Source organism: Quercus robur, chromosome 1, assembly GCF_932294415.1.
Source record: "Quercus robur chromosome 1, dhQueRobu3.1, whole genome shotgun sequence".
NCBI classification, from domain to species: Eukaryota; Viridiplantae; Streptophyta; class Magnoliopsida; order Fagales; family Fagaceae; genus Quercus; species Quercus robur.
The window spans coordinates 43454403-43525883 of NC_065534.1; the positions used below are offsets into that span (position 1 = coordinate 43454403).

Consider the following 71481-nt stretch of genomic DNA (forward strand, 5'->3'; position numbering starts at 1 on the left):
CTCCTTTATTATCTCCCTTTCTTATTCAGGACCCAAACATCATAATGGGTCTCCATCGTACCCTTTCTTAAAAAGGATTCCCTCATGCAAAAAGTAGCGCACTGCCAACCTTTTAAGTTTATATTTTTCACCATGCTTCTGTGGCAGGATGCCTTCTGTTAGGTATTGCACAAATGGACTTCTCCAGTTTTCATTGGTGAAAACATCATTACTCTCATCCTTGTCTGCAACCAAATTACAGGCCTCGCACTGGATTTGGACCAGGTCTGCATCCTTACCCATGCATGGCCAATAAAAACCCGCTCTTTGAAGCCTGCGGTAAAGGCTGATCTCACTGCAAAACCCGCAGGTCTTACCATGCGCTTCCTTAAATTTTCTTTGGGCCTCTTCTCGCCCCACACATCTTGACAAAATTCCTCCTGGCATTTTGCGGTATAATTCCCCTTTCATCAAGGTGTAATCCTTCAATGCTTTAAATTTGCCATATCTCCTTCCTTCATCAAGGACTCCTTTATGGAGATTCTCTAATCCTCCTTACACCCTTGTTCTTCTTGGAACCTTTCCTACAGTAATTCAACAATAGATTCCCTTCGCTTGCTGACCTCAACTCTAGTGCTACTTCCTTTAAAGGCTATTTGTGATCCCAACGCAGCCAGCGTGTCTGCGTATCGATTCTTGCTCCTCTGAGCGTGCTCTATCTCAAATGTTGAAAATCTTTCTTCCATTTTCTAGGCCAACGTCCTATACGGAGCCAAACTTGGTTCCTTTAAAGAATAGCTTCCTTTGGCCTGGTAAACCACCAGATTGGAGTCACTTATTACCTTCAAATGCTTGATCCTCATTTCAAGGGCTGTGGCCAACCCAATGAGATAGGCCTCGTACTCTACAGTATTGTTTGAGTAAGGAAACTCTAATTTGAACGAAAGCGTTACGGCCTCTTCCCCTTCAAGATAGAGGACTATTCCTGCGCCTCTTGAGTAGGCCGTGGAAGAACCGTCGAACTTTATCACCCACTGCTCTTCGATTACTTTTGCTACGGCCACTTCCCTTGAAACTTAGTCATTTAGTGGGAATTCCTCTTCTCCTGGGAATTATGCTAGCAAATCTGTTATAGCCTGACTTTTTACTGCCTTAGGTGTTCCCACCTTCAAATCATACTGTGACAACTATAACAACCATTGGGATATTCTCCCAGAGAGGATTAGCTGTCGAAGAAGGGCCTTGATTGCATGGGACTTCATCATCAAACATATCTCATAGGCTAGGAAATAATGGCGTAACCTTTGTGATCCGTATACTATTGTCAGGCATGCTCTTTCGGCTCTGGGGTAGCGGGTCGTCGCATTCTTTAAAGCGCGACTCATGTAATAGACTGGTTGCTCGACACCGCCTCCATCTTCTTAGGCGATCAAAGCATCCATGACATATAGGTTGGAGGCCAGGTAGAGCAACAGTGGCCTTTTGTGGATTGGGGCTTGCACTGTTGGGAGGTTTGTCATAATCTGTTGTAGCCTTCCAAAGGCTGTATGCTGTGCCTCTCCCCACTGGAAGTTTTGCCCCTTCTTAAGCAATTTGGAAAATTCTGAAGTGATCGATGCCAAGCCTGGGATGAACTTCCAGATGTAAGAGACTTTCCCCAGAAAACTCTTCAATTCCTTTACTGTGGCAAGCGGCTTTATGGTTGCTACAGCTGTGGGTTTGGTTGAGTCCACGTCTATTCCTCTGCTGTGAACCAAGAATCCCAAGAATTTCCCAAAAGACACTCCGAAGGCACACTTGAGGGGATTCATTCTCAGCTTGAAAACTTTGCATCTTTCAAACAAGTTTCTTAATACTTTGACATGGTCTTCCCGTCTTCTCGACTTTACAACTATGTCATCCATATAGTCTTCCAACTCGTGATGCATCATGTTATGGAATATGGTGGTCATTGTGCGTTAGTAAGTTACGCCTGCATTTTTTAACCCGAAGGGCATCACAGTGTAGTAGAAATTGCCTATGGGTGTTCTGAAAGCAGTTTTCTCCACATTTCTTTGCGCCATTCGAATCTGGTTATATCCGCTGAACCTATCCATAAAAAAGAACATGGCGTTTCCTGCTGCAGAGTCTATCAGTTGGTCCATGTTTGGCAATAGGAATTCATCCTTCGGGCAGACTCAGTTGAGATTTCTGAAATCTACACAGCACCTTATCTGCCCATTTTTCTTCTTCACTGGCACAATATTAGACAATCGTGCGGGTGTTGGATGGGATTAATGAAACCAATGGCTAATAGCTTTTGCATCTTTTACTATCTGTTCTTCTCTTTCGACATGAAACACTGTGGCAAGTTGAGCCACCAACTTAGCCTCGGGATCTATATTGAGCGTGTGCACTACCAATCTTGGGTCTAGCCCGAGCATCTTACTGTAATCTCGTGCGAAGACATCCCTGAATTTTTTCAACAACAGTATCAGTTTTGACTTTTCTTCCTCTGATAGTTTCGAACTTATTGAAATGGGTCTTGGCTTTTGTGGGTCGGTGCCCAAATCGACTTCTTCTAATTTCTCTTCAGTTGCTACCTGTGTATCCTTTTTTGCTATAATTCCCTCCTCTTTTTCTCTATTGCTTTCTTCTTCCGAACTTTCCTAGGTTACACAGGACACCAAATTTTTATGTTGTGGTCCTTGCTTAGGACTCCCTTGCACATCACAAGTAGGCCCCATGCACCTTCATAACTTGTAGACTATTCTACAGTCAGGGGTTCGAACCCTAACACATCATGGTGCATCGCTTGACTCCAAAGCGGATGCTTCTTTCCTCTTCTTCCTTTGCATTAGCAATCCCCTCAAATCAGGCTCCGGATCATCTTGAATATCCCCCCATCTGGGGAGGAAGGTGCCTTGCAATTTAGACACTGAGCTTTCACTAGACGGCGTCCATTCATCGTAAAACATGGTTTCTACTAAATGAGCCTCTGCTTGCTCGAAGGGTGACGGGTTTGCCGCTATCCGTATCATTCTATCGTTTAGCCTTCCTTTCATGCATTGATGGTAGGTAGATGGGAACAACCAATGTTTATGCAACTATGGCCTTCCCAACAATATGTGGTATGAGACTTCCGTATTCACTAAATGGAAGCGGGCTACAAAGGCTATTGGTCCCACTTTCAACCATAACTGGATGTGGCCTTTGGTATATTCACTTCTTCCCCCAAATCCTGTCACCTCCATTGGGCACCCCTGTATTTTCCTTTCTAAAATTCCTGCCGCTTGCAATGTGCCCAACGGAATGAGGTTTATGGAAATGCTCATATCGACCAAGGCCCTTTTAATGGGGATTTGGTTTATGAAGGCCGCCAGTTAAAGGAGTCTCCTATGATTTGAATACCCCACTTCCATGTCTTCATCCCTAAAAGTGATCTTGTTTGTGTCCTATAAGAAAGCTTTGTCAGTTTTGGCTTCCGTCGACAAGCATTCTACTCCTGCCCCTAAGGCAATGCTTACTAGAGTCTCTAAGAGTTCCTTTTTTGATTCTTCGATGTACCAATCTGTGGAGCGCCCAGCATTCTGCGGTAGGGTGTTGCACATAATTATACAAATGGCAAAAACGCGGGTCTCTCTGCTCCTGTTCGGTAGGTTCCCTAGAAACTTGGTTGGGCTTGAAGACCTCATCTGCAATCCATTTGTTTAGGAGCACATCTAGTTCCTTTAGTGTACATGGCAATGGTGGAGCAGTCTCGTACTCCCTTCCATCTGATTTCCTTTTCCTTTCACTAGTGGATACTGCCATGGCTTGTAGAGTGGTCTTCCGTTCTTTGGGTCTGTCAGAGCTTGGCCTTACCGATTGAGCGATCTTCCTGGCTTTCTGCAACAATAGTGCGAACTGGGAGATTTCTAAGTTCTCCAAAATAGCTTTGTATTCCATAATCATGTTACCCATACACATCTCCACTAATGTCTTTTCCTTGCAATGATCATAGCAATCAAGAGCTATGTCTCTGAATCTCTTGATGTATTCCATCAAATCTTCGCTGCTTTTTGGTTGCTTGCAAATTTGCAAGCATTACTGTCTCCTCTCCATGAAAGTATTCGGTGCAAAACATGTCTACCATGTCATCCCATGTTGGGATTGACCCTGGTTTCAGACCGGTGTACCAAGTGTACGTGTGGTCACATAAGGATTTGAAAAATTTCTGAAGACACAAGTCCTCATCTACTGCATAGGGACCGAGGGTGTCTATGAACTTGCTCACAAGTTTGATAGCACTTCCTCTTCTGCCATCGTATTGTGCGAAAGTTCGTGGTTCATACCTCTCAAGATATGGCTTGTTGAGTATTATTAGTGGATAAGGAGGCTTTTGTGCATAAAATCTTTCCTTAAGTGCTTTGGCCCTTTCTTATTCTAGAAACGCTGCAACTTTGGCCATGGTAAAGAAAGCTGCAACTTCGACCATGGTAAAGAAACGCTGCTCTGCATTTTGCAGACCACCTCCCACAGGGGTTTCTTCCTTGTCGTCGCATGGTCTGGGTCATGCTAGCTTCCTTTTTCTTTTGTCTTGTCTACCTTCTTTTGGCGAATTTCTTCCATTATCTACTGCTGGGAATGCTGCATAGACTGCAGCACCTCGATAAAAAAGTTGGCATTATCAGTGGGAACTCTTTATAGTTGCTGAGGTCTAGCCGCCGCTCCGTTGACACCTTCCACCTGATTGGGCTGGTGCTGGTGGGGCGTTGCTGGTCTTGACTCTGCCTACAAAGGCACGACACTCACGTTCCACGTCATCTTTGATCTTTGGGGCATAGCTTGCGAAGGCTTTATCTACCTTCCCTGTCTTTTTCCCAACTCCTCAATGGAGTTGCCAATTTAAATGTGGTGGGCCTTTTTGTATTCTGGACTAGGCTGTTTCCTGCCGTACTATGGCCCAATAGTTCTAGGGTAGGAGAGTCGGGACTGGCTCAATTGAAACTCACCTCAAGCCAACTTGTGCACAAGCTAGGACCCCTTTGCAGAGATCTTGGTTAAGTGCCCATGGCAGGGGATGTTGTCACAAAATTTTTATAGCAAGAGACACATAATAGAACAGGATAATAAGAAAGGTATTTTAACTAAAGTGCTTACTGCCAACCAAAGATAATATTAAAACATTTTTCGCAATAAGAAAACGCAATGGTATGAGTATGGTAGATATAAGTTAACAACAACGAAAAGAATAATGTTAATGCTTGATTGGCTATAATAAAAGAGGGAAAAATGGGTTAGTTTGCTAGACTTGACTCCTTAGCAGATTCAAGACCAAGAAGGGAACCGCTCTCTAATGTGGGTAATCTCACAGGGAAATCTTACCATAGAAATTACCCACTTTGAAAGAACGGACCTAAGTGGCTTATTCTCAAATCTCTTGACTGGCTAGAGAGTAGGCTGTTAAAAGGGAGAGAAGGGAGAAGCCTATTGGTGCATGCCTTATCACACTTTTGTTTTCTCACTTCACTTCCCAGTCTTTTGTTTTTCTTTCTTACCTTGCTTATCCTCTCTGTTTTTCTTTATGCTTTCTATTTCTAGAGAAGGGAGAAGCCTATTGGTGCATGCCTTATCACACTTTTGTTTTCTCACTTCACTTCCCAGTCTTTTGTTTTTCTTTCTTACCTTGCTTATCCTCTCTGTTTTTCTTTATGCTTTCTATTTCTTTCTATGTTTTCGTTCTTCCCTCTTGTTTTTCCTCCCCTTTTGTTCCTTGTTTACTATGCATAGCTAAGGCCTTTTTATATTGCCTATCGTGATTAGGTTTACCATTTTACCCCTCAACTACCTTTGGCCTGATATGGGTGTCCTTCCCGGGCCATCCACTAGTCTGCTGGCTGCTTAGCCACCACCACTACTCTATGCTGGCTGTGCCACGTTCCATTCCCAAACAAAAGGAGTTTTGTTTTATTTCATTTCTCTCTGTGACATTCCCATCCGGATAAGGGTTGGATATTCTCTCTTACTAACTCCTATGGCATGCACCTAGTAATTTCAGCTCATCTTTCCATCTTTTAGGTGGTATGTCATTTCCAACAAGACATTTCCCCCAAAAGAGCTTGAGCGGGAGTCCTAGAATAGACTTCCCCTTTCTTGCTACCGCCAGATCATACCTTCTCTTACCTCTGACCCATGGTCCACCGCGCCTGTATTGACTGAGTACAAGTGGGTGGTGCCTGAGCATTGTGTGTGCTCCACTCCCATGTGAGTCCATGACTTGTTTGTTGTTCATGCCTTTGTCGTTGCCTGTGGGTTTGTCTGGTCTTGTTACGCATTTTTGCTGCTTATTTTTAACCCTTTATGGCATGGAGGAGTCTGGGTCTTCATTCTTTGCATCTGGTTTCTTCTCTGGGCTGGATCTTGCTTGGGCATATGCCCTTTCTTCTTCAATTCGGCCCCTGTTTCCTTTTACTACTGGTTTGTGGGTCGACTAATATTTCTATCGCACCACTGTATTGTTTCTACCATGCATCGCTTAGCTATGCTCGCTATGCCTCCTTCGAGCCTGCCATGTATATATTTTTCCCTTACTTAGTTCATGTTGCCCAGTACTTTTGCTGGGTTAGTTTTCGTATCATCTTGGGCTTCCTTGGCCCATTTTATTTCTCTGGGCATCCTTGGCACACTTCATTCCTTTGGACATCCTTGGCCCATTCCATTTTTACATTCCCATGGGCTTTTTGCTAAATCTTTCGGGCTTCCTCGGCCAATTACCGTATCTTTACTCTTGGGGTTTGTTGGTCTTTGCACCAACCCCCTTTACTAATTCCTTTCTTTGGACTCCTCCGGCCCATCTTTGCTTGCTTTCTAGTTCTTACGATTCTGATGGGCTTACTACTTCTTTCTTTGAGGCTCCCTTGGGCCCATTTGCTTTCTTTGGGGCCCTTTTACTATTTTGTGGGCTTGTGTACCATTGTTCCTGCCATTCGGGCCTAATGGTTTTTCTTACTTTGCTAATTCTTCTTTCTTCACCCTTTGTTATATTGTTGGTTTCTTCTTACCATTGTCCCTTTTCTTTTCTTTTTTTGCCAAAATGGGCCTCTAACACACCAAAACAAACATAGTGTTAATCTTTAAATCAATTTTCAATATGATTATTTAAAAAAAAAAAAATCAAATTTCAATTGGAATACTGGTAGACAACAAACTCAATCCTATCTTTGCTCTTGTACGTATTTCTATAGATGAGTATTTGTTGAAGGATTAATATATATATATATATATATATGAACAAATCTGATTTGTTTCTTTGTTAAAATTTTATTGAAAAGAAAAAAAAAAAAAGCTCTTGGAGATAAATTATGGACATAATGATATGAGAATGTTAACAAATTAGCGACTTTTGACTTTGTTTAATTTTGGGAGGGAGGGAGTAATATGTCCTGGGATATAAAAGTTTCTTAAATTATAGAATAACACGAGAGTGACTAGGGGTGTCCACGAGAACCCGGGAACCGACCCACCCACCCAAACTGCCTGGGCCGACTTGAAAATCGGTCGATCCGATGCCGATGACAGTCGGAGACGGGTCTCTGCCACCAAAAACCGACTTAGGCGAGTCGGATGGTGGGTTTCTTCATCAAAACCCGATATACCTGATCCGACCGACGAAACCCATGAGAGTTCCTAGATCCGTTCAAATTCATCAGTATTCCGGTGAAGGTTTGGTAGTTTTTGGTTAGATCCGGTGAAGATCTAGGTTTTCTTGCTAAGATCCGGCAGTGAAATGAAGATTTTGCTCGGATTTGCGCGTGCTTTTGCTTCAATTTTTCTTAGATCCGACGATGAGAAGAAATTTTCGTTCAAATCTAAACTTGATGTGGGGGTTTTTGCTTCGACTTTTTGTTTAGATCTGGCTATTTTCGCTCAAATCTGAGCTTGATGTTGTGGTTTTTCTTTGATTTTTGATTAGATCTGGTGAAGATTCGGTGATTCAAACTCAGACCGAAGCCGACCGACCCGACCGTTGTCCACCAGAGACCGATCCGACTCGACCCGAGGTCGTCGACGGTCGGCGGCGGGTTGTTAAGCCGTTCACCCGATTTCGACAGGTCGGTTCCGGGTTGGGCACAAACCCGACCCAGACCGACCCGTGGACAGCCCTAAGAGTGACTAATCATAAGAGATGATACAATATAGTGGACCTAGTGGCAGCCATAAGCATTAAAATCGATGCACTTTTGTAAACATTTATAGTCATAGAGAGTAGAGGTAGAAGCAAAAGCAATGGAAGTCGAGTCGCAACAGTTTTCAAAGGAGAGGTTGGTTGGTTGGACTTGGACAACTAGAACTAGGAGATGTGATTTTTGAGTCTATTCTAGGTTTTTCGTTGCAAGGAAAGGCTATTGTACCAAAAACAATAACAGTTGAGAATATCAGAGATTTCATAGGTTAGAAAGGGAAGGAAACAAAGTTTTGGAGGATGGAAAAGTGGGAGGATAGAAATAGAGAAAGAATAGAAAAGTAGGAGGATAAAAAAAATTTTAGTTTCCCTCATTTGTGTTTGGTTGGAAGGGTGAAAAAGTAGAGAGATAAAAACTTTTTTGTTTGGTTGAAAATAAAGTTTGTATAAATTTACTATCATATCCCTATTAAATAAAATAAAAAGTAACACATTATACTTTTAAAAAAAATGCGAAAAACACATTTTAGTCCCTACATTTTCAGGCGATTCCCATTTTAGTCCCTACATTTTATTTTTACCGCTTTCAGTCCCTATCCTGACGCTTTTCGTTTTGGTCCCTGCCGTTACATCAGAAACGGAGAAAGCTGACGTGGCAAACGGCAGGAATAAATAATATTAAATTAATGTACACGTGGCTTAAATTAATAATAAAAAATGTTTTTTGGCATTAAAAAATGCCACGTCAGCATCTAAATTAAAAAAAAAATTAATTTATTAATTTTAACTAAATAAAAAATAAATAAAAACTGAATTAAAAACTGAAAATCATATGGATTGAGATCAAAGTGTGTCTTGAACAAGAACAACAAGAACACAAACCCAAATCCAAGAATACAAACCCAAAAATTAAAAAAAAAAAAAAACAACAACAACAGTAAATCTTTGTCACTGATCAAACAGTCTTAACAACAACAATGGCGTCTGAGATCGATAATTCCAGATTCGGATCTACAACCAACAGCGAATCTCCTCCATGCGTGCCACACAAAGTCGCACTGATCACCGGAATCACCGGCTAAGACGGTTCCTACCTGACTGAGTTTTTACTCGACAAAGGCTACGGAGTACACGGCTTGATCCGATGGTCCTCCAACTTCAACACTCAACGAATCAACCACATCTACATCGACCCCCACAACGCTCACAAGGCTCGAATGAAGCTTCACTACGCTAACCTCACCGATGCCTCCTCTCTTCGTCGTTGGCTCGACATAATTCTCCCAGACGAGGTTTACAACCTCGCTGCCCAATCCCATGTGGTTGTCTCATTCGAGATCCCAAATTACACCGCCAATGTTCAATCCTAGATTCCAATACATATATATATATATATATATATATATTTTTTTTTTTTTAATTTCTGGGTTTGTGTTCTTCATTGGGTTTGTGTTCTTGTTCAAGAGACACTTAGATCTCAATTCATATGATTTTTATTTTTTAATTCTGTTTTTATTTTTTTTATTTAGTTAAAATTAATAAATTAATTTTTTTAAATTTAGATGCTGACGTGGCATTTTTTAATGCCAAAAAACATTTTTTATTATTAATTTAAGCCATGTGTACATTAATTTAATATTATTTATTCTTGCTGTTTGCCACGTTAGCTTTCTCCGTTTTTGATGTAACGGCAGGGACCAAAATGAAAAGCGTTTTTCAGGATAGGGACTAAAAGCGGTAAAAATAAAATGTAGGGACTAAAATGGAAATCGCCCGAAAATTTAGAGAGTAAAATGTGTTTTTCGCCTAAAAAAAATTGTGTATAAATAGACACTTCAGTAAAAAAAACAGCATAAGAAATTAACCCAAAATTTTTTTCTTAAAAAAAAGAACAAAAACAAAAACCAAACAAAATTAATGAGAAAATAAACATATGAGCACAAAAAAAAAAAAAAAAGAAGTAGAAGAAGAAGAAGAAGAAGAAGAAAAAAGCTTCAGAAAAAAGAAAAAAAAGAAATGAAGCCAACATGTCCAACAAAAGTAAAGCAAAAATAAAAAGAAAAAAAAGCCAACACGTTAGTACCAGAGAAAGAAAAAAATAAAAAAGAAAGAAAGAACGAAGCCAACTCATGCTAGTAACAGAAAGAAAAAGTCAAAGGGATAAATAAATAAATAAATAAAAGAAGAAGAAGTCAACACGTGGGAGATTTAGATGTAAATTTTAATAATATTTTTGAAAGATCCTTTTATGAGTTTTTCTTTCCCAACTTTCTTTATTTTAGGGAGGAGACTTTTTAGTAAGCTAGAAAGAAACATCTGAATTTTATTATTATTTTTTTTTTTTCATCCAACTAAACTTAATCTAAAAAAGTTTTTTTTTTTAATAAAATCTAAAAAAGTTTCCATTGCTATTGAAGAATATTTTGATTGATGAGTTCTGTGACTGTCAACTCAGCTGCATATATAGAGGAAACCCAACTGTTTGTTGTTATAGCTGATGAGACAGGGAATATGGTGTAAAATGTTGCTTTCATTTCTAAAATATAATAAGTGATTTTACGAAAATGACAATGACTGATAATCATGTTGTTCGGATTAGATACTCTTTATATTCCTGATCCTTTGTTGCCACTTGCCACTAATTATCTAATTAAAAATAAACAATTTTTTGTTGTTGAGGTAAGATGAATAATATTAATGCTAATACCGCCTTTGGCGTCCACGTTAGATCCCAAATTCCCAATCACATTGAACAGTACCTCTACACGAATCACGATTCACGGAGCCCCTTTCTTTCCTTCATTGTGAAACTCACGCGCCAAACCTCCGATCTGGCTTATTTGTTAGTTAAACTTAGTTTATATATGCTAGTAAGCAAGGCATGTGCGCTCGTTGAATGAGAAAACTTAAGAAAGATTTTTGTTTTTTTTTTTGTTTTGAAGTAGTATCAAACAATGTATTTAAATTAGAATAGTTATTTAATATATGGCTATCTATTTGCTTTCAATATATATATATATATATGGCTATCTATTTAGTATGATAATTTCTTAGGAGAAGGTATTTGGTATCAAATGATACTATATCAATGGTATCAAAATCTAATAAGTATGAGACATGTCAGTACAAAATAACTAACCTACTAACAATTGTAAGACATGTATTAGTGAATAGTTATTTTTGCACATATGTCTCTCGTTTATTGAATTTTAATACAGATGACGTGATATCATTTGATATAAAATACTTTTTTATTTCATAGAACCTATTTACTAAAGATAATATATATCTTCTCTTAAAAAAAAAAAAAAAAAAAGACAGTGTATATCTACTCACAAAATAATCTATTAAAAATGATAACAAATGTTGTCATCTTCCAACAATAAATCACTATGGTTTGATAAAACATTGTCACAATATTAAAATTTTCGCAATAAATGTTAACATATGCTACAATTGAAACTCTTCATCAAATTAAGGGTCATTCTACTGTATCCCTTCTTTCTTTTGGAGGGTACGGTACCTACTTAGATCTAGACCATAGAATTTACACATTTTAATCCTGACCGTCCATGTATTTTTAATGGAAAACCAGTAACTGGTTAGGCAGGTAATGTATAAAAGCAAGAAACACACAAACAAACAAACAAGAGTCTTTTGATTTTTTTTTTCTCGCGTTCTTATCTATCAAATTGAAAACCCAGCGGGTGTTCTTCTTCTTCTTTTACTTCAAAACACTAAAATATGCATCTCTGCAATGCTTGGCCTCTACCACCGATGGCCGTAGAGAGAAAACCGCAAGAATCGCTACCAATACAGGTATTTTTTAAACAACAAAAAATGTGTTAAATATTATTTAGGTTTTTTGTTATTTTGGGTTAATTGTTTTACATTTAGCTATTTGGGTTATTGGTTTTAAATCCAAGATAATTGAAAGGGTTTTTTAGGATTGGTTTGATGGCTTTCTTATTAATCAATAGTTTAGGATAAGATAGTGCTAGATTTATCTGCTCATAAGATAATTGCAATTTAACCAATCCATGTCGTTGAGTAATGATAGTTCGTGAAACAATGTTTTCTTTTTGATTCAATGACTTGATGGTTATGCTAGTACCTATGTAGTACTATCTGAAGGCAGCTTTTGGTTTTAACAAAAATGAGTTCTCAGAAATTCTGATGCTTGTGGGATTCGGTTCAATTATTTCACAAGTGAAGTGTATTATAGAGCAAAAGTTCCCTTTTATTTACTTAATAGATTGATATACCCTTATATTGAAGATGTGAATTATTCTTTAGCCATTAGTCAAGGTAGCATATCTACTAGTATGTTATTTTGTTATCTACTTGGCATATGCCATAGTTTTTCTCTAAATCCTTTGCTTGGTTGCTTTGAAGTTATCAAAATAAGAATTCTTCTGGTTTGTGTTGTAATGGTTGTTGTGGGGGATTTTTTCCCACGCACACTTAGCTCATTATCCGCTTTGGGGAGCCAAGCCTGCACGGATTTGTCCTCGTCCCCGAGTGTGGGAAGACTTTGAGTGCAGTCCCACATCGGTTAGAGAAGCGCCCCACGCATGCCTCATAAGCCCTTGGAGCAAAGCATGGTGTACCACTCGGATAACCAAAGATGAGGTTTGAATAGGTGGTCTGCCATCCAGGGGGATGTTCTAGGAAGTTCTGCTGGCACGGATAAGCATTGCAAAAACAAAGTACAAAGGGGAGTCCTAAAATATCTAAGGAAAAAACTGCTACCACTGCATTAATTGCTCTGCAGCTAACTCTCTGACCACATTAATGTGGAGGTGATACCTGAACAGTGGCTTTCAGCCTTATAGCTACTACCTAAAGATTTCAGGAAAATGCTGATGGGACAAGAATCAAGACTAACCATCGAGCCTGCACATGGAAGGTGGAGATGCAAAGGGAAAAGAGTATAAAAGAAGAAGGAAGCAATGAGAGAGGGAGATCGGAAAAATCAAGAGAGAAACACTGTAGTAATTAAGAACCAAACCTGTAATCAAACTTGTGTGAAATATATAAGAACTGATTTTCTCGGATTATACCGAGAACGATTTTCTCTAGAAAAGCCAATCTATCTTCCTGTTCTTGTTATTTTATTTTACTGTCTAACTCATTTTAGCCCAGTTTTCCAACCCACTCTTTACAAATTCATTATTTTGGGGTTTTTGGGCCTAAGTCCATCAACCTTTGGGCTAGGAATTCAAATTTAGTCCTTGCAGTTATAAAATTATGAGGAGAATCTGATCTTAGACAACTCTATTGAAAGAGTAATGCTATAATTGTAACAACATATTTCATGACAATTGATAAATTTTTATTGATTCTCATATAAATTTCCATTGACATCATTTTATTATTTATAATCATTAAAGACTTGTCACAACGATTATTGTGAAACATTTCGTGAATATTTGTGTGGCTTTAAAGTTATCACCATTGGAAAACATATAAAGATAGTATTAATTGGAGGGGTAAAGCTTGTGTTTAGTGCTTGGAAATGATACGGTTCAAACATGTTTTCACATCTTAGCATGTCTAGTATAAAAAAGCACTAGACACAAGTCGTATCCTAATTGGAGTTATAGACTCTTGTCTTGAACAAACAAGAGGCCTTAAAAGAAGTTAAAATGCAAACTACACTCCTAAAATTTAAGATTTTTGGATTTGACATTCTGAAATTTTAGAATTTAGATTTTACCCCCTGAATTTATATTTTGTTTGCATCAGCAATCTTTCCCTCCATAATTTATGTTATATTAAGTGTCACATAAGCTTATCAGGTATATCTAATTCATCCAATAAAATAATATAAAAAATGATGCCATTTTAATGTGACATCATTTTATTGGATGAACTAGATACATGTGACAAGTTTATGTAGTATTTAACAGGAAATATGAATAGATGGATTGCTGATGTTAACAAAATATAATTTTGAAATGTAAAATTTAAATGATAAAATTTCAGGGTGTAAAATTTAAAGACTGTCAAATTTTAAGGGTGTAATTTACAATTCAGCTTACAAAACAAACAAACGAATAAGAGGATGATTTAATATTCAAAAAAAAAAAAAAAAAAAAGAAGAAAAAAAGATAAGGATGATTGATTTGTTAAAAATAAAATAGTAAGTTGGTTAATTTATTAATTGTATTTTGGTAACTACTACAGTAGTTATTATTTGGGTAAAGACGTAAAGTGAGTATAAAAATGCAACAGAGGCCAAACGCACAAGTCACGGAACACAAAAGTCAAACACACGCACACATCCTCTCCTCTATATTAGTATATCATTTAGCTGATTTAGAAATTTCAACTACTCTCGGCTTACCGTTCATACAGCAGAGGCTCTTCTAAATACAGAACTAGAGAGAGCGCAGAGAGAGAGAGAGAGAGATAGAGATCCAACGCCTTTCTTTCACACTCTCATCTCTCCCAGAAACCTCCCCTAGGGTTTCTCATTCTCTGCTCTCTGCTCTCTGCTCTCTCTGTATCAGAGCAAAGATGAGCTCAGTCGTGCAGGTTCATTCGCTCATTACTCATATATCGATCTATAAGCTATGCAAAAAATGTTCCTCTATTTTTTATTTTTTGACAATTCGTTTTTGTTGTTCTTTCGATTGGTTATTCAGGGTTTCACCAAGTCGCTAGCCATGACTGTGCTCTCTGAGATCGGCGACAAGACCTTTTTCGCCGCCGCGGTTAGTAATATACGCTATTACGATTTATTTTATTTATTTGGATTGATTCTGTAGCCTTCTGCTTATTGCTTTGGGGAATCTGACTCTTCTTTTCTCGGAAAGCTTTGGGTATTATTATATTTATTTATATGATTAATTAATTGATTTTCACTATTTTAGCATTTTGAAAGTGATTCTAATTAGATTACAGTTTTTACAATATGTATATATTCGTTCAAAGGAGTTTAAAAAATTATTTGTTCTTATCAAATTGAATTCTTTTTAATAAAGCTTAGCATCTTTTTTTAATTTTTAAATAAGAATTATGGAGAATTATTCTATGTAGCTAAGCACAGCACTGATAATTGGCTGGCTGGGCTCAATTGGGCTGTGAAAATTAATCCCACATTATTGACCGAAATTTACACAGTAATTACCTACTTTAGCATCTTCGTTTTTGAATGATTAATTTTTATTCTATGGTTAATAATTTAATCTAGAACCCAGGCGGTTTTTATTCTAATGAGACGCGTTGCTGTTCTGCAACCCATTTCTCTTGACCCTTTACCCTATTGTTTTAAACTTGCCTACCCTGGTGGCTTTTTGCAGTTCTATCCCAATAAGATCTGTTGTAATTCTGCAGCCCATTTTTTTCCTCTATTGGTTAACACTTAACCCAGCTGCCTTCCCTAGTGGTTTTATTATGATGAGATGTGTTGTGATTCTGCAACTCATTTCTCTTCCACCTCTGCTCTAATGGGTAACACTTTTTTTTGATAAGTAATAAGCTTCATTGATAGAAAAAACAAGTAAAAAAAAAAAAAAAAAAAAAATCAAAGCACACAGAATGTGTAATAAGGAAAGCAGGATACAAACAAATCGGGCAAAGAATTAAAAGAGAGAACAACTGACGCATTTATCCACCCAAACAAAGTCTGGAAGAAAGAAGTCTTCAAGTCTTGAATTGAACTTTCGGTTCCTTAAAAAATCTGAGCATTCCTCTCACTCCAAATACCCCACATCAAACAGTGAGGGACCATGTTCCAGATCACCCCATTTCTATGTTTACTAAACTTGCCTGCTTTCGGTTCTATTGGTTAACACTTTACTTAAAAAACTGTTTCCCGAGTGGTTTTTTTTTAACTTGCTATATAGAAGTCTACACTGATGAGATGTGTTGTGATTCAGAAACCCATTTTTTTAGCCTTTATGCTCTATTGCTCAGCAGCACTTAACCCAAAAGCTTCCTTTCCTGGTTTATTGCTGTAGATAAGTTCTCTTCTGCTGAGATATTTGTGATTCTGTAACTCATTTCTCTTAGCCATCTGTTTATCAGTTGACACTTCACTTGGAAATTGCTTACAGTTTTTTTTCCTTTTTCTTTTGTTTTTTCATAGAGAAGTTCTGTACGGATGAGATGTGTTTTGATTCTGCATTTATCAGTTAACACTTTACTTGGAAATTGCTGAGGTTTTTTTTTTTTTTCTTTTTCATAGAGAAGTTCTATACTGATGAGATGTGTTTTGATTCTGCAACCCATTTCTCGTCCCTATGCTCTATGGCTTTGAAATTAACCCCAAAATGGCTGTTCCTCGTGGTTTTTTTTCTGTAAAAAATTCTCTTCTAATAAGATATTTGTGATTTTGCAACTCATTTCTCTTGTCTTGTTAATCTATTGTTTAACACTTAACCTAACCTGAAAAATGCTCACCCTAGTGTTTTTGCTGTAAAGATGTCCTATTCTAATGAGACATCATGTGATTCTGCAACTCATTTCTGTTACTCCTTGGCTCTATCTAGTGGTTTTATTGTTGCAGCCTCTTCTGATGAGATATTTGTGATTCTGCAATGTATTTCTGCTGAACCTTTACTCTATTGGTTAATACTTCACTCGGAAATTGCCTACCTAGGTATTCTTTTGGCCATAGTGAAGTTTTATACTAATGAGATGGGTTCTGATTGTGCAACCCAACTCTTGCCCCTATGCTCTATTGCTTAGCACTTGACCTGAAAGCTGCCTTTCCTTGTGGTTTCATTGCTGTAAATAAGTTTTCTTCTGATGAGATATTTGTGATTTTGCAACCCATTTCTCTTTTCTCGTTGCTCTATTGTTTAACACTTAACCTGAAAATCAAGTGCCCACTTGTTTTGATAATTTTTTCTGGTTTCTTTTTTTGCCATAGAGAAGTTATATACTGATGAGATGTGTTGTGATTCTGCAACCCATTTCTCTTGCCCTTATGCTCTATTGCTTAGTACTTGACCTGAAAACTGCCTTTCATGATGGTTTTATTGCATAGAGAAGTTCTCTTCCTATGAGATATTTATGATTCTGCAACACATTTTTCTTGTTCTGTTGCACATTGTTTAGCATGCTATATTGCTATAGAGAAGTTCTCTTCTGATGAGATATTTGTGATTCTGCAGCCTATTTTTCTTGTCCTGTTGCTCCATTGTTAAATAGTCAACCCGGAAACTTCCCACCCTAGTGCTTTTTTGCTGTGGAGAATTTCTATTGTGAGGAGTTGTGCTGTGATTTTGCAACCCATTTCTCTTGTCCCTATGCTCAATTGGTAAAACACTTCGGTCAAAATTGCCTACTTAGGTGTTTTTTTTTTTGGCTGTAGAGAAGTTCTATGTCAATGAGAGGTGTTGTGATTTTGTGATCCATTTCTCTTGCCGAATGCTCTATTGCTTAGCAGTTAGCACTTAACCTGGAAACTGCCTTTCTTGGTGGTTGTTTTTCTGTAGAGAAGTTTTCTTCCAACAACATATTTTGTTGTTCTATTGATTTATACTTAACTACCAAGAGCCTTGTAGCTCAACCGGTACCTTCTAATGTTTCCAATTGAGATGTCTAGGGTTCAGATCCTCCCTCATTGTAATTATTATGACCTTGAACAAGATCTGTTCTATAGGCTTGTACCTCTGTATCCTTGTCCACTAAGGAGACAGGATGTGTGATCAGAGCATGATTAACGGTCTTGATGCCTTTGTATGGGACCCCAAATTGTAGAGGATTGTTCTCAGCTTGGTCTCAGTCAGTTGGGATGGTCATATGGCTGTCTGACAGGTTCTAGTACTTTTTTTCTCAATTAAAACATTAGAGGCTAAAAGCGCTCAACCTATAAATTTTACTTGGAATAGTAATGGTTCAGTGGTTGGGTGTAAGCTAAATAGCAGAACAAGGGTTCGAGTCTCTATACTTGCCAATTTTATTTTTTGCCAAGAGTGTTGTAAGTCAACTGGTTGGCATCTTCTGGTGTTTCCAGTGGAGACATCTAGGGTTCAAATCCCCTCTCCTCCATTGTAACAATCAAAAAAACTATCAAATTGTCCTCCCCCCCCCCCCCCCCCCCCCCCCAAAAAAAAAAAAAAACACTTAATCCAGCAACTGACGACCCTAGCCTTCCCTGGTGGTTTTGTTGCTGTAGAGAAGTTCTATTCTTAGAGACATGTTCTGATTCTGTAACCCATTTCTCTTGCACTTTATTGCAGCTAGGTTGTGCTAATTTTGATGCTTTTTGCTGGTAGAGCTGAGTGTTTTTCCCAAATTTTTTTGATGATTCAAAGTATATATTAAAAAAAAAAAAAGCTCTGTTCTCAAGGGTATGTGATGATAAAGTGCATATTTCTCTGAGTAAAGGACTATTTTACTTGAATAATTGTTTAATATTTGGGCTAAGCATCATGTTGTTATATAGAATTTTTATTGAATTTCCTCTTGTAAGTTACTTTGAGTGAAAATCAGAACCCTGATTTCATGCTTCTTTTGACATAAATGCTGTTTCCACTTGCTTCATTTTTTCTAACATTGTGATCGTTGTTTTTTAAGATTCTTGCTATGCGTCACCCTAGGAGACTTGTCTTGTCTGGTTGCCTCTCAGCTTTGATTGTAAGTTTGTTTCTTGCATCTATTACCCTTCTTTATTTTTTAATTGGTTTTATTTCTGATCTTTATCAAATTTAAGGCCTCACAGTGTTGGAAACATTTGTTGATTCTTAGGTGATGACTATTCTTTCTGCTCTTGTTGGCTGGGCTGCTCCAAACCTGGTTAGGATTCTATTTCTGTTTCATTTCTTAAAATTACTTGTCCTTGAGGATTAACCTTTATCTTGTCCTAAAATTACTTGTCCTAATTATGGTGATTAAGTTTCATGTCTTATGTAGAATACTAGTCAATATTAGAGTCAATAATTTTTTCTTGAAATTTGCATATTTAAAAAAAGGATGCAAGAATGGCAGATATATGTTACTGGTGTAAATCTAAAAAATTTTATTTTTTCAGTTTCTTTGGTGTTAGAATAATGGCAAAGTGATTAAATTCATCATGCGATCCTGATTTTGAGTCTTGTCTCCTTTCTACCGAGGTGGTATATAGTGGCTCTCTGCATGCAGTGGGAAAACTATACTACTTTTTCCATTCTACCTTGTATTTAGAAGGTTAGAAATTCAAATTGTTGGGCCGTACTTATTGAGGGGGAGCATGGGCCAATACATGGGGTGATTAAATTTATCCTTTCCTATCAGCTTAAGCGTTTGAAACTAGTGGTAATTTATCAGTTTGTGCATTTAATAAATTAGGCTATTCAACTAAATGAAAGTGAACTTGATTTTTCTTCTGTTAAGCTTTTTTTTTTTTTTTTTTTTTTTTTTTTTTTTTTTAAAAATAATAAAAAAAGTAATTGCAATTTATTAAAACTGAAATGCATATACAGGAAGTATACAAGGCTAAAATGAAAACAGCAAAGTGAAAATTAAGAAAAAGAGAATGAACAATATCCAAGCCGTGGCATTAATGGAAAAGACTCAAAGAATCTAGGAACTCCATCAATGAATACATTGCAATAGTAAATGACTTTGATGCCCGTTCAAAAATTGTCTTTAGAAAGAGAAACTCGAGATTTGGCAAAGTTAACTCCTCTCAAACATCCGTTAATTTCTTTCTTTTCAAATGCACCACAAAATACATGCTGGGGCTGCCCCACAAGCTGTCACACATCTACGTGTTCCCATTACTCCACTACAAGACTTGAACATAGAGTTGACAGAATTTGCATAACCCAAGCAAGCCCAATTTGGCAAAAGAAAAAAGCCCACAGATTAGAACCAATAGGACAATGCAGCAGAAGATGACTTTCTGTGTCACCATCTGATTTACACATACGGCACTAATCTGCTATAACAATATCCCTTTTACAGAGATTACTTGTCGTCGGAAATTTTTCCTAGGGCCACCTCCCAAACAAAAAAAGAAACTCTAGGCGGGGAGAGAGTTTTCCAAATTTGCTTGGTATTGGACTTATATTTTATATTTTTATTCATGATTAACAATGGTCAACATAACAGTTCTCCATTGCTCATCTGGATTTGGATTTCAAGAACTAGATTTATGTCTCTAAAATTAGTTGTACAAAAGGAAAAGAAGAAGGTTCATAAAATTTGCTTAAATCTTGTTGAGCATCATCACGCTAAAGGTGCTGTTCATCGATTTCATCAGATTGGTTGTTGTGAGATACTACTAGCATAATCAACATCTAAGCTGGCTAATATGTCACTGATAAACAGTCCAAAGTTCCAGCAGTTGTTTCTGAAAACACAAGGCGGCATCAGGTTTTGTTTCTTGGCACAATGTTCTGATGTACATGAACTGCAACACTTGATGCTAGATGTTGCAGCCTAAGATCTTTAGTACAAATATTGGTGTCGCTATATGCTATTAACAATACTGCTGAAGTTTTTGAGTCTTATTTTTGTTGTAGAATGTAGATCCAAGCTCAGTTGTCATGGGTGATAGGTTTAATAACATACTTTACAACATATGGTCAAGTGCATGTATCTTTTGAAGTTGTGTGAAATAGGTCCTCACTCCTTTGTTACTTTTGTGTTTTAATATGTACATGAATGCTTTGTGATGTAAATTATGCAGATCTCTCGTAAATGGACTCATCACGTAACAACATTTTTGTTCTTTGGGTTTGGGCTATGGTCTTTATGGGATGGATTTAAGGATGAAGGGTAATGGTTTATTTCTTTCATTAAATCACTTGTTTTAATGCTTTTTGCATGAACACGAGTTTGTATCTAAAAGATTTGTACTGGAATCTAATCTTGGTTCAACCTATAGGGAGGCTGAAGAGTTGGCTGAAGTTGAAGCAAAATTGGTAGGTTTTCTGACTGCTGATTCACACCTAATATATTTTTCAAGGCCCTTTTTGACATACCTTTATGATTTGATTAGAATGCTGATTGGAAGACTAACACAGGAACCACCAAAAAGAATAGTAAGGTACAGCATATTACGTTCTTATGCATTTTAATGGCCTAAAATGATTTCCTCTCTGTTGCTCTCTTCCTGTGTCTTCTTTTCGGTGACTGTTGCCATGTATCTCATTTTGCTAAACAGCGGTGATACTCTGTTGGAATTCAGAAGATTCTGTACTCTTTACATGTTTGTTAAGTCTTGAGTCATCTTTAATTTTGTAATTATGGTGATTGAGTGGTGCATTATGCAATTAGGTTCCTTTTTAACTTATCAGCGACGCCGTGCTTGTCTGGACAATTTATAGCAAATCTGATTTTCATTTCAGGATGTTGATGATATTAAAAAGCAGAAACGGCCATTTCTCTCACAATTCTTTTCGCCAATCCTTTTGAAGGTTGTATTTCTATGGATTACTAAATGTAAAATTCAGCAAGGCTAACTTGCACCTAATCACTTCCATCACTTTCATACTGCAGGCGTTTTCTATTACTTTTTTTGGTGAATGGGGTGACAAGAGCCAGGTAAATACCCAAGGAATGCATTGTTTGTCTGTGTGTCATTATTACATGGTCAACCATATGTTACTGAGCCTAATTTTCTTTTCAGCTAGCTACCATTGGTTTGGCTGCAGATGAGAACCCATTTGGTGTTGTTCTTGGTGGAATTCTGTAAGTAATGCCTATTTATCTATTCTGTCTATAGGAGTCTTGCTGATGTGAACCCCTTCCAGTTATTATACTTGTCATTAGCATTTTGTGTGCGTGTATGTGCATATAAAAGATGTGGACATGTGATATGGAGTATCTTCATTATGCAATGCTCCATCTATGGTCTGTTTTCTAGTGTCAGATGCTTTGAATTTCTTAAGAGGTGGAGGGTTTTCCAATAATGTTTTAGAGAAGAAAAAAAAAATCGGATATTTAATCCTATTAAGCACATCGAGGGTCTTAATAGTAGTATATGGTGTATACATCTTATAGACACTCAAAATATGAAGTGTTTGTGTTCAACACATCACAACATGATCATAGGTGTGCCATATTTGTCCAACACAACATGATGATGGATGCGTGATATATCTTTTCATGCCTCTTGTCTAGTATTTGCAATACAGGTTCCTCCAACAAAGTAAAACAGGAACATCTTCCTAAATTTCTGTGTTTACAATGTGCTGTTGATTTTATTATACATGTAAGTACACGTAGCCATGTCAAGCATGTTATGTTACACATACACCTTATTTTACCTTGGGTATACAAAGAAGAAAACCAATTTTCTAGTGCATTGAGGTATGGGGTTTAATTTAATAATTCCTACAATCATTTGTGAACCACCCTTGACAGTCGTACCCTTTTCTGTCTACATGGTCCCATACATTTATCTGTTTTATCTACTTTTTTGTGTTTCTGTGCATGTTTGCCAGTGTTCAGACATCAAGGCGTGCACGTAGGCATGTTGACCAACATGTCAGACAGGAAGGCCTTAAATTTCTTTAAATCTGTATATTTATCTCTGGTAAATCTAAGTATGATTGTTTCATTCTTTCAGAGGACAAACATTGTGTACTATTGCAGCTGTGCTTGGTGGCAAGAGCTTGGCAGCTCAAATATCTGAGAAAATAGTAAGTCGGGAACTTGAATCTATGGATCTTTTCATCTTAGTCACGGTTGTGTCAAGCAATTTGTGACATCCCTTTTCTTTTCCTTTTTGCAGGTTGCACTCTCGGGTGGAGTTCTTTTTATTGTTTTTGGGATTCAATCCTTCCTTTCAACGGTTGATTCATGATGCCTATAATCTTGGTAATGGTTAGTAATATATTGGCATTTATGTTACATGTTTTATGAAATATGCTAATTAGAGTGGTATGGTGGGAGAAAAGTTGGTGTACCTATCTTAGCCACATTGGAAGGATTATGTATCACTGGTTAGAACACATTTTTGCTGGTCCCAAGTGATCATTCCAAATTGATTTCTGTGGCGAAATTTTGTACTGATGTGGGCAATGATTTCAAAAATTGTTTTCCATTCAAAGTGCGACTCTCTCTCACACGCACAGGGTGCGCGCGCACACAGAATTGCAGGATTCTAACAAACCACATCACAATTGCCTCTTGAGACAATGCTAAAATTGGTTTAGCAAGGAATGATATGATCCTTTTTAGTTAGGGTGTCCTGTTAGTTGTGCTTTGGGGAACCCTACTAATTAATTATTGTATTTATGCGTGCCCCACCGCGTGCGCACTGAACACACACACACACACACACTCATAGATGCATGCATTGCAACTCTATTGATGACTTTCTCTTGTGACAACTGCTTGCATTCAGGGGTTGAAAGATGGATTCTTGAACTAAAGAAATTATACTCTTGACAGTGGGAGAGTTAGTCATGTGACAAATCCGATGAATTATCACTATTTACAAGAACAATGACTTAAACCACGAAAGAACTGTTTCAGATAGCTATAGTATGTTATACAAGATCAAGGCTAAAATGTCTTGTTGGCATCTATGGCATCACTATATTGCATTTTCTTCTTTACTCTGCTATGATGTATGCCACTATTCAGATATATTTAATCAGAGTAGGCATTTTGTTCTTTTTGCCAACTTCACTACTACAAGATGCAAGGCTAAAAATCTAAAAACTACTGTTTTGGCAAGGTTTTGTTTGAAGTTTGAACTAGTTGTAGCACATTAGAGCATTTGTTGGGAACGCACATGACAGGTCCCTGTATGTTGCCCAGTGATATAGACATGGGGCTATATCTCAGTATATCCATATTTTGGAAGATCTGGCTTTTTCCCGTATTATATTATAATTATACTTGGTATTAAAAATTAAAAATTGTCTAGGATTATTGATTTGAGAATGTGTTAATCAAAGATGGTTTGATGCATCCTTAAGTAGTCCTCAACTAATCTTTGCTACTTGTCTAATAATCGTTGAAAGTTTCAAATGCCACTGCTTATCCAAGTTTGACTTGATTAACAAGCGACAGTGAAATGAATAGATTTCATTGCTTCTAATCTCCGAGTTGTCAAAATGTTCTCTTATTAGTGCCACTCGTCTATTTGCTTAGCTAACATATTTTAAGCCTTGCTGATTTTATTTGCTTGACATGGTGCTGAAGGTATCCATTTCAATTGAAAGGGAGATATGAATAGGAACGAGCGTAACATGCCTGATGGGGGCAATAAAATAGGTTGAATGTTGGGCAATAAACTATTTGAGATGGTCTTATGATGTTGCATGAATTACCTTATGGTTGGGTTTAATCATGATTTACCTTGCATGAATTACTTTTTTCACTTTTTACTGGCAAAAATAAATATAAAAATACTAGTACTTTCTAGCAAAAAGGACCGAGCAAATGTTGAAATAGTTTCCAAATTTCCTGTTCTTGCCTAAGAAAGGGTGACGCAACCAAATAACCTTTCGTCTCACATAAATAATAACTGCCCAGCAGTGCAGTGTCTCCACCATAACCTGTCGAATCTCTCACTCACACTCAGAGCCTGCCTGACTGCCATGATGAACTCAAAACACCGTCGCACATCTGGAAAATACGTGCAACGTGGGTGGGTGTGTCGCTTTTGCTTTTGAGTTTGCATTGAAAGGGGAACTTTACGTTGAGGCCAAATTTATTTTGGGGGAGGGAGGGAGGGAGGGAGGAGGAGGTTGCATTTGGGGAATGTGAAGGGACATCTGAGGGAGGTTTTTCTGACTTTTCATCGGCTACAAATGTGGCGATGATTTATATTATGTAAATTACTTATAAACAATGATTCTTTTTTTTTTTTTTTTTAAATATATGAAAATGACAAAAGATTAAAGAAGGGTAGAATTGAAAATCTATGTCGAAATAAAAATTTTACAATAACAATACTGTCCTAAATTAATGGAAATCTTCCGAACCATGTAAAAAGAAGAAAAAAAAAAAAAAAGGTATGTGTTGAAGATAGAGAAAAGAACAACAGTACTCACTCACTCCCATGCACGTGTAATCCTAGGAGTCTCGTCAGGAAATCCTCGTATCCTAAAAGCATCTCTTTCTGTCTTTGTTTTTATTTATTTTATTTTTAACTATATTCTAGGATATGATAATTAGGCGCCAAACCGACATTAATAAAATTAAAATTCTCTCTCTTCCATTATTTTATTTCTCCTTAATCCGAGTTAGTAAACTATGCACGACAGAGAATAAGTGATACCCCTCTAAGTTGTAAGTGTCTTAAGACTCTCTCTAAGCACTACCCAACAACCAAAAATCAGAAAGAAGCGACTTTTAGACTCTTCTGATCTCAGGTTTTCTCTGTGATAGAAGAAAGCAAACATGAGCTCTCTTGTACAGGTTCATCATTTATTTACTAATTAATCATGCTAAAACTATTCAACTTTTTCATCTATATTGGATTTATATTTGTTAGCTCACAAATACATACGATTATATATGTATTTTTTCTATTAAAAAAAAAAAATTCGGTTCATTAGGGTCTCATCAAGTCGCTTGCCATGACTGTGCTCTCTGAGGTCGGCGACAACACATTTTTCGCCACAGCGGTTAGTTACCTATGCCTTTGGTTACTTTTGTAGTTAAGAATCACTGTATCAGTATCAGACATAATCTTGCATAGCACAAATTTCTCTCTCTCTCATTTCTAAAAAATTTTCTACCTGTGAAGCTAATAACTTCTAATTGGCTTTCTTACATAGAAGTTATCGTTCCTTTTAGCTTTTGTTTTTATATCTTTTAAGCTAAATTCATAATATGTACTTAATAAATTTTTTTTATATTAATTAATAAAAATTATCCATAGCACATCATATCCTAAAATTTCAAGAATTAATGTATTATTGTGCACATAATGTATTGTCTATGCATCGTGTATTTGTATGAGTGTTTCCTACTTTGGCTAATGTAGCAGTTTGAAAGTGATTTTAATGAGTTTTTCAAGATTACACTATATTTGTTCAAAGGAGTCAGGAAAAAAAATTAAATTGATCTTATGAAAAAAATTTAAATTTATAATAAACTTGCAGAGACATTGTTTCAGTAGTTCATGAACATAAAGCTAGACCTTTTTATTTTTGGGGGGTGGGTGGGTTGTGTCAATAATAATTGTGGAGAATTACTTTTTGAAGTAAGTTACTCCCGAATCCTGATTGGTTGGCTGGACTTGATAGTGCACACGGATGTGCGGACTAATCTTCACATTATTGGCTGATATTCATACTGGTTCAGTGTCAATTTCTCTGTAAGGAATGGACTTCGTTACAATGGTTTCTCTTTGTTTTAGTACTTGTATGTATGGTTGTTTAATTTTTGGGCTGAGCATGATGTTGTTGTTATGTAGAGTTTTTCCTTAAATTTTGCTTTAATAAGGTACTTTGAGTGAAATCAGAACCCTGATTTCACGTTTCTTTGACATAAATGTCCACTGGCTTCACTTTTTCTAACATTATGATGATTGTTTTAAGATCCTGGCTATGCGTCACCCTAGGAGACCTGTCTTGCTCGGTTGCCTCGCATCTTTGTCTGTAAGTGTCTTTTTAGCATCTATTTTACTTATGTTTTTATTTCATTTCAATTCCAATCTTTGATGAATTTTAAAGGCATCACAGTGATTGAAACATTTGTTAATTCCTAGGTGATGACTGTTCTCTCTGCTCTCGTTGGCTGGGCTACTCCTAATCTGGTTAGGATTCTGTTTTCTTTCAAAAATTTACTTGTCCTTGTGCATTAGTTTTTTTGATGCTTGTGGAAAAGTTGATCATGACAGAATAATGGAATTGTTTCATGTCACTTACCAAAATGATTATTGTATAAAAAAAAAGGATATGTTTTATGTCTTATGTAGAATATCAGTCAACAATGGACATCTGGTTATTTTCGTATCCGTCATGTTTACTAGAAAATTTTTATATTTTAAGAAAGTACGCAAGAGCAGATCTATGGTACTGGTTTAAATCTGAAGTTTTATTTGCTTAGTTTCTTTTGTGATGTGCATTTAATATTTTTAGCCTGTTCAGCTAATTGCAATTGAGCTTGAATTTTCTTATGTTAAGCTAGTTTTCAAAAAAGTTGCTTGGTGTTGACATATCTTTCGTGATGAACAAGGATCACACCTAACAGTTCTCTGTTGCTCATATAGATTTGGATTTCAAGCATTAGATTTATGTTTCCAAGATTGGTTGAGAGTACAGAAAAGGAAAATAAGATTCACAAAATTGGCTTAAATCTTGGAGAGCATCATGAACACGTTGTCGTGCTTAATGTGCTGTTTAGTTATTCTATCAGTTTGAGGATTATGAGATAAAAGTAGCATAATAGTGGCATTATCAATATCTAAGTTGGCTGAGATGTTGTTACTGATAAACAGCCCAAAGGTTCTGCTGTTGTGCTGAAAACATAAGTTGGCATTAGGTTTGGGTTCTTTATGACTATAGGCTAATAATGTTCGGATGTACTGATGTACATGAATGCTTTGTGATCTTAAATCATGCAGATCTCTCATAAATGGGCACATCACATAACAACATTGTTGTTCTTTGTGTTCGGGCTATGGTCTTTATGGGATGGAATTAAAGATGATGGGTAATGTTTATTTCTTTCATTCATTCACTTCTTTTCTGCCTCTTGCACATGAGTTCTCATCTAAAAGATATGTCCTCTGAGTCTATTCCTGGTTCACCCTATAGAGATGATGATGAGTTCGCTGAAGTTGAAGCAAAACTGGTGGGTTTTCTGACTGTTAATTCATGCCCAATATTTAACTCAAGGCCTCTTCTGAATTTACCATTATGGTTTGATTAGGATGCTGAATTGAACTCTGACAAAGGAACTACCAAAAAGAAAAGTAAGGTACGTCATAGCACAATCTTCTGCTTAATGCCTCAATGTCCTAAGTTGATCTCACCTCTTTCGGTCTCTCCCTAAGTTTTCTTTTTAGTTATTATTGTTATTTGTTTCATTAAGCTAAAAAATGATAATTATCTGTTGGAAATGTTCAAAAGTTCCTGTGATCTTTACGTGTTTTTTAAGTCCTAAACATCTTTTATTTTGTTATTATGGTGACTTAACTGGTGCATTATGTAACAGGTGCCTTCGTCACTTATAATTTACAAGATACATCATGCTTCATGTTTGAACAATTTATAGCATTTTTTTTTGTCTTTCCTTGCAGGATGATGATGAATTGAAAAGGCAAAAACAACCGTTTCTCTCACAATTCTTTTCACCAATCTTTTTGAAGGTCGTATAACTATGGATTATTAAATTTAAAACTCAACCATGGCTAACTTATGCCTTACCATTTTAATTATGCTCATACTGCAGGCATTTTCTGTTACTTTTTTCGGTGAATGGGGTGACAAGAGCCAGGTAAGCATCACCTAGGCAATGCATATTGTTTGTCTGTGAGTCTTGTTACTTTGTCAACTATATATCACTGAGCTTAACTGTCTTCTCAGCTGGCTACCATAGGTTTGGCTGCAGATGAGAACCCACTTGGTGTTGTTCTTGGTGGAATTATGTAAGTGATGCCATCCTATCTATCCATTTATCTATTGGAACTTCTCCGATATTTAAGGTTTACAACGTGCCTTGTTTGTTTTCTTAGACAATTCAGTACAGGTAGCCGTGTGGAGCATGCTATGTTACACATACAACTTATTTTGCCACAAGATATACAAGAAGAAAATTCAACTTTTGTATAACATAGTGGTTTTCTAGTCTTTTGCACTATGAAAATTTAATAAACGCCAACAACTGCACAGAACCACCTGTGACACTCATGCCCTTGTTTGTCTCTATGGTGCCATCTCTTTATATTTTTTTGTGCGTGTGTTTGTATTAGATTGCATTAAGAAATTAAGGAGTGATGTGTATGTGTCCTAGCAAGTCAGACATTAAGGTCTTATAATCTTTAAATCTTTATGTTCATCAGTTCTTTTGTAAATCTAATTGGTGTTTGTTTCCTTCTCTCAGAGGACAAGCACTGTGTACTGTTGCAGCTGTCCTTGGTGGGAAGAGCTTGGCATCTCGAATATCTGAGAAAATAGTAATTCGGGAACTAAAAATCTATTTATCTTTTCATATTATAGTGACAGTTGTGGTGAACAAGTTGAAACATCCAAATTTTATATATTTGCAGGTTGCGCTCTCAGGTGGAGTTCTTTTCATAGTTTTTGGGATTCAATCCTTTCTTTCAACGGTTGAGTCATGATGCATATGATCAAGGTATTGGTTAGTAATATCCTTAATGCATTTACTTCATACATTTTAGGAGATTGGTGCCCATTAGTGCGGTAAACATTTGATGAGAATCAACAAGTATTAAAGGATCCATTGCATGTTCCAGTTGGGCCTTGTTATGAGTAATAGGGGCAAAACAGTAATGTCATGTACTTTATATATAAATAATATTTTATGTGTTAGGGTTGATTGATCAAAACCCTAAAACACTTTCACAGTAAACAACATGGTATCAGAGCCACCATCCCGCTGCTACCGTTAACCCTCCGACCACCACCCATTGGCAACCATATCCTTACTCGCTAGCTCTGACGACCTTAATAGAGACTCCGACGATCTCGATTTAGTGGTTGAAGGAGTTGCCCAGTGCCGGTGACCCTCTCTCCTGTCTTGTGACACCAGATCGACGTTGCCTGATTGCGAGAGAGGCAGGGTTTTACTCGCCCTCCTTCAGCAACCATCCTAGCTTACTCACTGGTCCTCACACTGCCACTCCTGCACCCTAACGCCGCTGCCAGAGTTTTTCAACTGAGGGTTTCAACCATGGTTTGATTTTCTTCTCTTCTTCAATACGTTCTCTACTTATCTATTCAGGCAGCCTTAGGTTGATGTTTAGTGGTGGATTGGGCCTTTTTTTTTTTTTTTTGGTGTTGGTATGGATTTGTTGCTGCCTTGTTTTTGGAATAGTTTGGTGTTGATTCTTTGATAGATGAGTTACTGTGGGCGTGGCTAATTGGTTGAAGTACATTGGTTGTTGGTTGGAGTTTGTTTTAATTCAATCCAGCTTATTTCTTTAGTGTTAGTTTGTTCTTCAGATTTCTATTATGGAGTCCAAAGACAATGCTCAGCCCCCTAATTATATCTTATCCCCTGATATGTTATCAATTACCTCCATTCGTCTAAATGGTAGTAATTATGCTCAGTGGGCACAGGTAGTTGAAGTTTTTCTTCTTGGTAGAAAGAAGTTTGATTATGTTATTAAGGAACCTCCTGTACCTACAGACCCTAAATTTGCTGACTAGAGAGCTGAAGATGCACAAATTAGGAGTTGTTTATGGAATAGCGTGGAGTCTAAGATTAGTTGTAGTTTGGTTTTCTTACCAACTGCTAAACTTGTTTGGGAACAAGCCAAGGAACTTTACTCTGGTGTTAACAATTTGAAGCGAATTTATGATCTTCATCAAAATTATTTCTCCTTGAGTTTGAGTGATATGTCTTTAGAAGACTATTATAACAAATTTAAGGGTGTATGTGAAGAACTCAATATTTATCAACCTATCTCCTCTGATGTTAAAATTATGAAGAAACAATGAGATTCTATGCATGTTGCTCATTTCCTCTTTGGATTGCCTAAAAGTTTGAATCCAGTAAAATCACAAATTTTAGCTAGTCTAGACCTCCCTTCATTGAGTGAAGTTTTTGGTAGACTTGGACAAGCCATATTATCTAATTCGAGTACTGACCCTTTCTCTTCCTCCAATATTGATGCATTACCTTCTGGTGATAAATCTGCCTTTACCACTTATATTGGGAGTAATAGAGGTGGTCGTGGAGGTGGAGGTTGAGGTTGAGGTCGTGAGGGCCGAGGCCATGGAGGTCGTGACCAAGGGGGTCGTGGGAGTGAACAAGGGGGTTGTGGTAAAGGACGTGGTCTTCGTAAGTGCACTTATTGTCATGGTGAGAATCATATAGTAGACTTTTGTTGGGAGTTGTATGGTAAACCCTTGGCTTACTAAGCTAGTTTTCAAGTTCAAGAACCACCTTCACAGTCGCTTCCACCAACATCCAGAGTAGTCTCTATTCCTGAGGAAGAGTACAATCGCCTCTTGTCTTTGCATTCCAACTTTGTTGGGTCTGATTCTACTGCTACTTTGGCTTAACAAGGTACTTCCGCTACTTGTCTTGCCACTCAGGACCCTTGGGTCATTGACTCAGGTGCTACTGATCATATGACAGGTACCTCAGGGTTACTCTTTGACCTTGAGCAATCTAGTAGTTTGCCCAATGTTACATTGGCAGATGGCTCAGCCACTACAGTTTCTAGTTTGGGCACTGCCAATTTTAGTCCTAATCTTTCTCTCTCTTCTGTCTTATATATTCCTGATTTTCCTTTTAACCTTTTGTCAATTAGTAAGCTTACTAAAATTTTGAATTGTGCAGCCATTTTTTTATCCACTCATTGTATCTTTTAGGATCTCAAGACGGGGAAGATTATTGGTGGAAGGCATGAAGCCGATGGACTTTATTACTTGGATCGATGTGGTTCTTCCCATTTAGTGGCTTCTCATTTGTCTATCTTGCCTTTTCAGCACCATTGTCGCCTTGGTCATCCATCTCTCAAGAATTTGAAGTCATTAGTTCTGTCGTGTCGTCAAATTGAGTCTTTACAATGTGAATCATGTCAGTTGGGTAAACACCATAGGGTGCCTTTTGCCCCTAGGTGTGAGAGTTGTGTTCGTAGTCCTTTTCATTTAGTTCATTCTGATATTTGGGGTCCAATAAACACTCCCTCATTGTTGGGATTTAGATATTTTGTCATTTTTGTTGATGATTATTCTAGAGTCACCTATCTTTATCTTATGAAAGAACGGTCTAAATTGTAATCAATTTTCAAATCATTTTATATGGAAATAAAGACTTAGTTTAATGCTTCACTTCGTATTTTTCGGTTTGATAATGCTCGTGAATATTTTCATACACTTTTGTCTCAATTTTTTGATGATCATGGTATAACTCACCAATCTTCATGCTCTCATACTCCACAACAAAATGGTGTTGCTGAACACAAAATGTGTCATTTGTTAGAGGTCACTCGTGCCTTAAAGTTTCATATGCATGTTCCTAAATCATATTGGAGTGATGCTGTTCTCACTGCTTGTCACCTAATTAATCGTATGCCTTCCACTGTTCTAGGTGGTCAAATCCCTTATATTGTGCTCTCTCCTGAAGCACCTTTGTTTCATCTACCTCCTATGATCTTTGGTTGTGTGTGCTATGTTCATATCTTAGGTCCAGGGGGTGACAAACTTGATCCTAGATCCATTAAATGTGTTTTTCTTAGGTATTCTCGTACTTAGAAAGGATACTAATATTACTCACCTACTCTTTAGCGTCGTTTCATTAGTGCTGATGTCACATTTGATGAATCTCAATCCTATTGCTCTCCTTTGGTTGCTAGTGATAGTTCTCCTTCTTGTCTTCCTCTCCTACCACCTATGTCTCCTATTGAATCTCCTCATAAACCACTCTAGGTATATTATCGTCGACAGAAACCTTCAACCGAGACCTCTACCCCGCCTAGTGATCTAACTCCTGATCTTGCCTCTCTTCCAATTGCTTTGCGCAAAGGTAAGTGTTCTTGTACCTCTCACCCTATCTCTCAGTTTGTCTCTTATGGTCACTTGTCTTCATCTTTTCATGCCTTTACCACATCCTTGAATTCTACTGTTGTTCCTAAGTCTGTCCAGGAGGCTATTTCCATCTCTGGTTGGAAATCTGCTATGGAGGCAGAAATGTCTGCCCTGTCTGAAAATGCTACTTGGTCTTTAGTTACTCGTCCTCCAGGGAAAACTATTGTTGGTTGTCGTTGGGTGTATATTGTGAAGTATTTTCCTGATGGTTCTATTGAGCGTTTGAAGGCTTGCTTGGTTGCCAAAGGGTATACCTAGACATACGGTGTTGACTATGCCGAGATATTCTCACCTGTTGCTAAAATTTCTTCTGTCTGGATTTTGATCTCCTTGGCTGCTAATTTGGGTTGGCCATTATTTCTGTTAGATGTTAAAAATGCCTTCTTGAATGGCGATTTGAAGGAAGAGGTGTATATGGAGCAACCACCTGGGTTTGTTGCTCAGGGGGAGTCTAGAAAAGTGTGTAGGTTGCATAAGGCCATCTATGGTCTTAAATAATCTCCCAAACTTGATTTGCTAAATTCAGTGAAGTAGTGTTAAAGTTTGGATTGCGACATTGCCACTCTGATCACTCTGTGTTTTCTCATACCTCTGATAAAGGAAAGATTTTGTTGATAGTATATGTTGATGATATTATAATAACTGGAGATGACAAGCAGGGTATTGATGATTTGAAAAGATACCTTCAAAACTCCTTTCGAACTAAGGATCTGGGTAAACTTCGTTATTCCTTGGGTATTGAGGTAGCACAATCTAAAGAAGGCATCAGTTTATCACAGAGGAAGTATGTGTTGGATATTTTGGAAGAAATTGGCTTGTTAGGATGTAAACCAGTGGAGACTCCTATTGATCATAATGTCGAATTGTATGAAGATCAGGGGGAGCTGTTATATAATCCTGAGAGATATCGTCGTTTGGTTGGTAAACTAAATTATCTCATAATTGCTTGTTCAAATATATCATTTCCAGTTAGTGTTTTGAGCCAGTTTATGAAAGATCCCCGCCTTCCATATTGGGAGGCAGTTATTCGAATTGTGAAGTATCTTCAAGCACATCCAGGCTGTGGTCTTTTGTATAAAGCTAATGGTCACCTACAGGTAGAAGCCTACACTGATGCTGATTGGGCTAGATCACCGTCAAATAGAAAATCCACTACTGGGTATTGCACTTTTCTGGGAGGAAATCTAATTACTGGGAGAAGTAAGAAACAAATTGTTGTTGCCAGGTCTAGTGCAGAGGCTGAGTATAGAGCCATGGCATACACATCATGTGAGCTTATGTGGATTAAGCATTTACTTGAGGAATTAAGATTCGTTGTGAAGCTGCCTATGACTATGCATTATGATAATCAAGCAGCAATTTACATTGCCTCCAATCCTGTGTTCCATGAGCGAACCAAGCATATTGAAGTAGATTGTCATATTACTTGGGAGAAAGTAGAAGGTGGTGTAATTACTACTCCATATGTTTCTACAAGAGTCCAAATTGCTAATATGTTTACTAAAGTTTTATGTAAGACTCGTTTGGGTTTATTATGTAACAAGCTAGGATTGTATGATATATACTCTCCAGCTTGAGGGGGAGTGTTATGAGTAATAGGGGCAAAACAGTAATCTCATGTACTTTATATATAAATAATATTTTATGTGTTAGGGTTGATTGATCAAAACCCTAAAACACTTTCATAGTAAACAACAGACCTATTACTAGAGCAAGATCCAAGAAAATCAAAGAAGCATTTAATGGGTTGATTCTAACACAGGACATTTCAAGCTTGGCCCAAAGGAAGATGAAGACGTAATAAATTTAATCCAAGCTATTGAGGGTTGATCTGGCTTAATTGGACGTGATTTATGGAGTGGATTAATGGTTGATTGATTTTCCAGCTTCATACCAATTAATAGATATTTTTCCTATTTTGGAGCTGCTAATTTCAGGCCAAATCTATCTTAATTTTAGGTTTCTATTATTTAGAACGTTTTTTTTAGCTATTTTCCTATTTTGGAGCTGCTAATTTCAGACCAAATCAACTTTAATTTAGGCTTTTATTATTTAGTACGTTTTTTTTTAAATTTTTGTTTTTATTTTATTTTATATATTTTTCTATTTTCAATCATGTCTTATAAATAGCATGCACTCATTGTAATAGAGGATTTATTTGAATAAAAATAAGAAAAACGTGAGTTTTTGCTTCTTCTCTTGGTTCTTCAAGAACCGTTAACTTATCAGGGATTCTTTCTTGTGGCGTTCAAATTTTATACTTTTTGTTCGTGACTCAGTTATAATCATTGGGTCAGGGTTTGTTACTTATACCTTTGATTCACGTTTCATTTACAAACATTGGGTAATCTGAATTTTAGCTTTCTTGGGCAAGTATTCTAATATTATTTGTTGGGTCTCAAAGCGTGTCGATTGAGGTTCGCATCAACTTCCCAATCCTATTTTAGCCACATGTGAAGACTTATATTACTGTAGGTTTGAACAAATTTTAGCTAGTCTCAAATCATAATTCCAAACTAATTTCAGTGGTGATTTTTTATACTGTAGAGAATGATTTCAAATATTCTTTTCAATTCCAACAAGCTCTCTCTCTCACACACACACACACACACACACACACACACACACACACACACAGAATTGGAGGATGCCTGAGCACCACATCCAAAGTGCCTATGGAGAATCGAAATTGTTGGTTTAGCAAGGAATGAATGATATTGTCATTAAAATTAGGGGGTCTTATTATTGTGGTACCTGGGACTGCTATGAATACTGCCTCCAACATTTGCGCACTCACACACATGAACACCCAAGTTATTGGAGCTAGCTAGGCAATGCATGTCAACTCTACTGATGGTTGTATTGTTTATATTGCTTGCATTCAAGGGATGAAAATCCTCTATTGAATAAAATAAATTATAATTTGATATTGTGAGAGTTACGCTCACTTGATAAATCCGATGAAATATTATTACTTACAAGAGCAATGCTTTAATCACAAACTGACAAAAGAACATTTAGATATTAAGTATGTAGACTTGATGTTGCATACAAGCTGGTGTTGTTGAAGTTTTCTTTCTTTGTCTATAAATTCTGGTTCATTGAGAACCAATTTGTGTTCACACACACACACACACACACACATATATATATATATATATATATATATATATATAGAGAGAGAGAGAGAGAGAGAGAGAGAGAGAGAGAGAGAGAGAGAGAGAGAGAGAGAGAGAGAGAGAGAGAGGGTGGCATATGTGTGCATTTCTAAGAAAAAAAATGCTGAAATTCAAGGTCTATGTTGGGTTTAAGTGGAGGCAATAAAACCTAAACTAGTGATATGCTTGAAGATTTAATTCCATTGAACTCTCTTGTTTGTTGAGTTGAAGATTGCTCCCAAGATGTGCAAACTTTTTCAATAGTTATAGTGGGAGAAAGGGGATTTGAATTCTAGATGTCTCCATTAAAAACACCAAGATGTGCACATTTGATGCAAGGAAGATGCAATATATGTCTTAGTAACTTATTTGGTTGTGTTTATATATATAATTGATGATGCCGTAAAAATCACCAGTGAGCTACACGATCCTCGCACGCTTGAAATAGCGACCTGCAAGAAGAAATAAGTGACCTAACAGAGAGCACCGGTGTGGTGCCGGCCAAATACCTTCCGAAGGTCAAGTTAGAACTATTCTCAACTCTAGAGTGCTAGAGAGGGATTTATTATGCGTACCTTGATTTGTAAGGGCATTGGGGCTTTTATAGTAGTAGAAGGCTGACACCTCTTCCTTGGTGTAGAAGTCTTTTCCTTATAGGACTCTACTTGAATAGTTTCAAACGTGATGAACAAGACCTTTCCTTGTAGAGAAGATCTTCATTTGTGCACGTATCTTCTAGAATTCCTTTTATGCTAGGATTCCTATTTTCTTTGGGATTCTATGATGATTCAGGCGTGTGTAGCAAGTATTTTCCATCTAGGGTTTTTACTATATCTACCTATGATGGGCCTTTGCACAAGTTGGGCTTGCTCTCTATTGGCCCATGGACCTGGATCCGTCAGACCCATTTAAAAAGGCCCGTCAGGCTATATTTTTATCCCCTTCAATTGCCCCCTTCACCCCACGGGTCCGTCATACTCGAGAGGAAGGACCCATGGGGTGACGATCCAAAACTCAGGGGATGACGGTTCAAAGATAATAGGATGACGGTTCAAAGCTAATAGGATGAAGGTTCATAGTAAACGAGATGATGAACGCCGTGAACTGCGCCAACACCTGTCAGGCTGTCTGGAAGTCATAATGATGCATGACACGTGTCGCTCTTTGATTGGATTTTATCTCGAATCGAAGCGTCGCTTCGTCTTCCGTGCACCTATCCTATAAATACTAGAGTCTTCCTTCCTCATTTCTTCATTTTCAGCTAAAACATACTTGTCAGAGCACAACCGTCACACCTGTTAGAGACCACTCCGTCTGGTTGCTACGTCCGTCATCGCACTTCCTCCGTTCATTCACAAAATTGGTAAGTGCTCTCTTTTCCCAAGTCCTGCAGATATACTTTATCCCCCTTTTATTTAAATTTATTTCCCTAGACTCTATACACCCATCATAATTTCTAGATTCGTCAGAGTCTTAGGTTCTGTCGTCATGTGTAGGCAATGTCTAGTGCGTCAAGTAATTAGTCAGTTATTCGTGACGGGGCGGATTACGAGGAAGTATACTCGTCCGGTCATAAAGACCAAGAGAGTTTAGGCGAAGAGAGGAGTCCGTCTGCCTCTTCCTTGTCCTCAACAAATGAGGATATGGAGATGGCTGATCTAGAAGATGTTTCTGATGACGACGAGGAACAGCTAATAAGATCCGTCGTTGGTGCTGATGGACTTAGGGAGTTCATCATGCTACTAGAGTGGACGGTGCATAACTTCACATCCACCATCAAGGAGAAACACTTCAACACTTTTAGGGCTAATTTTCAAATTCCAGATAATTTTTCAATCCGTCTACCCTATGTATCAGAGAAATGTTATTACAATGGGGTAGAGGGTGTCGGAGTGTATGAACAGATGCTGAAGGTGGGACTTCGGTTTCCACTAAGTACCCTTCATCAAGAGCTTCTCAAGTATCTGGGTCTGTCCGTCACCCAAATATCTCCGAACACCTGGAGGGTCTTCATAGCAATGGAGATTCTGTATGGCGCTATGACAGACAGTGCTAGGAGACTGACGGTGTGGGAATTCCTCCACTGCTATCGTCCAGATGAGATAGACAGATCAAGGGGGATGTACAGTTTTGCTAGTAGGAATCCGTTGTTGAAGGTTATATTTAGACCCCCGACTTAAATAGAGACTGGAAGAGTTGTTATATCTTCCTAGAGGGTGACGAGTGGATGGGTCGTTTAGGGGAGATGGAGCACATGCCCGTATGCCCTTCGATACTACTTGGGGAGTATTAAATCCGTCCAGTATGCACCCATCCTAGTTTGTAGATTCTATTTATATCCGTTCAGTTATAATTTCCCCATCATTTTTAACCATCCTTTTCTTTTGTAGTTAGACGGCGTCCACAAGTTAGTACTGAGGAGTTTGGTTTTCTTGAGAAGATTTTCCAAAAGACCAAGCCGGAGGAAAGGACTTGGGAAAAGTTAGTAAACCCTGATACAATCCACTGGTATTGTGACGGTCCTGAACCAACGCCAGAAGCCGTCAGATACAACGCAAAAATTCGTAGACGTAAGTCCGTCGCCCTTATTTTGCTTAAATGGCTTTTAGCTTAGTTAATAACTTCATCCGTCCTTCTTTACAGAGATGGACGATGCTAAAAGGAGGGTGTTGATTAAAACACAGGTTGCCAGGAGAAAGAAGTTCGGCGAGGTGGTTCCTAAGGGGATGGCTCCGTCAATAAAAAGAAAGCAACCATTCAAAGGGGACCGTCCTCTTAAGCAACAAAAGGTCCCTTTGGAACCCGTCGTAGGGTTGATGGCTGAGGGTATGAAGATGGTCACCCCAGCAAAGCATGGGCCAGGCAAGGGCTTTATGAAGGCCCCATCTACTAGCCAGGAGAAGCCACCTCCTCTCTTTTGTGACGACTCCAAATATGCCATGGAGAAACTTTCGTCTATCATCACGTCGGAGGACTATGAGAATTTAGGCAATCACTCTATGGAGGCAATGGGGGAGACGGGCCTCTTCGCAATTGCACAAGTAATCCTTGTCCGTCGACTTACATCTGTCCACTCCACTTAGTTTTTATCTTGCCCCTTTTTTTTTTTTTTTCCCAGTCCCTGATTATGATGAAGGGCCTAATGGATCGGTGCATTAACCGTGAGACGGCTCTGGAACGTGTGCAAGCCAAGGCAGAGCAGACGGAGGATGAGCTGGGTCAACTTAACAAGTGGAAGTCCACTATGGAGAAAAAGTTTGACCTTTCAGAGCAGGTGAGGAAGGAGCTTGAGCAAAAGACGGATGAGGCGAGGAAGGCCCTGGAGGTCAAAGACGAGGAGATCCAAGACCTGAAGGAAAAGCTCCGTCAAGCTAAGGAGACGGCGATACGAGAATATCGTGACTCCGACGCCTTATTGTCCGAGCTGGGAGACTCATTCATGCAAGATTTTGATGATGCGCTCTGTCAATTTAAGAATGTTGATGACCAAGCCCAGACATCTGCTATGCCCGTCACTTCAGAGAACACAGATGACCTTTTTCCTGAGGAAACAGCCCAAGGCGACGGAGAGTCAGCTCGAGCAAAGAATGTTCAAGATGCTGACCCTAAAGAGTAGAGAGTTTTTTTTTTTTTTTTTTGGGTATATTTGAGAACATTCCGTCATTAATTTTGTGTATTGAACAATTGCCTCTCGGGGGTTTTATCCGTCAATGTTACTTGCTTTATTTCACAACTTTATGCCTGCCTTATCTATCTTTATTATTTGAACCAGATGTATAAATCTCTGTCCTCTTCAGTTGTCCACTTTATGGAGAACCGTCCATCTTTATGGATTTGTACATAATTTTAGTTTATGGATGAACCGTCCTCCTCAAATACTAGGTAGTTTAATTCCGTCCTTTCTTGTGGACTTGGAATTTTCACCTTATGGGATGATCAGTGCAATTGGTGGGCTTGTATCTGTCCATTTATGTGAACTTAAAGAACTTGTTGTTATCCGTCCATTTTATGGACTTAAGAAGTTTCATCTGTCTGGGATTATCTGTCCAACTTGTGGACTTTGTATATTAACTGCCATTTTTATGGGCTTTAAAGGTTTCACCCGTCCGGGACTACCCGTCCAACTTGTGGACTTTGTACTAACCGTCCACTTTTATTGACTTAAGAAGTTTTCACCCGTCAGGGATGATTCGCCCGTCTAGTGGACTTTATTTGTCATCCGTCCACTTTTATGGACTTCGAATATCACCCGTCTAGGATGATCCGTCCAGCTTGTGGACTTTGTGTAACCGTCCATATTTATGGACTTTTTAGAAACTTCATCCTTTTTGGGATGATTCGTCAGGCTTGTGGACTTTAATAATAGTTTCCACCCTATAGGTGGTCCGTCCACTTTGTGGGCTTGATAATAAATTCACCCTATGGGTGATCCTTCCACTTTGTGAACTTGATAATAGTTTCCACCCTATAGGTGGTTTGTCCACTTTGTGGGCTTGATAATAAATTCACCCTATGGGTGATCCGTCCACTTTGTGGGCTTGATAATAGTTTCCACCCTATGGGTGATCCGTCAACTTTTTGAACGTTGTTTTCTCTCGTTCACTTTTGAACTTTGTAAGAATTCAGGTAGAAAAACATGGTCGTGTCTGAATATTCCTCTTAAAAATAAAAATGCGTTTGTAGGAAAAAGTACTTGCCTCTTTGGGCTAAAAAAGGCACAAAGTATTGTAGCAAAAATTGTCAAAGAAAAACTAGTAATTGTAGCTAAGAGTAAATAAACTGGGAAATTAGGGATCATCGCTGTTCTTCATATTATCTCTACTGGTAGTATTTTTGTAGGTGCTCCGTGTTCCATGGGTGCTGCAGCTTTTGTCCGTCCAGCATCTCGAGGTGGTAGGTGCCCTTCCTCTGCCATGATGCGATCTTGTAGGGTCCTTCCCAGTTGGGGCCGAGCTTCCCTTGCGAAGGATCTCTAGTGGCGCCCATTACCTTCCGTAGTACAAGATCACCGACCTGAAAGTCTCTATGCCTAACTTTGGAGTTGTAGTGTTTCATCATGAGATTCTGATAATGCGCCAACCTCTGCTTTGCTGCGGCTCTGACTTTGTTCACTAGGTCGAGCTGAAGGCGCATGGCCTCTTCATTCTTATCCTTGTCGTAGTTATCCACCCGATAGCTTGTGAGCCCTACTTCTGCGGGAATGACAGCTTCACTTCCGTATGCTAGTCAAAATGGCATTTCTCTAGTGGGTGTTCTTGCTGTAGTCCGGTATGCCCACAAAACGCTTGGTAGTTTGTTCGGCCAGATACCCTTTGCCCCCTCAAGCCAAGTCTTGATTATCTTGAGCAAGGATTGGTTCGTGACTTCGACTTGTCCATTAGCCTGTGGGTGTGTGGGCGACGAGTAGTGATTCTTGATCCCTAACTCTGAGCAGTAGTCTTTGAATGCGCTGTTGTCGAATTGCTTTCCGTTGTCAGAGACCAGCACTCTGGGTATCCTGTACCTGCATATGATATTTCTCCAGACAAAACTTCGGATGTTCTTCTCTGTGATAGTGGCTAAGGCCTCTGCTTCTACCCACTTAGTGAAGTAGTCGATGCCAACTACCAGAAACTTTAGCTGCTTGACCGCTGTCGGGAATGGGCCCACGATATCTAGTCCCCATTGAGCGAACGACGAAGGTGCCGTCATGGGGGTCAGCTCCTTGGATGGTTGCTTGATGAAATTGCTGAACCTCTGACACTTGTCGTAGGACTTGACACAAAATTGCGCGGTCTTCAGCATTGTAGGCCAATAGTATCTTGTTCGGATCATCTTGTGTACTAATGACCGTGCCTCCGAGTGGTTTCTGTAGATACCCTCATGGATTTCTCTTATTACATAATTTGCTTCCTCATGGCTTAAATACCTTAGATATGGTTGAGAGAACCCTCTTTTGTATAAGACATATTTTATCAGCACAAATTGTGATGCCTGGACCTTCAACTTTCTAGCGGCGTCCTTCCCGTCTGGTAACACGCCGGTTCTCAGATAGGATATCAATGACGTAGTCTAATTGCATTCAGTATCTACTACCTGCACATTCGTTTCATCATCAATAAGTGAGGAGACTTGAACAAATGATAATACCTGTTCGGGGACAAGCATAAATTCGGATGAGGCAGCTTTTGCTAGATGGTCGGCACATTCGTTTTCTTCCCTTGGGATTTGGATGAATTTAACTTCGAGGTTGCCGATTCGATACTTCACTTCTTCTAGATACCTCTTCATCCTTTCATTCTTGTACTCGTAGCCGCCATTAATCTGACTTGTTACTACCTGTGAGTCGCAATGCACGACCACGTTTTCTGCACCTGCAGCCTTTGCAAGGTCTAGCCCTGCCACCAAGGCTTCATATTCTGCCTCGTTGTTGGTTGTGGGGAAATCTAGTTGGATCATGCACTGGATCTTATCCCCCTCTGGGGTTTGGATCACCACGCCGGCCCCCCCGGCTCGTCTATTTGATGATCCGTCTGTATAAATATTCCACTGTCTTTTCTTCTTTTCCCCCTGGCCGTCTCTGAGGGTGAATTTGGCGATAAAGTCAGCCATTACTTGCCCTTTCACAACCGTTCGTGGACGGTACTGTATGTCAAACTCGCTAAGCTCTACTGCCCATAAAGCCATTCTTCCCGCTGCCTTTGGACTACTCATAGCTTTTCTCAAGGGCTTGTCCGTTAAGACAACAATGGTATGTGCTTGGAAGTATGGTTTGAGTCTTCACGCTGCGATTACCAACGTGAAAGCCAGCTTCTCCATCTGAGGGTACCTCTCTTCTGCTCCTCGGAGCGCTCGGCTTGTAAAGTAGACTGGTCTTTGAGATCCGTCTTCCTCTCTTACCAAAGTTGCGCTCACAGCAGCTTATGAAATGGCTAAATATAGGTAAAGCTTTTCTCCTAGCTTGGATGGACTGAGCAACGGTGTAGATGAAAGATATGCCTTTAAGTCGTCAAATGCCGTCTGGCATTTGTTCGTCTGCTCGAATGATTTTCTTAGAGTGCAGAAGAAGGGTAGACATCTGTCCGTCGCTCTTGAGACGAACCTGTTCAGGGCTGCGATTTTTCCATTCAAACTTTAGACCTCTTTAACCATCCTTGGTGGTTCTAACTCCATTATGGCCCGTATCTTTTCCGGGTTAACCTCTATACCTCTTTGGGACACCATGAAGCCCAGGAATTTCCTTGCCGTCACTTCGAACGCGCACTTGTTTGGATTGCACTTCATGTTGTATGACCTGAGTGTGTCAAAGGTCTCCCTGAGGTCGTTTAGGTGATCATCTTCACGCAGACTCTTGACTAACATGTCGTCAACATAAACTTGTACGTTTCTCCCAATCTGGTGCGCAAACATTTTGTTCATTAACATCTGGTATGTTGCCCCAGTATTTTTGGGTCTGAATGGCATCACCTTGTAGCAGAATAGTTCCTGGCTTGTAACAAATGAGGTCTTCTCTTGATCAGCTTCTTCCATTTTGATCTGGTTGTAGCCCAAGAAAGTATCCATGAAACTTAAGAGCTGGTGTCTTGCAGTTGAGTCCACCAAAGTATCTATCCGTGGGAGTGGGTAGCTATCTTTAAGGTAAGCTTTGTTGAGGTCTGTGAAATCTACGCACATCCTCCATTTTCCGTTGGCCTTTTTAACCATAACGACGTTTGCCAACCAGTCGGGGTAGTATACTTCTCTGATGAAATCTGCCTTTAGTAACTTTCGAACTTCCTTCGCTATGGCCTTGTCCTGCTCTTGAGCGAACACTCGTTTCTTTTGTCGGATTGGAGGGAATGAGGGCGACACATTTAACTTGTGGACTATGATTGATGGGTCAATTCCTGGCATGTCTTTGTGACTCCAGGCGAACATGTCTTGGTTATCTCTGAGGAATGTCGTGAGCGCTTGGCATACCGGCCAACTAGTCTGTGTGCCAATTCTAGTCGTCCGTTCCGGCCGTGTGTTATCAAGGTTCACCTCTTCCAGTTCCTCAACCGGCTCTGCTAGTGCTCGTTGTTCTCCTATGCACATCGTTTGCTGTTGATCCTCCATCTCTAACATGGCAATATAGCATTCCCGTGCTGCCACTTGATTTCCTCGTAGTTCTCCCACCTCGTAATCCGTTGGGAATTTAATCATCAAGTGGTATGTTGAAGTCACCACCTTTCAGGAATTGAGAGTGGATTGTCCGAGAATGGCATTGTAGGCGGACGAGCAGTCGACTACGAGAAACGTTACCTCCCTAGTGATCTGCTGAGGATAGTCACCTGCCGTCACAGATAGTGTGATTGCACCCAAGGGGAACACCTTTGTTCCTCCAAATCCCACGAGAGGGGCATTCGTTGGGGTTAACCGTTCCCTGTCAATCTTCATTTGCTAGAATGCTGGGTAGTATAGGATGTCCGCTGAGCTACTGTTGTCGACAAGGACCCGATGCATGTTATAATCTCCTATTTGCAAGCTGACCACAAGTGCGTCGTCATGCGGATAGTGAAGTCTCCGTGCATCATCTTCTGAAAATCCGATGATGGGGTTATCTATTTGTGGCATTTTAGGTACAGATCCTGTAAGTTAGACGCTATGAACCATTCTGAGGTAGGTTTTGCGGGCTTTTTTGGAAGATTCGGCAATGGTTGTGCCCCCTACGATCATTCTTATGTCCCCTATAGGCGGTTTAGGGCGCTCGTTCTCCTGTCGTGGGGCCTGCTCCTAGGGTGGATCAGTTCTTTCCTTGTTGACGAACCTCTGTAGCTTCCTTTGTCTAATAAGAGCCTCAATCTGCTGTTTTAAATCGTAGCAGTTGGCTGTGTCATGCTCGTGGTCACGGTGGAAGCGGCAATACTTGTCCCTTGGCCTCTTGCTGGGATTCCCTTTAGCTTACCAGGGAACGTCAGGGCTCCTTCGTCTTTGATCTGCATTAAGACTTGATCTATTGAGGCGGTTAATGGGGTGAAGCTCGTGAACTTCCTAGTGGGGGGTCTAGAGCGCCTTTCATCTCATCGATCTCCGGTTCTAGCCATCTTTCGCCCCTTATCTTGTCGTGTGTCTTCCTGTCTTTCCTTCTTTCTGGGCTTCTCCTCACGGGCCAGCAATGCATCTTCCGCGTTCATGTATTTTGTGGCTCTGTAGAGCACATTCGACATGGTTTTTGGGTCGTTTTTGTATAAAGAAAACATGAACTTACCCTTCTGTAACCCATTAGTGAATGCTGCTATGAGTATCTTATCATCCGCTTCGTCAATTGAAAGGGCCTCCTTGTTGAAACGAGTTATGTAGGATCTCAGCGTCTCGTCTTCACATTGCTTGATGCTCATTAAGCACGCAGTAGACCTCTTGTACCTATGTCCCCCAATATTAATTCCATTGAACTCTCTTGTTTGCTGAGTTTAAGTGGAGGCAATAAAACCTAAACTAGTGATATGCTTGAAGATTTTATTCCATTGAACTCTATTGTTTGTTGAGTTGAAGATTGCTCCCAAGATGTGCAAACTTTTTCAATAGTTATAGTGGGAGAAAGGGGATTTGAATTCTAGATGTCTTCATTAAAAACACCAAGATGTGCACATTTGATGCAAGGAAGATGCAATATATGTCTTATTAACTTATTTGGTTGTGTTTATATATATAATTGATGATGCCGTAAAAATCACTAGTGAGCTATACGATCCTCGCACGCTTGAAATAGCGACTTTCAAGAAGAAAGAAGTGATCTAACAGAGAGCACCGGTGTGGTGCCGGCCAAATACCCTCCGAAGGTCAAGTTAGAACTATTCTCAACTCTAGAGTGCTAGAGAGGAGTTTATTATGCGTACCTTGATTTGTAAGGGCATTGGGGCTTTTATAGTAGTAGAAGGCTGACAACTCTTCCTTGGTGTAGAAGTCTTTTCCTTATAGTACTCTACTTGAATAGTTCCAAACGTGATGAACAAGACCTTTTCTTGTAGAGAAGATCTTCATTTGTGCATGTATCTTCCAGAATTCCTTTTATGCTAGGATTCCTATTTTCTTTGGGATTCTATGATGATTCAGGCGTGTGTAGCAAGTATTTTCCATCTAGGGTTTTTACTATATCTACCCATGATGGGCCTTTGCACAAGTTGGGCTTGCTCTCTGTCGGCCCACGGACCTAGATCCATCAGACCCATTTAATAAGGCCCGTCAAGCTATATTTTTATCCCCTTCAGTAACCGTTGCTATGTCATTCATGGAAATTATTGAAGCACAGTTAAATCAATATGAAATTTGGGCTGCATTTGGTTGACATTATATTGTGGGTCTAAATGAGTTTACATTGTGGTTTTCCTTTTTTTGGGTAGGCTACACACATACCAGATAGGTCTTGAAACACCATTTTCTATCTTGCTTTTATATAAGGACAAGAGATGCCACGAGCTAGGGCTCATTGGGTATATCGTGGAATATTATTGTTTGAGGTTTTCATACGACGATCTTATTTTTTAGAGATACGGTAGTTATAGAAATTTTGTTGTGGTTCACAGGTTGGTACCTAGGGACTAATATTTTATCTAATCTGATATGAGAATTTCTATTCATTGTTATTTTTATTACAGGTAACACATTGTAGAGAGATCGAGTTGGATCATGCGGCGGCTTCATTTCCCCTGTTTTAAATTTTCCACCTTGGATATGTTTAATATGTTAATTAGAACCTCTCATGTATAACATTTTTGAGTACTTTGTACCATGGAAAATGCATCTAATGTTTGATTTACCTTTGCAATATGACTAGCGCATTTAACTACTTCGAAGTTGAAAGCTGAAATCATTGATTTTTTGGGATCCCTAAAGTTAAAGAATATGGGAAATGCCTTGGTCTCCCTGCTGTGGTTGGGAGAAATAAGAAAGCAAGCCTAAATTATATAAAAGAGAGATTTTGGAGTAAACTCCAAGGGTGGATGGAAAAGTTATTGTCCCAAGTGGGTAGAGAGATTTTACTCAAAGCGGTGGTCTAAGCTATTCCAAACTTCGCAATGAGTTGCTTCAAATTGCCTATTGGACTGTGTGATGAGATTGGGGCACTAATAAGGAAATTTTGGTGGGGACAGAGAAGGGGAACAGAGAAAAATCCATTGGAAGAAGTGGGAGGTCCTTTGTAAGCTGAAAGCTATGGGTGGAATGAGATTCAAAGATTTGGTCAAGTTTAATGAAGCTATGTCGGCAAAACAGAGTTGTCATTTACTGAATGATCACAATTCCCTGTTCTATCAAGCGTTTAAAGCAAAGTATTTTCCTAGAGGTTCTATATTTGAGGCTAAAGCTTCCTCGGGTTCCTATGCTTGGCAAAGCATATTAAAAGTTAGGAATATTATTTCACCTAGGATTTTGTGGAGAGTTGGAGATGGTAAAAATATTCGGATCTATGATGATAAGAGCATCCACAACAATGGAGCAAAAAATATAGCTATTTGGCATCTACAAAAGTCATTTTATCTATTTTACCCCTTCACACCCCACATCAATAGAGCTATATTTTTAGCTATTTGATTAAAATAATACAAATAACTCATTAAAATAATAATAAAAACATCCACAAAAAAAAAAAAAAAACACCAGCACAGCACAAACATCCACCACCACCAATCCATAGCAAGAAAGAAAAAACCACCAACCCAAATCTTTAATCTTTTTCCTCAACCTAGACCAAACAAAATCACCAATCACAAACAAAATAAAAAATCACCAATCACAAACTCAAGCCACCACCCACCATCAAAAAACCACTGCAAAAATGAAACCCACCACCATTGCTCACACTCACTGCCACCAACCACCACCGCCCACACCCACTGCCATTGCCATCACCACCCACAACCTCAACCCAAATCAAAACCCAATCACAAACCCAAAACCAAATCACAACTAAACCCACCATATCAACCAAAACCAAGCAAAAACCGAAAATCATGAGATCAATAAAGCTTGGTTTCAATCGAGAGAGAGAGAGAGAGAGAGAGAGAGAGAGAGAGAGAGAGAGAGAGAGAGAGAGAGAGAGAGAGAGAGAGTTAACCCACCATGGCTAACCCCTCGCCGTCGCGTTGTCACAACCAAACTCACCAGATCAACTAAAACCGAAAATCATTAGATCATTTGAGCTTGGATTCGATCTAGAGAGAGAAAACGGCGGAAAGAAAGATCAACGTTGGGCAGGGGCTTGGGTCAGCGGCAAGTGGAGGAATTGAAGCTTGCAACAGGAAGAAATGAAGAGTGTGAAGACCGATTAAGGGGAGAGAGGAGCAACGGGTATAAATGGGGAAGGAGGAGAAAGAAAAAAAAAAATTCTAACCATGTGTGTACACAAAATAAAATAATTTTTTTTTTTTTTTTAGCTTTGAGCTACAGTAGATGTGCACTGTAATTGAAAAGCCAAATTTTTTGGCTATAGCTCCACTGCTGCAGCTCCACTTTTGTGATTGGTAGTGCTAAAAATAGTAATATAGCTATTTAGCACCACTACTATGAGTGCTCTAACTGGATACTTGGTACTAATTCAGCAAGAATCCTATCTCCCTGAGCTACTGTTTTGGAAGAAGCTACGGTTGATTGCTTGCTTGATTATGATCTAGGAGGGTGGAACAACTATGTGATAGACCAGCACATCCTTCCTTTTGAAGCCCAAATAATAAAAGCTATACCAATCTGTGTTACTAGCCAACCAGATTGTATTATTTGCCCCGAAGCAAGAATAGTGTCTACTCGGTTAAGATAGGATACCAATTTCTGTGTGAGGAAGTTCAGAGGGCTGATACTTCAAGCTTGGATAATTCAAATACAAAATCCTTCTGGCCTCGCATTTGGAAGCTTAGATTGCTAAATAAAATTAAAATTTTTCTTTGGTGTGCTTGTTCCGAAGCTTTACCAACCAAGGAAAATCTCAAAAAAGGGTAAGTCCTAGAGATGGCAAACTACAGTTTGTGTTCATTAGCTACAGAGACTACATTTCATGCCCTACAGGAGTGCTTAGATATTCGTGATTTGTGGGAATCAGTTTTTGGTTGGATCCGGAAAGACTTCCCTAACACCTACACTTTTTCTGATCATGTCAATTTGTTGGGAATCATCATCAAAATGTGGAACTCTTTGCTACAGTGGCAAGGTTTGTATGGCACCGTAAAAAATAAAATATGAATCAAGGAAGCAAGTCTGCCCACTGGAAAAGTTCTTGAAGTAGCTAGAAATCTCCTATTAGAGTTCCAACATAGACCTTTATTACCTGTGGAAAACTCTCGACAGGTTGACAGTAAGTGGAAACCTCCAGCTATCGATGGTTTTAAAGCAAATTACAATGGGGCAATCTTCAAAGACTCATTTGAAGCTAGGATTGGGGTGATTGTCCGAAATGAGAGAGGTGAAGTAATAGTTCCATTATTCGAGAAAATATCCAAACCATCATCTATATATACATATAAAACCTAAGCTTTTGAAACTCTCACAAATTTCCACGTCAGCATAATATTAAAAAAAAAAAAAACGTAATAAAACTTTTTTAAATCCCGACTCTGCCTTTCCCTTTCACGAAGACTGCCTTTCCCTTTCACGAAGCTATGCCAAAGGCCAAACCGGCTCCCCAAATCCTAGATCTCCACCTTTGACAAACAAAATGCAGACCTTTTTTCTTTCCTCCACTATTTCCCTTCTCCTTCCTCCAAAACAAAGATCCACCCCATCTCCTTCCACCAAAACAAAAAAACAAAATCCCGATTATTAGCGAATTGAAAACCAGCGTAAGAAACCTCCTCCTCTCCCATTCTGGTATCTATCTCTAATGATCCAGAAAACCCAATCATTGCTTTGAGGTACGCTTCTTTTCATCTTTTTTCATCTTCTTAATTGTTTCTCCCTCAGCCTCAGGCCTTAAATCTCTCTCTCAATTTAAGTTTTCTGTTTTCAACTTTTCCGGTCCCAGCTCCACCAAACCCGTTTCCCATTTTTCAAATTTCAAAGAATTTGATAGAAGAAGAAGAGAATAAGGCAGTAGATCTTATTGTGGGCAAAAGAAAATAAAAATAAAGAGAAGATGAAAGAGATGACAGAGAGATACGGAGGGCATTGTGAGAGAGAAAAAAAATTGCTTTGGAGTTATGGAATTTTATATTTGTAGCTTTGGGTGATACCAACGATGGCAGAAATATTGCTTCAGCATCGGCGTTGAAATTTGAAGACTTTCAAGAAAAGAGTTTGGAACATTACACCTGGTGCTTAACATGGAATGCATGGAGGGATAGGAATGGGAGTACATTTGAAGAGTAAGAACCATACAAAGAGATTTCAATCTCAGTTTCTATTACTATAAGAGAAGTTACAGTGAAGAAAAGAAAGAGGAGAAAAAGAAGAAGAAGAAAGAGACGAAAAAGAGTTATAGTGAGAGGAGATAATAATGTAGTGAGGGGTAGATTTTAGCAAAAGTGAAAAAGGAAGCTTCGTTGAAGGTGCGTGATATATAAACACCCTTCTATATTTACTAAATTACAAAAATACCAATTTGATATATAAACTTCCTGTTTGCTTTTAAGATATCCTTTTACTGTGCATTAGATTAATATTAATGATGATAATAATAATAATAATAATATATTATTATTATTATTATTATAGAACTAATTTATATATATTAGTAATAACCCACAATATGTCAACGCTGAAATATTCTATAGAAAATGTTAAGGACACAACTTTTGTGTTGTGGCGTTGTGGGATTTTTAGTATCCTTAGCATTGCCCATATTCTATTCTAATAGGCAAACTGAAATGGGCATCGAAACTACATTCATAACATTAGAATGAAACTTTTTAAAATGTACATGTTATATAAATGACTTACTTATTTAAAAAGAAAAAAAAATTAAATGTGTTACATTTAGTATTAATATTATTATTTTTGCTAGATTTTGCTAATAAATCATTACTGTCAAAAAATTAAAAATAATAATTCAAAGGTTTATGTATTATGTTTTCTTTTTAAGAAAATAAATTATAAAAAATGCAATTATCTATGAATATATGTTTTAAACTATCCAATAGACTTTTTTTTTTTTTAGTTATACAATGTTATTAAGATTTGTTTCTTAAAAAAAAATGCTATTTATGACTATAACTTATTTTAGAATGAATGCAATGTCTATTGGATAGTTTATATCAATAATTTTCAAATGGCATCTTACATTGTATTATTAATGTCATTTCCTATTTAAAAGCATTTCATACATTTGTACTAAATATTCCTCTCTTTTTAGTTATTATTATGCTAACTATTTCAACTTAAATATAATGATACTCTCTTCTAAACTTATTTTATAGTTTTTCCCGTGCATCGCACGGGTTTAGTGACTAGTTAGTACAAATTTTGGAGGCTCTAGCAATGCGAAGAGCTACCAAATTCATTTTTGAACTAGGTAGTCGTCATTTTGTGTTTGAAGGGAATTTAGAGCTTATGTGTAAGGCTCTCTCAGTCGCAAACTTTTCCCTTTCAACTATTGGTCATACTGTAAAAGACTCAATGTCTATTGCGAGTTTGCTACGAACTCATTCATTCTCTCATACTAGGAGGCATGGTAATTCTATAGCCCATGCCTTAGTTAGGAGAGTTAGGTTGTCTTCTCCTTTGTTAGTCTAAATGAAGTTTATTCTTCCATACATTTCTAATTTTGTTGTTTTTGATCTTCCAGTTATTTGGATAATACTGCTCTGACTCTTTCCTTTAAAAAAAAAAAAAAAAAAAAAAAAAAAAAAAAAAACCTACTTTAAATTTGCAATCTTATATATTTTGGATTGTAGTCATTCCTTGAATTATAAAGTTTTAGTCTTTATTAGCAATTCTAGACTAGGAGTTACAAATATGTTGATACTATCTTTACATATAATTAGAATAGAATTGTTTATTGTCCACTTCCCTATACTTCCAAAAATAACCCTATTATCTAATTGAAAATGAGTTAACAACTATGAAGCAAAAGTGCGTTTTCAGATTCGGGTGCCAGTGCGGGTATGGGTGCAGGACTCAGCAATTTTTGAAAAAGTAAGGTTAGGGGTGTTAATTCGAGTTAGCGTGTCGAGTTCGTGTCATGTCAGGATAGGAGTTGTGGGGACGCAGGCCCAAATATATATTGGGCCTTAGGCTTGTCCGAAGAGACACATTGGTCCGAGAATAGATCAACAGTAGGGAAGGAGTAAGACCAAGAACTTCATGAGCAAGCTATGACTGTAAATGTTGGGAGAGATAAGACAAGGAAAAGTATCTCCTCGGCTAAACAAAGAAGGGGTCAGAAGGTGAGCTCTATTATCCAGAGTGACATTCCAGGAAGTTCTGTTGATAAGGATATGTACTGTGAACGTACGGGACAAAGTAGGAGTTGAGAAATATCTAAGAAAAAGCTATTACCACCGCCTTTAATGCTCTGCAGCTAACTCTTTGGCTGCATTTATGTGGAGAAGACCCCTGAACAGTGCTGCCTTGGTCGCCCCAACTCATAGAGGGCCTATGAAGGTGTCCGATGGGACAAGCACTCAAGTGGTGGCTTGGACGATTGACAAGTGGAGGGCCAAGATCATTCAAAGGAAGATATATAATGTAAGAAACCCTTGATGAAAGGGGGAGGGAGAAACTAAGAGAAAAACATTATAGCAATCAAGAACTAAATTTGTAATCGAACTCGAGATATATATATATGAATTGATTTCCTCGAACTTTGCCAATGATGATTTTCTTTAGTTCAAATCAATCTATCTTCCTTTTCCTGTTATCTAAATCCATTTTACTTGTTGTCCAACTCATTAAAGCCTAGTTTTCCAACCCACTCTCTACAAATTTATTGCATTGGGCTTTTTGGGCCTAAGTCCGTCCACCCTTTAGGCTAAGGAACTCAAATTTGGTCCTTACAGGGGTATTCGACTAAATGAATCAACCTTAACCCGACCCATTTAATTATCATGTCATGATCCTTCAACCCTAACCCGACCTGTTAATAAGGCGGGTTGACCTGACCCAACCCATTTGACCTACTTAATAAACAAGTCATGTTAGGTTGACACAAATGTAACACAATCCATTTCAACCTGCATAATATTAAATATAACATCTGATAGGCCAAAAATGTATTGACCCTCTTGTGATGAATTAACCAATTAATTAGTCAAGTTAATTAATTAATTTAATTAGCATACAATAAGCGTGGTAACACAAACAAATCACAAATTAAGTTAATATGCAGCAGAAAATAAATTGACATGGTGATTTGTTTACGAATGGGGAAAACCTACACGGCAAAACTCTCATTGGGTGATTCTAAGGTTACCACTCCCAAAAATCCATTATTATCACAACAAGCGGTTACGAGTAGATGAATCTGAATGTTCAAATAGTGTGTAAAACACTATGAACGTTTAGATTCCCAAATTACAAATTACTAATTCAAGCTTATTATCAAACAATATATGTGTAGAACAGGAACATAAGCTAAAACAGAATTGATAAAATAATCTAAACCAAATAAAATCACAACCACAATAGAAATTAAATGGCAAAGATTAAGGAAAGAGAGATGCAAACACAAGGACAACACAACGATGTGTTTTCGAAGAGGACACTGAAGTTCTCGGCGTAAAACCTTTCCGCCGCCCTCCAAGCGGTCAATAATCCACTAAAGAATGAAGTTGGGATACATGAACAGCAGAAGACCCTCCAAGCCTAATCTACCCAGTGTACCTAAGCCCTCCAAGCTTCTTGCTCCAACGAGGTTACTCCAAACCTTTGTCTTCTTTAGCTTACTGGATTCCGCTATAACCCATAGCATCAACCAATATCAATTGGTCCTTTCCTAACTGCTTTCCAAGCACCAAATAGCCTTCTTATAGATATGGGTATGGTGAGAAATTTTTTTGGCTAATGTACCTCTCAAGGATGTAATAATGGAGAGGGTGAGAGTTGAGGAATTTGAAGAGTCACTATGTAAAAATTGTGGATGAGTCAATTTTGTTTTTCTTTAGGGTTTCTCTCTGGAAGCTTTCAATATTTCGTGGGTATAAGAGGTATTTATACTGGAGTGAGAAAGAATGCGAATGGTCAGTTTTTCCCAAACAGAGTGGACTGGCGACTTGGCCTCGCGACTTGACTGAGTTGCGAGTCCAAGCCACAAGCTAATTGAATGGCCTATCTGGACTTTTTGTCTTGTAATGCTACAACTAGCATAACGGTTCAGATTCTCTGCATGCTTCACTCGGGTGCATCATCTGGCGGCTTGCCGGTCGCGAGCCACCCGCGAGATCCAATCGTGAGTCCTTGCTTCAGTGCACATTTTTGAGCATTTCTTCATACACTCTCACACACTATCCTTACATGATTCCCACCTAAATATAGGGTTTCTAAGTGCTGAATTACAAGCAAATTAGTACGGAATAAAGCTAACAAAATGGTTGATTAAATTCAACCTTACAGAATCCTAATACCTTATACCAACCTACAGTTGGACCCTTACCTCAGTACCCAATTAGACTTGTTCTGTAGTGACAATCTCTCATTTTAATGCACGACTCCAGTACGTGACTAACCAATTCGATGTGCGGATTCCAGTACGCGGTTTACACACCAACTTGAGAAGGCTGTTGGTTTCAAAGTTCTTCAGTTCATCAACACGATGAAGATCACGAAACTCCTTGGTTACAGAACTCTATGGCGTACAAACACAACAACTTCTTCAAGAAAAAGATGAATTAAGGCATATATCTCCGGTTCACAATATGCTTGTGGAAAACTTTTGCATTGAGGTGCATCCACTATGACGGTCCTTAAAACAATCCTTATATATGTTTAGGGTTGTGAGAAAAGAAAACCCAAACATCTACACACGGATTGGAGTGAAATTAGATCTGAAAAACTGATTTTCTTAAATCTCGATAGATACCCTATTTATCGAGCAGCTGTTGAGCATCGGGCTTAAACAGCCTTTTAAACCTCAATAGATACTAGCTGTCAAGCTAGCTGTCGGGTTTTAAAATCTAGCACTTCTTCACTTGATTCTTAGACAGACTTGCATGGTTTTAACACTTTGACTTAAAACCTTGTTCCTTGAAGTATTAAACACGTCCTAGATCTACCTAATTACAAGTAAAATGTGTTTTGTCAAAGAATTAGCCAATTCTATATTGACATATGTTCCTAATATGATTCACAAATGTCCAAACAACATCCATCTAGAAATAATTTTTTTACATCCCAAAAGCAGTGCATACACTTTAAGTTTTTAACCCATATTCAAAATAATATAGTTCAACAAAAATATAATATTCATCTAGAAATAAGTTCTTTATACTCCAAAAAAAAAGCATACACTTCAACCCAAATTCAAAATAACATAGTTTAGCAAAAATAAAATAACATAATTCAACAAAAATATAATATCCTTGGAACTTGCCAAATGCTAAGTATCAATATTGAAAGAATTGGAGTAAACAGTAAGCTAATCCTGACTATGCTACAATTATCATCCGTAAAATCTAGTTTATAAACTATCTCAATAAACCCACTTGCAAGATATGTAGATGGTGTCCAACGCTAATACAAACACCAAAAAAAAAAAAAAAAAAAAAAAAAACACGGCACAAGAAAAAAGCTACAACCATGGCCTTACTCAACAATTAATATATCTCAAATATTAATAACAGCACATAGATTCAAAGTTTATAGAACAAAAACATTATGCAAAAAAAAAAACTACTGCAGAATTTTGAAACACCATGAAAATGGTTTTCTTAAATTCTAAAACTCACTAAACACATGAGAGAGAGAGAGAGACAGAGAGAGCAAAAACCGGTTTGAGACTTTGAGTTTGAAAATTGGGCGTGAGACTATAAGATAGTAGAGTGAGTAGTACGGCTGAAATAAAAATAAATAAATATTTTTAAGAAGGTTTAGAGATTTAGGGTTTGTAGGGTTTAGAGATCTAGGGTTTGTAAAGTTTCAATTTCCAATTATATCATTTGTAAGTTTTTGTAATTACTCACTTTTCTTTTTAAATTTAAAATAAATGTTGCATATGAAAGATATTTGACAAATCTAAAATGAATATTTATTTGTTATATGAGTTAAATGAGTTGTGTTAAGTGGGTCATTTTGGGCTGACAAAAATAAATTGACGTGTCAAACGTGTCTATTGTGGATTACGTGGGTTGACTCGCTTATGACACGTTTCTTATCATGTTGCTTTTGGGTCAACTCGTTTATGACCCAAACTCATTAAGGCCCAACCTTAACCCGTAAAAACCGTTGTCGAGTTCATGTCGTGTTCGCGAGTTGGGTCAAACATTGACACCCCTAGGGTGGGGTGCAACGGGGTGCGGTAATTAAAAAATTATTAAAAATATTTTTATTTTTATTTTCTATATATTGCTAAGCATATTTTTTCACATTATATAAATATATACCAAATTTAAGAGCAACAGTAGATGATAACTAAAACATGATGTTCATAAATTAAATACAATCCACAAGTTTGAAACTAAAACATTGAAATTAGAATGCAGAGAGAGGGGCAAAGAGCAGAGAGTAGAGAGAGGCAAACAGCAGAGAGAGGTAGCGATGGTTTTAGGGTTTAAAAAAAAAAAAAATTTTTTGCACTCTTTTTTTATTTTTTTTATTTTTATATATATAATAATTCTTACTTGAATTTCAGCTTGATTCAAAGCCGGTATTGGCCTGAATCGGCCGATACGGCTTGAATCGGTCAGTTGATACTAACCAATTCGGCACGAATCGGCACCGAGTCGACCCAAGTCGGTGTGAATCCGAAAAAGGAAAAAAAAAAAAAAAAAGAACGCTTAAGCAACGGCGTCAGATGCAGACGTGGCACCCCTGTAGCTGTGTCGGTGCTTTCCAGGTTAACAATAAGATGAATTAAGGGTATATAGGTAAATTGAGAAATATAAAATCCAAATTCCACAAAACATATGTTCTAATTTAAAATATAACTACTTCACATAAAAAATAAATAAAATATAACCACTTGCAACTTTAAAAATCTTGTATTTTTTTTTATTTAAAATTGAAGAGCCTCTAAACACACATATTAGCGTGTGAACATGCTAGTTTATAATCAATAAAGGCTTTTAGATATACATTTAATTCTATGTTTAAATCAAGGGAGATGGGAGAAAAAGAGAGTACAGGAGAGAGGAAGTTGTGCATGGAATATTCCCATCCAAACATACTCAATTTCCTACCAGGCATTTCTAGCTATTGTTGCCGTGGACTGATTTCCAAACCACATGTAATTGCATTATATGACCAATAATAATCGCCCAACTCTAGAAGTCCAGTGAGTCAGTGAACATGAGTACCAGAATCATTACTGGATGGACATGGGAGCTAGCACCAACTGATGTTCCTATAGTATATGCTTGAATGAGGTGATGACTTGAGAATAAAATGTTCATGAATATATCCTAATTATCTTTAATTAACTCATGGGTCAGCTTAGGTTTGATTCCCACAGAATAACTTGCTTGAAGTGGTAAGAGGATGATTTCGTGTATGCATAAGGATTAGTCTCCACTCAAATGGAGTAGGAATATCCTAATGCGATTTCCTAAAATAACACATTGTATTCTAGGTCGTAACTGTAAATTAAACCAATTTTTTTCGAATCAACAACCATCCTAGTCTTAATTTGACAATAGGATGAGCAAGATTGATTAAAATATGAGTATTGCTGGTTTATGTACATCTAATACCTTACAAGAGAGCAGTAAAATCAATAAACCATGTGGTTTCACTGGGCCTGTCCTCAGCTCCCGCCACTTGCAGGTTCAATTGAGCTGAGAAGTCCATTGCCCCTTATTTGCATGCAGTGATCTTCGGCATCTGCCTGGGCACAAATTATCACCACTGCCAAGCCATTGTAGTGTGCTTCTTGCATAATATTAACTGCATTATCAAGAGTCATCCCAGGGATAACCTTCATCAGTACTTGGACAACATATTCCCGTTTATTGTAGTTGTCATTATGCAGTATAACATGATAAGGTGGGGCCGTTTTCCTTGATTTCCTTAACAGTCAGGAAATAACAACGTTAAAACTGCTGCATTCCATTTCATTATATTCTATGAGAAAGAAACATTTAGCACCATGTTTAGCGCAAATGCATTCTAATACAATATATCCTTTACTCAGAGAGTTCAATCTGGTGAAAAGAAATGAGGATGAATATTTCAATCACTGAACTACTAACTTGATTCAGCAGGGGGATTTCATATTATGAGGGACTTTGAATATAACAACAGATGTCTTAATAATCACATCAATAAATTATAAAACAAATACTTAAGTGGTTAAAAACCAACATTTAAATTAGAAACATTACCCAATTAATGAAAAGCAACAAACTATATGTACAAGTAATTAGAATTGGCTACAGGAGTTCTTTGTAGTACTGCCGTTAAGTCCTAATTACCATGTCCTCTCCTAATTTCAACCAAGTTCTCTTTGTCCTTACACTATCTTCAGCCTGCACACCACCTTTATTAGTGCATGCATTGCCTTTCACTCAACATTGCACATAACAAGACGACCTGAACTGACATTCCTTTGTCTTACCCTCTATTGGTGTTACTTTGTAACTCCTCACTGCCATTCAATCTTTAGTCAGAAAAGTAACTTAAACCATAGTATTTAACTTATACATTTTCTTTCATTTTAATAATGGTAGAATAATGGTACTTCTCCTTTCAAAGGTCTAGCTTGATTGAACCCATAACAGGTGCAGAATTCATGGGGTTAAGGATCATTGTATAGAGCACTTGGAGAGAGAGATAATTGAGCCTTTAATGTGTTGAGCTTTCTAGGAATCAAAATCTCTACTTGATAAGTAGGAAAGATAAAAAGAGTCTATTTTTGAGATCTTTATATGACTGGATTTCTGCTTTTGGTAGTATTACTTTTTCTTCTTCTTTATATTTTCTTGAATTTTATATTATAATCTTTAAAAACCTTTCTTATTCTCTCTGTTTGTTTCGGCGATAATGTTTTCTAGAAAATGAATCATTTTCCAAAAAGTATTTTCTATAAAACCATCTCATTTTCCTCATTTTCCTATATTTGGTAGAAACCTTAAATTAGCTGAAAAATAAACTTCCCTTATTTAGCTTATTGTGAGATACAGTTGTTTTCAAAAAAATAAAAAAAAATAGTGGAAAACAATCTTTAAAAATAAGCTATACTTTTTCTGTTGATCAAAAATAGTTTTCCTTTGACTTATTTTTTCCGATACTACCAAACACTAGAAAAGACATAAAACTATCTTTATACAAGGTTTTCTATCGAAACAAATAGAGTGTACTTGAGGTTTTTCCCCTCTTTTTAATAAAGGTTCCTATTACTTATCTGAAAACAAGAGTAAAGATACAACTAATTACATGTCAAAACTATTTGAAAATAAGCAGCATCAAAATTTTGCCTATACCTCAAATCAAACTCTGATTCACGGCCAGGAGTAGTTTTCTCAATAATTGGTCTCTCCAACCAGTGGCGACTCCAGGAAATTTTTTCAGGGTGTTCCTCTATAAGCATAAATTACACAATCTAATAAAAAGAAAATTTTATATATTGACAACAACAACAATCAAAAAATTATAAGTTTATTTGAAAAAATTATTAATAAAATTATAAGTTTATTATACCCTCAAAAAATTCTAGCAAAAGAATAAACAATAAACTATAAGTTTATTTGAAATATTAATAAAATTATTAATTATTGTTATTTAGTTGTTTCATTAATTTGTTTGTCTTTTATAAACTATAATTTGTTACATTATTGTTTCATTAATTATAAAATTATTAATTATTATTTAGCTTAACATAATTTAATTTATTTGTCTTTTATAATGTATTAGTTAATTATACTGCTTTAATTATTGTTGTTTAGTGTAACAATAAACTATATTACTTTAATTTGTTATATTGTTTAGTTCTTTGTGCACATTACACTAAAAGAGCTAAACATTATACATCCCATGTGCAGCGTTATAAAAACAGTGTAATGTGCAACACATTACTCTGCTTTAATTATTATTTACTATCCGGCCCCATGTGCCCACTGCCCATCAGTCCATCTATCCTTACCCCACTCAACAGACAAGCACAAACCATCCCCAATCATAACTTGCCAATCAAAAAATTTCACAACCACAATATTACTGATCAATATTTCACCAACACACACTGAGTCACTGACCAACAGGCTAAAACAACGAATAAGATAAAGCTAAGATAAAGCCAAAAAACAGACAAAAAGCAAAATAAAGTAAAGAGTAAAGACTGGTTCCAAAAAAAAAAAAAAAAAAGTGAGCGGCAGCCCAGCCAATCAGAATCTTACAGTTCAAAGGAGAGAGAGAGAGAGATACTGAGTTAGAGTATAGAATAAATAGAGAGAGAGACATCAGACATTTTAATTTCATACTTTTCATTTCAGTTTGAGAGAGAGCAGAGAGAGAGAGAGAGTGTGAGAGACTGAGAGAGACTCACTGAGTCAGAGAGAAAAAGAGAGAGAAATACCTTGAGGCCGACTGGCCGAGCACCGGAGTAGCTGAGACGGTGAGACCAATCTGCGATCTGCGACAATGGGCGAGCGAGCGACGAGCGACGACTAGACGAGGATGACGACGGCGGCGGGAAAGCGACCAGCGACGACGACGGGCGAGCGAGCGACGACGACTAGACGAGGACGACGAGCGACGGAGGTCACGGAGTGAGCTGCGCCTGTGAGCAGAGGCGGCGCCACCGTGGGTTTGGTCTGCTCTGGGTTTGGGGTTTGGTTTGCTCTGTATTTGGTTTCTTTTTTGCTCTGTATTTGGTTTCTTTTTTTTTTTTGATAAACACCTCTGTATTGCAGTGTTAGGTAATGGGGTTTGATTTGCTTTTGCTTTTGTATAGAGTATAGACTGTATTGATCTCTGCCAACGACGTGACCGCGGTTTGATTTCTGATTTGCTCTGTAATTTTTTTTTTTTTTTTGGGTGAGAATCCATGGGTTTGCTACCTCCGTATTACGTTGGGCTTTCCAGGCTTGCCGTGGGCTTGGCTTGGCTTGCCATGCCGTGGGCTTGGCAAGCCGTGGGTAGTGGGCTTAGCTCTGTTACCAATTTTATTTTATTTTTTTCAGATTTTAGTTCAAATTTTTTTTTTGGGTTTTTTTTTTTTTTTTTTGGCTTGAAAGTAGAATAGATAATTTTTTATTATTATTTAATTTGAGGGTATTCCTAATTTTGTGATTGAGGGTGTTCCTAATTTTGGATTGAGGGTGTTCCTAACATGGATTAAATATAATTTTTTTTTTTTTAAATTTTTTTCAGGTCAGGGTGTTCCTGGGAACACCCTGACCTGTACGTGGCGCCGCCACTGTCTCCAACAAACCTCCTCTTTTACCCTGTCCTGTTGCTGATACAGCCATGGGAATCCCATGATTTGTGCATTGTCCTTTACATAGGGATTTTTTGTCCCCTGTTGTAGATATTTTCAACTATTATCATCAATGAAAACCAGTCAAACATTTGTTCAAGAAGACAGATGACCCCCAAATAATGCTCTATTCAATTTTTTTTTTAAGGGATTGACATGTGAAGCCCTGGGGGTCCACTATTATTTATTAGTTAATAAAAAGGAAAAACTAATCTCAATTCATGCTATTAGGTTAAAAAGTAAAAAGATATCGGATTAGGCAAGGCAACATGAAAGGAAAAAGCTATTAGAAAGAAGTACGGCAAAGCATATTCAGCAAAAAACTAATAAAAAATATGAACTCACGTCATCAGGATTTATGAACAGTAATGATTAGAAATCACCAAGCAAAATGTATATCTTATAAGCATTCCAAGTGCTTTTAATATAATCTATTAATGTTTAATCAAGAATTTTAATATCCAACTGTAAAGTTTTAACAAAAGAAAAAATCATTTAACCTAGATAAAGGTCATAAAATTAATACTAATATTTTGGTTAAGACCTAGAAGAAACGCTTAATGAAATCAATACAACAACTCCATCTATGTCTGGGTTTAGTGTCAAATATTTTGTTCACAGACAGTGTCAAACCCAGAAAAAGGAGAAGGGTTGTCATAGATTGACAGCCAATGTAAAATTTAGTCACTTTATTATGATTGGATCCACTACAAGTTGGTGAAAACAAAATTCTAGCGCAACTTACAAGTTACAAGTATAATAAAGTGATAGAGAAACTTAGTCCATAAAATCAAGAACAGCAACCACACTTTAAGGAGTTAAAAAAGCAACCAACTTGTGGAAAAACATGCATCCTTAAGCAGTAACAGGTACTCCATCAATTACCACTAATGATACTCACTTTCCAATCACACTATCAAAATCTGGTGTCTTTCAATGTTTGATATAGGATTCCCAAAGCACCAAGTAAATATAACCCACTAAAGTTCAGATACAAAAACATGATGAAAATCCCAACATATAGAATGCAGCTAACAAATTTAGATTCAGTTTCTACAAACTGCAGACCTATTGTGATTTGTGGGGGAAGATAACACCTTTTGTGTTGCATTGGTCAATGCAACCACACGGTTTAATTCAAATGAGAAATTTGAAGTACAGCACCTAAGGAATTGTACCTAAGTTTTGCCATATAAATATACATTTACATATATATTATACTGTCAAAGGCACTGCTCAATCAAGAGGCCATTGCATAAACTACATGTTTACTGCCAGCATAAACTAAAGTTATTTCTTAACTTGGAGGTTGATTTTTTTATTTTTCTCTTGGTTAGAGGCCGTTGTATAAATTCTGAGCACCTGGGCTTCACCCTTCTTTACTTTCAGAATAAAGCTTCTACTTGAACTTATTCAGAAAAACAAAAAGGGGAAATTGCAATTAATCCACCAATAGTTAAGTTCGAATTGTCCACATATGGTATAAAAAGTTAAACTTTACCTATTTAAGGTCTAATTGTATTTGATTTTGGTTCATGAGTTTAATTTATTCAGATTGTAATGAAGTTGTTATTAGGACAAATTGCATTTAAATCCTATGCTTCAGGGTGACTTCAAATTAAGCCTTATAGTATCAAAAGTTACAAATTAAACCATGAGGTTTAAGATGATTGCACATTGAACCCTATAGTTTCATTTGTTTCAAATCAAATCCCCCATCAGACCCAAATATCAAACTAAAAGAGTTCAGGGTTAAATTGATATTATTTTGTAGTTCAACTAGCAACTCCTAGTGCTTTCAATTGAGATGTCCAAACTTCAAATCCTCCTCCCTTTATCAAATTATCAAAAATTGACATTATTTTAAAAGTGCGGAGTTCGATTTGAAACTAACGATATTACAAGGTTTAATTTGTAGCCGCCTAAAAATTCAAGGTTAATTTAAAACTTTTGAAATCATAGGGTTTAACCACCCAATAATAGAGCAATTATTATTGAATGTCACTAGGATTTATAGAGGGTTTAAAAGGTTATTTACCCTTGTCATTATGTTCTCTTTTCAAAGCATGTGATTTAAAATTTGCATATGTAAATTTTATAGATTTGGGGTTGAAAAAAATTATTAAAAGGGAATATTACAAATTACACCCCTAAAGTTTGGGGGTGATTGGATTTTACACCCTGAAGTTTGGTGATATTTGGATTTTACATCCTAACATTTCAAAATTTGGATTTTACCCCCTATATTTTAGAAGTGTTTGGATTTTATTCTCTAAAGTTTTGGGGTATTTGGATTTTACACCCTAAAGTTTCATAGTTTTGGGGTGTAAAATCCAAAAAAGTTTAGGGAGTAAAATCCAAGTTCTGAAATGTCGTAGTGTAAAATCCAAACACTCCAAACTTTAGAGGTAAAATCCAATTCTGAAACTTTAAGGTGTAAAATTCAATCACCTCCAAACTTTAGGGGTGTAATTTGTAATTTACCCATATTAAAATATATAACCTTTGATGGATAAAGTATAATTTTTTTTAAGCAGATGATGGTAAATCAACTCAACCCATCCCAACCCATTTGGGATATGAGGGTTAGGAACGAGAAGCTGTTGTCAGCTCCAGTTGCCAGTCCTCTCTATCTTTGTGGATAAGAAGTAGGAACAGAGCCCTTAAAGCATAAAAATCTTACATTTATTTGTATTGCTCCAGGTGATTTTGGTTCTCTAAGAATATCTCATAAGGTGCCCTTTGTTCAAAAAAATAAAAAATAAAAAAAAAACCCAGAAGGAAAATATTGCATATATTATGGGTATGCAATAAAATTTTTGCAAAAAAGAAATACAGTTGTCCAAAGCTAATAGAACAAATATTAAGCACAAAAAATGTAAATCAGAATGATCAAGCTTCGGATTTAAAGTGAATTAAAGCAATATGACCCAGATAGAAGATCAATGAAAGAGAGCATTTGGAATTCAAGCATACACAAAAACAATGAATTTGAAGGAAAAAAAAAAAAATACCAGGTTTGGAGATGAAGACGTGGTTGGGTGAGAGAGCCAATCTGCCACATATAGCAGTCTCCATCTCTTTTTGAAAGTTCAAAAACGTGTACAAAACACCTTTGAACGTTTAGACCCCCAAAATACAATTTAACCAATACAAGCAATATGTCAAACAACTAGTGTGCGGAAACTTAACACATGCTATAATACGAAATTGGTTAAAGACTATCTAAGCTATAACAAAATAGAACCACAGCAGATAATATAAAGGCAAAGATAGAGAGGAAGGAAGATGCAAACACAAAGACAACACGCGATGTGTTATCGAAGAGGAAACCGAAGTCCTCGGCGAAAAACCTCTCTGCCGCCCTCCAAGCGGTAATCAATCCACTAGAAAATACAGTTGGGATACAAGGACAGCAATAGACCCTCCAAGCCTAATCTACCCAGTGCACCTAAGCCCTCCAAGCTTCTTGCTCCAACGAGGTTGCGCCGAACCTTTTTCTTTTCTAGCTTCCCGGATTCCGCTACTAGACCATAGCATCAACCAATGAAGATTGGCTCCTTCCTAACTGCTTCCCAGAAATCCAAACAACTGTCTCACAGTGATGATGATGGTGAGAACCAAGTTTGGTATAATGCCTCTCAAGGATTTGACAATGGAGAGGAAGAGAGTTGAGGGATTTGAAAAGACTCTAAGGTAGAGATTGTGGGTGAAGCAATCTGGTTTTTCTTTAGGGTTTCTCTTTCAAAATTCTCTCTGGAAGCTCTCTTTCAATCGTGGGTAAAAGGGGTATTTATACTGGAGTGGGAGAGGAATGTGAAACGTCAGGTTTTACAAAACAGGGGTGGCTCGCGGCTTGACCTCGCGGCTTGACTAAGTCGCGAGATCCAGTCGCGAGTTAATCGTATGGCCAGTTGTCCTGTTTTGTCCTGTAGTGCTCCAGCTAGCATGACTGTTCATCTTCCAGCATGCTTGGCACGTGTGCTGCTTCTGGCGGCTTGCAGCCGCGAGTCACCCGCGAGTCCCAGCCGCGAGTCTCTGTTTTCTTACACACTCTTGAGCAATCTTCACTCTATCTCACTCACTACCCTTACAACAAACCCATCTAAATACAGGGTTACTAAATGCTGAATTACAAGCAAATTTGGCACGGAATAAAGCCAATTAGATGGTTGAATAAATTCAACCTTACAATCTCCCCCTTTGGCTATTCCGTGACAAAACCCTAAAACAGACTCTAGACTTAACATGTGAGTTGGGAACAGTTGAACAAAACTCACTCACACCTAACTCTAGAAGCTGTGAAGCACTTGAATCATATGAACATAATACTCCATGGCTTGATCAACCAAATGAACACTACAAGGTAGTGATCACAGTGCTCATTCACACTTGGAAAGAACACAAGGACATACAAGTTAACAAGCACAAGGCAAGACACTTGTATGCTCAACACTCAACCAATGCATAACACACAAGGCATATGCATCTAGGAACAATCCTACAAGGGCACAAGAGTGACAGTACATAAACCAAAATGCAGAACATTTAGATTGAAGTACTGATTTCAACATAGCATAAAGGCTGCATTAAGCAAGGTACATACCATAAAGCCTACAAACTATGTATAAAACATTAACCCTAAAAGCTTACAAAAGCACATGGGTACAAACACAAAAGCATTATGAATAACAGTTTACAAAACACAATATATCAACTTAAAAAAAATTGAAACTGAAGAAGAATGTAAAGACACTCCCCCTTAGGTAATATTCTCCCCCTCTGATCATGCCTATCACTCCCCCTTTTTGTCATGGAATAGGCTAGTCATCCTCTTCCAGCTTTCTCTGAATTTGATCCAATTGAGTTTGAAGAGAAGTAAACTTCATATCCCATCGAGTGCTTTGATGGTGTAGAGAAGCTGTGAGTCCAGACATCTTTGTATTCAACTCGTGGATAGAGGATACAATGCGATCAAGTTTCTCATCTAGGGAGAGAGTGCTAAACTGAGAGTCACTGTGAGATGCAGAAGTTTCTGGTTTGGCTCTCTTCCGACTATGTCCAATGCTTGCATTGAATGTACGCATGTTGATTGGACTTGGTTTGGAGATAGGAGATTCATCAGCCGTTGGATAAATTCCCTTGAGCTTCAAGATCCGTGAAATGAGACTGCAGAAAGGAATGCATATCCGAGACTCATTTCGAAGAACCGTTTTGCGCAGAACATGAAAGATATGAGCACAGATGTCTATTTCCACATCAGAGATTAGATCATGAAGAAACAAAGCACGTCCGAGGTTCATATACCCAGTGCTTGATAAGGGGTACAAATTGTGAAACATCACAATTGTAAGCACTCTCAGTTTTGGAGAAAGAGAGGAAACACTGATGGATTTGCCATTGGGTGAGAACTCCAAGTCTTGACCAAGACTTTCTTTGAGAAGCTCCTCATCAGGACAGAGATCATCATAAACCGGTGAATGTCGGAAAATAGGTCTGTTGATGTGAAGAATTTCTACCAGATATGTAGGAGAGACAGAAAAGCTCTTTTGCCGAACCCAGCACTTAAGTTCATCTCCTTCCACAATTGCGTTAGCATAAAATTCTTTTACCAACTCTTCATACACGTCATCCGGATCAGAGAGAAGATAATTCCAATCCTTGTGAGCAAACCATTTCGGAATGTCAGTGTCATGAAGTGAGGACTGATCCAAAGCTCTTTCTAGTAGTGGTGTGGCATGTAGAAAGAAATTCTCATAAGACTGATAGGCTGCATATGATCTGAACTTGTTGGGATCGAATCTCTTTGATGAAGAGCGAGTCCCTTTTGGTTGAGGTGGGTAATCATCAACATCAATTACTGGTTCCTTCCCTTTGGAACTACCTCCTTTCACAGCAGCTTTCTTGAATGGTGACATGACCAGTCTTCGTGAGAAGCTTTCCAAGCAGTTGGTGAATGCACCAATCATCTTCATCACGTTCATCATTCCGGGATCTCCATTTTGATCTCTAGATTGATCACCTGCCCAAATTCTCCTATCATTTCTGGGTCCTTCTGACCTTTGAGGAGTTGCACTGTTCTTTGCTCTCAACTTTTGGCAATTTGGTCGAGTATGCCCTTGAAGTCCGCAATAATGGCACACATAAGTTCCTCTAGGACCTCTTTGTGGTCGTGGACGTGACTTGGCACGATATTCAGACTTGCCCACAGACTGATTACGGGGATTCAGCATCCGTTGGTTCACCACATTCTTCTTCTCCTCCACCTCGAGCTTCTCACCAGTAAGGTCAGCTACAACTGGATCTTTGGCCTTTACAAACTTCACTTCTTTAGTGACATTTCCAGATGAACTACTTCCTCCGGTATATCCCAATCCGGATTTGTCTGAAAAGCTCTTTTGAGATGATATAACATCATCTAGCTTCTTGGTGGTGACCCTCTCTATTTTAACATTCGCTTGCACAACCTCATTCTCAAGAAATCTCACTTTTGTGTAAGCTTCGGACAACTCACCATTCAGTGTTTCTATCTCACATTTGGCCTCCCTATATCGAATTAGGAGACTTTTGTAGTCCTCCTCAGCCTTCTTCATTTTTCTCACAGCAGTCTTGGCCACCCTTGTGTACTCACCCGACTTCTCCAAGAGTGAGTTATAATTCTCTTGAAGATTTGCTGTGCTTTCATCTTCTTTAGCATCTGATTCTTCAACAATTCCTAGTGATTCATCATCACTATGTTCTCCAAGGTCTTGTACAAGCAGATTCAACTCATCCGAAGACTCAACATGAGCAATAGTCATAAAAGCTGAATAGTTCCCCTCTCCATCACAGCTTTCTTTAGATTCTGAGTCAGACGAATCTGAGTCACTCAAGGTCGTGGCATACACTTTACCTTTCGATTTCAAATAATTTGGACATTCCTTCTTAAAGTGTCCATACCCGTTACATTCGAAACAAGTGACACCTTGTGTGGGTTGAGATTCTTTTCCATCTTTCCTTTTGAAATCCCTCTTCTCCCTTCCAGAACTTTGAAATTTTCTTTTATCATCAAATTTGCCATTATTTTTGAATTTCAAGAACTTTCTGAAATTTTTGACAAGGTAAGCTACATCTTTGTCAACCACATCTTCTCCTGATGAGTCTTGATCTTCCACCTTCTCATTAATGGTCTTTAGAGCAAGGGATTTACTCTTCCGTTGATTGGGCAGCGACATCTCATAAGTCTGCAGAGAACCAACCAGCTCCTGTACTTTGATGTCATCAAGATCCTTGCTCTCTTCAATTGCTGTCACTTTAGCACGAAAACTTTCCGGCAATGATCGAAGGATCTTCCTTACAATCTTTGAGTCCTCCGTTTTCTCCCCCAAGTTGAACTTACTGACAACCACCTCATTTAGCTTCCCATAGAAAGAGTCAAAAGACTCATCCTCACTCATTTTGAGTTCCTCAAACCGAGTGGTCAGCATTTGTAACTTGGTGTCTTTCACTTTCTTCATGCCTTCATAAGTAGTTTCCAGAATCTCCCATGCTTCTTTGGCAATGGTAATGTGAGAAATCCTGTGAAATTCATCTGGAGACACACTACAGAAAATAGCATTGAGTGCTTTACTGTTAGCATTAGATGCAGCAAGTGCTGCCTTATCCCATGTGGATTTGGCTACCTCAGGTTTGGTCCAACCAATCTCAATAGCATCCCAAACGGATTCATCAATAGAACACAGAAAAGCTCTCATGCGAACCTTCCAAAAAGCATAATTACTACCATCAAAATATGGAGGTGCATTTAGGGATTGAGACCTATCCATCTCAAAAGGGGTCAAGGATCACACAATGGTAATGAAACCAATAGCAGTGTACCTGCTCTGATACCAATTGAAAGTTCAAAAACGTGTACAAAACACCTTTGAACGTTTAGACCCCCAAAATACAACTTAACCAATACAAGCAATATGTCAAACAACTAGTGTGCGGAAACTTAACACATGTTATAATACGAAATTGGTTAAAGACTATCTAAGCCATAACAAAATAGAACCACAGTAGATAATATAAAGGCAAAGATAGAGAGGAAGGAAGATGCAAACACAAAGACAACACGCGATGTGTTATCGAAGAGGAAACCGAAGTCCTCGGCGAAAAATCTCTCCGCCGCCCTCCAAGCGGTAATCAATCCACTAGAAAATACAGTTGGGATACAAGGACAGCAATAGACCCTCCAAGCCTAATCTACCCAGTGCACCTAAGCCCTCCAAGCTTCTTGCTCCAACGAGGTTGCGTCGAACCTTTTTCTTTTCTAGCTTCCCGGATTTCGCTACTAGACCATAGCATCAACCAATGAAGATTGGCTCCTTCCTAACTGCTTCCCAGAAATCCAAACAACTGTCTCACAGTGATGATGATGGTGAGAACCAGGTTTGGTATAATGCCTCTCAAGGATTTGACAATGGAGAGGAAGAGAGTTGAGGGATTTGAAGAGACTCTAAGGTAGAGATTGTGGGTGAAGCAATCTGGTTTTTCTTTAGGGTTTCTCTTTCAAAATTCTCTCTGGAAGCTCTCTTTCAATCGTGGGTAAAAGGGGTATTTATACTGGAGTGGGAGAGGAATGTGAAACGTCAGGTTTTACAAAACAGGGGTGGCTCGCGGCTTGACCTCGCGGCTTGACTAAGTCGCGAGATCCAGTCGCGAGTTAACGTATGGCCAGTTGTCCTGTTTTGTCCTGTAGTGCTCCAGCTAGCATGACTGTTCGTCTTCCAGCATGCTTGGCACGTGTGCTGCTTCTGGCGGCTTGCAGCCGCGAGTCACCCGCGAGTCCCAGCCGCGAGTCTCTGTTTTCTTGCACACTCTTGAGCAATCTTCACTCTATCTCACTCACTACCCTTACAACAAACCCACCTAAATACAGGGTTACTAAATGCTGAATTACAAGCAAATTTGGCACGGAATAAAGCCAATTAGATGGTTGAACCAAATGATGCGTACAATAATAATGACATTTCAAAATTACTTATGGCATGATATAAAGCCTTCTTTTTTTTCTTTTCTTTTTTGAGAAACATGGCATGATATAAAGCCTGAGCACATCACATGATGTGAATATGAAACTCTAAATTATCATCAATTTCTCCTAACATTTTGAAACTTTAAATTTTGTAAACCATTATTTCATGTGGAAAATTGTTAATATTAATCAGCGTAACACATCAAATGTGGGGCCCAATAATTTATGGGTCAGGTCCACTTGCTTGTGGGGAGTCCAAAGGCCCAAGCCAAAGAAGGCTACGGCCCAAGCTCAATAACATAAAGCCCAAATGGCCCGGAGATGTTGCCGAGGACAGTTCAGTCCTCGGCAGACCCAAAATTCCACCGAGAAGAGGGGCAAAAACGGTATAGGACCAGACTGGAAAGAAGACCTAAAATATCTCGGGAAAGCTGCCCTCATTACCCTTCCCAGATAAGACTCTGCATCCAGCAGAGCCGGATTCTTCGGCTTTATCAACCACCCCCAGTGATTCTGGGATTAGACTGACGGGACAAATATCAGTCTTGGAAAGGTTGACCCTACACGTGGACGAAGGACAGCGAGCGTCAGCAAGTATAAAAGAGAAAGTAAGTAATCTGGATAGAAGGAGAAAGGGGGATAAAAAACCAGGGGCTCCTATTCTACCTCCAGGAGAAAAACTCCATGGGTGAAAACCCCTTAACAATGTATGCACACCACATGAAAAAGAGAAACCCACCGCCGGATAGCCGGAGGAAGACCTTAATCGTCCTCGGACTAAGTCCGAGGAGTCCAACCCTTCAGGATGTGACGCTATAGGGCTTAAATGTTCAAATCCAACTCCTTTTTCTACATAAATTCCTCTAAAAACAGGACCGGACCATCGCCCCGTGATCAAAGACAAGCCTTTCAAGCCCACTCTCTACAAATCATATTGTGAGGGATCTTTCATGTACGAGCCCAACATCATTATTGGGCCGTTAAAGAAATCGTGTCCCTACAATTGGCGCCGTCTGTGGGAAGGCTTGCGCGTTGGCACGGGTGGCGTTTGAGTCAACTCTCTAGCAAGCAGAGATTCGCGGGTTTTC

The 71481-nt window shown here is 38.1% G+C and overlaps 4 protein-coding genes and 1 pseudogene across 18 annotated transcripts; 3 read left to right on the plus strand and 2 right to left on the minus strand.

Annotated features, from left to right (window-relative positions):
• Positions 1-14398: 14398 nt before the first annotated feature.
• On the plus strand, positions 14399-23696 carry LOC126690325 (GDT1-like protein 5). Of its 4 annotated transcripts, none has more exons than XM_050385449.1 (13): positions 14399-14662; positions 14773-14841; positions 18656-18715; positions 18827-18874; positions 20751-20839; positions 20949-20985; positions 21063-21110; positions 21412-21480; positions 21563-21607; positions 21693-21754; positions 22635-22707; positions 22800-22891; positions 23401-23696. In XM_050385449.1, exons 1-12 carry the CDS (start codon positions 14645-14647, stop codon positions 22869-22871), a joined length of 690 nt encoding a protein of 229 aa, XP_050241406.1. In that variant the 5' UTR covers positions 14399-14644; the 3' UTR covers positions 22872-22891; positions 23401-23696. The 4 variants fall into 4 exon arrangements, with proteins under 4 accessions (XP_050241406.1, XP_050241399.1, XP_050241402.1 ...); XM_050385442.1 differs by having other exon boundaries at positions 23415-23696; XM_050385445.1 differs by having other exon boundaries at positions 22800-22885.
• On the plus strand, positions 17711-17891 carry LOC126692832 (small nucleolar RNA U3; annotated as a pseudogene).
• A 1101-nt stretch (positions 23697-24797) lies between the features above and the next one.
• On the plus strand, positions 24798-46719 carry LOC126690349 (GDT1-like protein 5). 12 transcript variants are annotated; one of them, XM_050385509.1, is made up of 15 exons: positions 24912-25121; positions 25271-25312; positions 25396-25441; positions 25582-25650; positions 26569-26628; positions 26739-26786; positions 27597-27685; positions 27790-27826; positions 27905-27952; positions 28275-28343; positions 28427-28471; positions 28561-28622; positions 29078-29150; positions 29244-29329; positions 46508-46719. In XM_050385509.1, the coding sequence occupies exons 3-14, from the start codon at positions 25424-25426 to the stop codon at positions 29313-29315; spliced, it is 690 nt and encodes a 229-aa protein (XP_050241466.1). In that variant the 5' UTR covers positions 24912-25121; positions 25271-25312; positions 25396-25423; the 3' UTR covers positions 29316-29329; positions 46508-46719. The 12 variants fall into 12 exon arrangements, 9 of the variants coding, with proteins under 9 accessions (XP_050241457.1, XP_050241466.1, XP_050241431.1 ...); XM_050385500.1 differs by lacking the exons at positions 24912-25121; positions 25271-25312 and adding an exon at positions 24798-24853; XR_007644626.1 differs by adding an exon at positions 29563-29890 and having other exon boundaries at positions 24912-25441.
• Positions 44933-45250, minus strand: LOC126712401 (uncharacterized). The gene has a single exon (XM_050411722.1). It carries the CDS (start codon positions 45248-45250, stop codon positions 44933-44935), a length of 318 nt encoding a protein of 105 aa, XP_050267679.1.
• A 10837-nt stretch (positions 46720-57556) lies between the features above and the next one.
• On the minus strand, positions 57557-64475 carry LOC126690402 (ATP-dependent Clp protease adapter protein CLPS1, chloroplastic-like). Its single transcript, XM_050385521.1, has 4 exons — positions 64410-64475; positions 61347-61437; positions 59402-59470; positions 57557-57988 (listed from the first exon to the last, which is right to left on the minus strand). The coding sequence occupies exons 1-4, from the start codon at positions 64471-64473 to the stop codon at positions 57727-57729; spliced, it is 486 nt and encodes a 161-aa protein (XP_050241478.1). The 5' UTR covers positions 64474-64475; the 3' UTR covers positions 57557-57726.
• Positions 64476-71481: the final 7006 nt, after the last annotated feature.

What these genes read in the sequence shown, in the direction of transcription:
- LOC126690349 (XM_050385500.1), top strand. An exon ending in ACACATTTTTCGCCACAGCG is followed by an intron (nt 25,651 to 26,568) that starts GTTAGTTACCTA and finishes GATTGTTTTAAG; the next exon opens with ATCCTGGCTATGCGTCACCC. An exon ending in TTTCACCAATCTTTTTGAAG is followed by an intron (nt 28,344 to 28,426) that starts GTCGTATAACTA and finishes CTCATACTGCAG; the next exon opens with GCATTTTCTGTTACTTTTTT.
- LOC126690325 (XM_050385449.1), top strand. An exon ending in GCTGGGCTGCTCCAAACCTG is followed by an intron (nt 18,875 to 20,750) that starts GTTAGGATTCTA and finishes TAAATTATGCAG; the next exon opens with ATCTCTCGTAAATGGACTCA. An exon ending in CCACCAAAAAGAATAGTAAG is followed by an intron (nt 21,111 to 21,411) that starts GTACAGCATATT and finishes TTTTCATTTCAG; the next exon opens with GATGTTGATGATATTAAAAA.
- LOC126690402 (XM_050385521.1), bottom strand. Translation starts at nt 64,473, where the DNA reads ATGGAGACTGCTATATGTGGCAGATTGGCTCTCTCACCCAACCACGTC. An exon ending in CGTCTTCATCTCCAAACCTG is followed by an intron (nt 61,438 to 64,409) that starts GTATTTTTTTTT and finishes TATCTACAACAG; the next exon opens with GGGACAAAAAATCCCTATGT. An exon ending in GAATCAGAGTTTGATTTGAG is followed by an intron (nt 57,989 to 59,401) that starts GTATAGGCAAAA and finishes CTGACTGTTAAG; the next exon opens with GAAATCAAGGAAAACGGCCC.
- LOC126712401 (XM_050411722.1), bottom strand. Translation starts at nt 45,250, where the DNA reads ATGAGCATCAAGCAATGTGAAGACGAGACGCTGAGATCCTACATAACT.